The sequence below is a fragment of the Lepeophtheirus salmonis genome, chromosome 1 (genome assembly GCF_016086655.4).
Source record: "Lepeophtheirus salmonis chromosome 1, UVic_Lsal_1.4, whole genome shotgun sequence".
Lineage (NCBI taxonomy): Eukaryota > Metazoa > Arthropoda > Copepoda > Siphonostomatoida > Caligidae > Lepeophtheirus > Lepeophtheirus salmonis.
The window spans coordinates 18460307-18532395 of NC_052131.2; the positions used below are offsets into that span (position 1 = coordinate 18460307).

General features: G+C 30.5%; 2 protein-coding genes across 2 annotated transcripts; one reads left to right on the plus strand and one right to left on the minus strand.

Annotated features, from left to right (window-relative positions):
* Positions 1-1209: 1209 nt before the first annotated feature.
* Positions 1210-3493, minus strand: LOC121119829 (uncharacterized). The gene is made up of 2 exons (XM_071893211.1): positions 3404-3493; positions 1210-3339 (listed from the first exon to the last, which is right to left on the minus strand). Exons 1-2 carry the CDS (start codon positions 3491-3493, stop codon positions 1210-1212), a joined length of 2220 nt encoding a protein of 739 aa, XP_071749312.1.
* A 29292-nt stretch (positions 3494-32785) lies between these two features.
* LOC121119844 (uncharacterized) lies at positions 32786-34044 on the plus strand. Its single transcript, XM_040714651.2, has 2 exons — positions 32786-32871; positions 32940-34044. The coding sequence occupies exons 1-2, from the start codon at positions 32854-32856 to the stop codon at positions 33879-33881; spliced, it is 960 nt and encodes a 319-aa protein (XP_040570585.1). The 5' UTR covers positions 32786-32853; the 3' UTR covers positions 33882-34044.
* The last annotated feature ends 38045 nt before the right edge of the window (positions 34045-72089 follow it).

Sequence of the window (72089 nt, forward strand, 5' to 3'; positions counted from 1 at the left end):
AGTGCTAAGGCAGAGGGTGCACCGTAAACACACTCACAGAGCAAATCGTTTTGCTTAACATTGTAAACAATGAGTGTATCACCCGGAAGCAAACAGAAATAATGTCTTTGAAGATTCATCTATCCGTTTTTGTGATTTTTATTTATTTAAAAATAAATCTTTGTATTTCAGTTCACGGATACACGTCACGATTCATGTAAAAATTTGTGATAGGGAGAGAATTTGGCAAATGCTAAAAACACGTTTGTTTAATACAGAGTAAAAAAATTGAAAGTGAAATATTTATCCTTTAAAACATTCAATTTGTAATCTAATTTTAGATGTAAGTAACCTTTAGTACAAAATTATAGTAATTTTTAGGTTGCTAAAAGAATAAAATCTATTTTCTTTGATCATTCATCAAAATATCAACATAATATTACCATGCTCAAAAAGAAAAATATAGATTACATTGTGTGTTTTTTATTTCGTTTCTAACTTTTTTTTAACTCTCCGTTAATGAACACTCTTCTTAAAATGTTGTTGGTGAACAGGGTAAAAAAATAAATCGTGAGATACACTTGAACAATTATAATAGATACGTCATTTACATTTTTTATAATTTTTTGACTATTCTATTCATTTTGAACTCAAAAAATATCTATCAAAATACTAAAAAAACTTTATTGATATAAGATATCGAGAAAAGATAAATTTTTATTTTGGAATAATTTTAACCATGATTTTTGGATTGCAACAAAATATGCCAGAGTAAAAACTTTTCACATACCATTGTAGACCTCAATCCTCAAATTTAAAAAAAAGAAGAATCCAAAAAATCAAAAGGAAAACAAAGGAACGACTTTAAAGCACAAAAATTAATTAAATTCGCTGAAACTCAATTAAAAATTGCTAAGTATACGAATTTATCCCAAGCAAGATAAATAAATCATTGCAGTTATTTAGATTTAATTTCTTAGGAACATACAAATAAGTATTGGCGATAGAGTGTAGATTCAAAGAACTAAGAAGCATTTTTATAAATAGTGATGGAGTATTAAAAAGATAACGACGTTTTAAAATGATAAAATATAGTAGTGTATTTGGACTTTTATAGTTCAACGATCAAAAAGAACAATTTAACAATGAAAAAATCAACAACTTTGAATAAATAGGTTATAAATTAATTAGTAACTTCAGTTTGTAGGAACGTCCAGCAAAAAAACAAATTTAAACCACTCCATATGTTTGGAGTACTTCATTACTGAATTGAGTATTCCTATTTCCTGAGGAGGTTGGTTGTGAGCTTGAACTCAGTGATCCTTGATTTGAATCAAAGGAGATGCCTCCAAATTGTCCTCCTTCGGAAACACCGGATCCCTGACCACTTGATGTAAAAGTGTTAGATCCTGATGAAGATGATCCAAATGTGTTGGAAGAAGATCCTTTGCCAGAAGAAAAGGAGTCAGATCCAAAACTTGAAGAAGTTGATTGTTTTCCACTCGAGAAAGAATTTTCTGAGGATGATTCTTGGCTGGAAGAAAATGAGTTGGATACAGATGAGGATGATCCAAATGAGTTGGAGGAAGATGATTCTTGGCTGCTGGAATAAACATTTCCTGCTCCTACGGCTTGTTGACTACCACCAGATAATCCTGATCCTTGGCCGGAAGGAAATGAGTCAGATCCAAAGCTTGAAGAAGAGGATTGTTTTCCACTGGAGAAGGAGTTTCCAGTTCCTTGAGATGATTGACTACCACTTGAGAAGGAGTTTCCAGTTCCTTGAGATGATTGACTACCACTTGAGAATCCTGATCCTTGGCCTGAGGAAAATAAATTAGATCCTGATGATGATGATCCAAAAGAGTTTCCAGCTCCTGAGGATTGTTGATTTCCGGTTGAGAATACTGAGCCTTGACCGGATGACTGTTGTCCACTCAAGAATAAATTTTCAGTTCCTGTGGATTGTTGACTTCCACTGGAAAATCCAGACCCTAGACCTGACGAAGATGATTGTTGTCCATTTGAGAAAGAACTCCCGGATCCTGCGGATTGTTGACTTCCACTGGAAAATCCTGACCCTAGACCTGACGAAGATGATTGTTGTCCATTTGAGAAAGAATTACCGGATCCTGTGGATTTTTGACTTCCACTGGAAAATCCAGACCCTAGAGCTGACGAAGATGATTGTTGTCCACTGGAGAAAGAATTACCAGATCCTGTGGATTGTTGACTTCCACTAGAAAATCCAGATCCGGTACCAGACGAGAATGAGTCAGATCCAAAGCTTGAAGACGATGATTTTTGTCCACTAGAAAATGAGTTTCCAGTTGATATTTTACTATCACTAGAGAATCCTGACCCTTGACCAGAAGAAAATGAGTTGGATGCTTGATCTGTAGAGATAGAGTTTCCTGATCCAAAGTTTTGTTTGTTATTTCCAGAGAAGGAAGAGTCGGAATTTACAACTGATGCTCTATTTTGTGAAGCAGATGAAGAAAGGGATTGTTGATTAAAGTTTCTTGGATCAATGCCGAAACCATTATCACCGGATGGGAAAGTAATAGGAGCCCCAATTGCATTGTTTTCATCATATGTCTCCCCAGGAGCTGCAGGAGTATCATCTAAACACCATTTGGTTCTGAGAGGTTTGTCAACCAATTTTGGGGATGTAAATTTCAAATTACACGTTTCCTTTGGAATAGTTGTACATTCATGAGTAGGTTTGAGTCTAGGAACTAATTTTGTTGCCAATCTGCATGTTTTTTGTGGGTTAAGATCACAAACTTCTTCAGGGATATCAACAACAGATGTAAGTATTTTATCGTGGCACTCTTCGGGACCTTGCTCTGTAACACATCCTGCTCCACAAATTTCAATGGGTAGTTTTTCACAGCTTGTGTCTCCAACAAATTTACCAGGTTGTTTTTCAACATATTTCGTGGTACAAGAAGATTCATAGACTGTGCGACACTCTTCCTTTCCTTGCCCATTACACACTTTTTCAAGAGGCTTGTAACATTTCTTGACAGTTTCATTAAAGGCCTGCTTTTTGAATGTAATTTGACAAGATTTCTCAAAGTTTTCTTTGCAGACCTCTTCTTGTGAAGGAGTAAATTGTGTTACATATGTGTAATGACACTTCTCGACGCTCTTATGAGTACATTCAAGGAGAGGATCCTTTTGAATACTTGACACGGTTTCTTGTTTTTCAACACAGCATAATCCAGTATCTGGATCAGTAACACATCCACTGAAGTCAACTCCAGCCTCAGCCTGGCGACTTATTCTTCTTAGAGATGGAGCTCCAAACTCCTGGCATTTTGTTAAACCAAGGAGTGTCAAACCAACGATCAAAATCTAAAATTGGAAAAATAAAATTAACATTTTACTAAAAGTAACTAAGGCATCTCCTATTTTCAACCTTCATGGTAATATTATCTTTAGAGATTAGGTATGTGTTGCTGTTCTTTGAAAATAGGAACCTTAAAGTAAACTGTTGGTCAAAAAGCATGTTCTTTCGTATTTATACAAATTTGTTGTAACGAAAACAAGATATTTTCAAAGCGTATTTTGCGTATCAGCTTTACGCGTCAAGATGGCAGTTATGTATTACTACTCTTGTGTGTATATACCTACATACGTTCTAAAGACGCATTCTATGATAAGGAAATAATTTATTATTTAGATTTAAAAAAAATTTAAGATAATGTATGGGATGCTTGTACTTTTGTAAGGATATATAATCTGTTATCAGAGAAACTGCTCATTATTCTTTAATAAAGTATAGTTTCTAAATGGTAGAAATAACCATTTTAGGAAAGGATTAGAACAACAGTTGACTTTTTAAAGTTCACATGTAATTTTCAAGTCAAATTGATTAAATACTTTTGTATTGAATAAAGCAACCTAACAAAACATTCATGTTTTCAAGATGGGGCAGAGATCCTTCGTCTGGTAATCAGTTTATCAAGTAACCCATTTTTAATCTTTATTGAATTAAAAAAAGTTGATAACATTTTATTGTCCGATTATAAGCCTTTAAAGAACTAGGAAATTACAAATGATTTTATTCTTTTTAATATATATTTAGTATAAGGGCAAACAAAGATCAAAGACAACACCTCTTAGAGCAGCTACAAATAATTTTAATTAATCATTCATTTGAGAACGAATAGTAATTAGAGAGAAATTGGCTTAGTATGCATTAAATGGTATTTGTTCTATGTAATGTTTCCTGGTTTCTTGAGATACTGGGATTTGGTTAATTTTTTAATCAAAAATATTCCGTGTTTCTTCCGCGAAAATTCCACCTTTCATATATATTGATGTATGAAAGAACGAAAATTAATCTATTTTTAACAGTTCACTATTGGATATAAAATGTTTGTAGAATCTTTAGTAAACTTATATATCATATCCATATATTTCAAAACTAGGTTATTTTCAGATGAATTTTTTGAAAGTTATAAATACCTTACGTCTTTTCCTCACAACTACTTCATTAAATACATATATTAGGAACCAGAACACATTTGCAACATTTATTATTTTTGTCAAAATTCCATGAAACTTTTGAAAACCTAAATGTTGAAACCTTTAAGGACTTTGTCAATGATCAATGGTGTGCCATTTTAGAGGCCTACCTCAAAATCACCTTAGCAAATTATGCCACCTCCTGAAAGCCGCTATCACTGCTTACGTTGGTCATATTTAATATTAATTATCCTGAATAACATTATAATAAATTACATTTTTAAAACATTTTTTCATATTAAGTGAATACAAAATTATACATTATTTTTTAATTCGTTTATTTAAAATTTTAAGACGACCGGATAGACCATGACAGGAGTCGCATTATTAACGTTCAATTATATTACTGATAATAGATCAAGATAAAATATGATTTTCATTATATCTTACGGATCAGTATTATAGATCTAGGAAATTATCTTCACGATCTTATTCTGGTTAACAAACATGATTGATGTGAAGTCTATCTTATCCCATTATATTACGTAGAGATACAATATCTCAAATTTATTCTTTATAAATCATTATTAAATTTTGATTAAATTACCTCAACAAATAGGAAAAGAATCAATAATTGAATAAACTTACAGCACAAAGAATAAAAAACTGACTGGATTATGAATACAAATAATAATCCACAAAAAATAACTTTTACCCTTCATTCCACAAATTTTACAATTTAGTATACATTTATTCAAAATAATACATAATTAAAATTTATTTTTCTAAATCTCAGGATCACAAAATTGTCACAAATTAAAATCCCTAGTTCACAGTTTTAGGTAGTTTATACTGCATAATGTAACACATGGGCAGAAAAGTCCTGGGCTTAATGAAGAAAAAGCGGTTGTTTTGATTCTTAAAAATTAGGTTTTTTAAAATCATAATTAATTATTTATTGTTTTATTTGCTTTATAGAGTGGAGTCCAAGTAACACTTCATCAGATTGTTTTGGAAATAACAAAAGTAGCGTCCCACTAAGTACAGTAGCTCATAAATTAAAAATGGATTGTCATGAAATTTCGATAGTTGTTTTTTGGAAGTTGATACTAACTGAAAATAAGGTGTATAGAAAAAATGCCTTTCAGCCCCTATGTTAAGATTTAACTATCATGCTTCAATTTCAATAACCTCACCTGTAAGATCGTTAACTTAACTGGATGTATTTCCGTATAATTTTTTGTTTACAATAGTATACCTTAGGTTCTTTATCAATGTCTTTTCAATTTCAACGTAGTAATTTCCCCTATAACGAATATTTCATCCATCATAGTGATTCAAAAACTCCTACTTTTTACTTAAATGGTACTTTTATCTCAAGAATATTCAAGGATAAGGTTAATGGAAATCAAAGAAATTGGAACAGTTATTATGATTGAGATAATCAGGGTGTGGATTTTAAATCTGGAACAAGTTTGGACATCAATATCTTGGGAACTTTTATGCCCACAAAACTGTAAATGAAAAATCCTCCAAATACGAACGCCGCGAAGGAATTATTGAGTGCCTCCATGCCGGGTAGACACCCATTGACACAAATAATTCCATAGATAATTATGCTAGAGAACTTAAACTTTTGTGGATAGATCTGGTGTTATGCTAAAATTTCGAATTGGTGCAGTTAGTCAAAATCGGGTAATTGGAACTACATTTATTCCGGGGAAAAAAATAAAAAATTTAAGAGCTTTATCTAATGAGCTAAGTAAATTTTTGTGTGCCTCCGTGTCGGGTGCACACCCAAGGAGATTATTGAATTTATGCAGCTGCCCAAATCAACGGTTTATAATGTTGTCAAGGAGTCTTAGGATTCGAGAACACCTGCAAGGAAGACTCATGAAACTTCTGAGAGCCAAAAAACGAAATCCAGACATTTGTAAATTTATCCTGCTTTTCCAACAGAGGAAATTTGGCCTCTTTGCTCATCAGATCTGAGCCCTTTTGACTACTATATAGGTGTGACGTTTTGGTCAGAGTCCAATAAATGTACACATAGCACTGTTGACTTTTATGGGCTTCCAATCTCGAGGGAGTAACCAATATAGACAATGAGTTCATCATCAACGTATATGCTGGTTGGTTGAAGCTGGATGTGGTTTGTTTGAGTGAATGGGGGCTATATGCACAATGAAAGGATTTGTAAATTTATAAATTAATTTTGGAAAATAAATTGCAATATATATTATCCTTAAATTTTCTTGATTTACAATCCTCACCTTTTATATACTCATTAAGTTAGCGTTCTTATTGTGTACTTTTGAAAAACTATTTTTTTTTATATTCATTATATTACCCGTTTAATCGGTTTTAATAATTAAAATATGTTCATATTACAGCCTTTGAATGACATTCAGAGGCAACCTTTAGCTCTAAATCATTGAACTGAAATGATGAAATTTCACAACACTTCCTGGGTTTTTTATTTTAAATACAAATAAAATTTAGAAATAATTAATATTTTTTCCACTACCAAGAAGAGAAAAGTAAACCACCAAATATTGTTTTGTTTAGTAAATAAAGTACTTTGTAATACAATAAATATGGAATACTCAAATGGATGTTAATAAGCATTTAATTTGGAAACTACTAGACCAGTCAAGATATAATAAAATTCCTTTATGCTACAAGAAAAAAATGACGTTCCAACTTTATTTTATTAGAATTAAATTGGACGTATCGAACTTTTTTCCGTCTAATTTTTCAATGAAGGGCAAAACCTTAAAAAGTGAGGGTAACCATTAAATATTAATTAAAGTCATGGATATTTAGCACATATGATTTTTATTATCAAGTAAAAGTACAACATTTATTTTTAAGGGGCACCCTACTTGGCAAATATTGTGGAATATATTTCGACAGTTTGAATTTAATTTACATATAATAATAAGGCATGAACAAAATAAAAATAAATATATTCCCCACAAGATGGTGTGATAGTCTGTAGCTTATATTATTGACAGTGCCCTCTATGAGATCGAGTATCATATCTACATTTTATATAAAATAGTACTATCATTCAGGGATTTAAATTATTTTGCCACAAGATGACCAAGCTATCTGACACTATGCTTATAAACTAATATGACTGAGTAACGCTCATGCCCATTGATCATAACTAACTTATTTACAAAATTTGTAGATAATTATGACTATTCAAAAAAAGGTAGCAATTTACCAAGGTTAACAGAACTACATAGTTATACCATAACACGTGTGCGACTGATGTTAGCCTTCCACCATGCTTTTAATATTGACGTCATAGTAGATGAGGGGTAGTGTGTTTTGTCAAAATCTGTTTTTCCTACCCAGCAGTCGGAACGATACATAAAATTGAAAATTCTAGCAATAGTGACGTCATAGACTATGAGTGGGAGCGTGTTTTGTCGAAATCTGCCTGTCTTGACCAGCAGTCGGTACAATACATCAGATTGAAAATTATAGCAAGCCCGATTGCAAGATGGTCTTGACAATTTACCTGTAATTAGTAAGTATATGGTTAGGTACATAAGTAATTTGAATATACATATACATACATCATTTTTGCATATTGTCTCGCAATTTTTGGGGACAATATATTTTAGGCATAAATTCAGTTGCTAAAGGACCATTATTAATTGAATAAGGATATAAATATATTTATCTTCCTAATAACAAATTCTAAATAAATTTATGAAGTCGAGTATGCATAATACGTTAACTCTGATTTCAAATACGTATTACATCCTTTATTGTTTGAAGGTAGAATGGATTTGTAATATTCGCGGTATGCCCAGGGCCGGTTTTAGCGTGGGCGGCCCATATCTAATGTGAATGTGCAGTAGCGATGAAAATAAATAAAGACATTGGCAAGGATTACTCCCATGTGGATCTTCAGTTCTACTCTGTATCCAAAAATGACTTACAAATATATTTCCCAAACAAATCCTCAAGTTTATTCTCTGTCTTTTATGAGGACACACGAATGTTCAATCAGGCTTTGAATGTAATCAAATGTAGCAAAATAAAAAAGGACATTCACAAATCAGGAGTTAAATAATAATGACAGCAGCTGAGTAAAAGAAAATTCATTCTTCAGATTACCAATTCCAAAAAAACGGGCCAGCTATAATGTTCACAAGATTTACATCATAAATGTGGAGGCTCTTTTAACTTTTTTATTTTAAGACGGACCTTTTTTTTAATACAAAAGGCCAGGTTTTCTATGGAATTTAAAAAAAAAATTGATCCATATTTCATTTAATGATTTTTATAAGGAAAATATCTATTATCATTATAATGACAATTTTTATGGGTTTTTTCCTTTTAAAAAACATTAATTGTGTATATATTACAATTTTTTCAAAAATTTATACAGAGTAGTGCCCAACTCAACAGCGGGTTAAGTTCCGCTTCCGTAAAACATGCCCTGGGCATTACAATATATATGATCTAAAATTGTATAAAAATTTTAACCATACCGTAATTTTGTGGTACGCAATATATTTAATATTTTATGACGTCTTATGGAGAGATCAGACAACGGTCTGAAATAACTAACACATTGTCGGGACATCTTTTGATTCCTGCATGCAACTATAGTGGGCATTCAAACAGATTTTTAAATATTTAATTTTTGAGCATAGTTTTTTTTTACACATTTTTTATTTGATTTTATATATTATATAGAACATGCATATATATATAAATAAACCGGAGCAATTGCGTAACAAGTACATAAATAAACATTATATTTTATATATAATGCCTCGGGTAGAATTTCAAATAATATTCTAAAAATCAATCTTAAAAAAAAACTGCTCATATTCATGGATAGGATATTAGAATGTGTACTACTCTCATATTTTTTCCTCCTTTAATCATGTATTTGATTCATTGAGCTTAAGCATGCTCCTTGAACGGTTTGACTAACATTTACTATACAAGAATTTATAATTGATGATGGATTATATCCCTGAATATTCCCAGCATGACGCATTTTTAAAGGCATCATGATCACAACTACTTATAGCAACTAAATCACCCTGATAACAGTCATTTATTGAGGTTTTTTATCTATCGGATTGTATATGATTTTCAAATTCAAATTTAGAAACATACATCTATAAAACTTAATTTTTGAAAAGAAAATGATACCTAACTAAAAATTTAATTAAAAATTCGCATCATATGTTATGATTAAATGCCAAACTTTAAAATCCCAAAACTCTCATTCATTTTTATAACAAATTGAATTCTTTACCTAAATTCTTAGTTAATTCTCTTAATTTCACCACAAAGAAAAAAATATAGTTCAGAGGATGAAATGACTAACTAAGGCTACATATGATTTTGTCATACTGTGGATTATACCAACCCTCCTTTAATCAAGCTATTAAAATAAATACGATGATTTTATGATCAAATATTGTCCATGGATAAGTAAGGCCTTGAAATAAGCAATGAAAGATACAAACACAAAAATTTTAATTTCACAATCATTTCCGACTTTGTTTTTCAATTCTATTTTTGTATACCCATAATAGAACGTTTTCGCTGATGTCATAAATTGTATCATAGCCAAAGAAGACATTATCTTTGGGGCTCAAAGTTTACTACATAAATGCAAAATTTCCCAAAAAAATTTAAATTAAATTTCATCACATGTATTAAGATTAAAAAAAACTTAACACCTGCATTTAATAGTACTTTATGCCAAATTATAAACCCTGACATTTGAATTAAACAAAGTAATATACATTGAAACTCCTGGTTAAATTAATAAAATGTTCAACTTTTTTTTTTGGATAGATTTAGGACGAGAAAAGTATGGCACTTAGTGAATAATTTTTCCATTACATTAGTTAACATTGATCTACCATATGGAAATAAGATTGTATAAACATGTAACAACATATTTTTTTTAAATATTAAGGTCATGTATATAATAAAACTATTCATATAAATAAATAAAAAAGCTTTTTATTGTTATAAAACTTGGTTTTTTAGGCTCCAAAAATGGCAGACATCAACAATGCTGACGTCACGTGGAAAATTTCTTTAGCAACACAGACAACTTTAAGATATGAAAATAAATGAAATATAATTAGAAAAGTTATAGCAATAAAATGTGGCTTTATTATTATTTGTCAAATTTTGTGGTTTGATTTTTTTATTAGAGTACTTATGCAAAAGCTTAAAAAAGAATAACACACCATCTTTGTGGATATTTTCTTTGAGTCAGCACATTTTTTTGCAGGTTTATGTATCTACGAGTACATACATGACAAAGGGAACACTTAACTTTATGAGCTAAATAAGAAAAGGTCAAGTGATCCGGTTTGATTCCTAGATATGTCTCTACTTATTACTTCCTCATACATATTAAAGAAAAAACATACAAAATTCATAAAAGAGGAAGCACATACCTTAATACTCTTTCAGACCCATGAACAAACTATTGTTTTAATCTTTATATTTACGTAGTTTTTTAATCATTTCTCAAGATGGGAAATTCCAGCTCATTTTATTCATTAGTACTTAATAATCCCTTTTTTCAAAGCACATATTAAAACTTTCCTCCATGTTAAATAAACGCTGTATATTAAACCTAGTTAACCTGTAATTAAGTCAAAGAAGACGTATAATTAATTATGAACCTTTCGTTATATTTATTTATAAGGGGTTTAGTCATATTTTAACCTAATTAATTTATGAAAATTATCCTAAAATTAACGAATATAAAGAGTATATTTGAAGTCCTTCAACAAATACTAAGAAAATATAAACATAATTGGCATATTCTTATGATAATTTTTACTTAGAATCTGAAAAATATCATAAACTAGTTTATATGCTCTCAAATTTAACTAAATTTTCATTATTTGATAACCCCTTGAACAGCAGACAAATAGAATAGAGACTTTTCCTATAAGGTTTTTTTTTTTTTTACTTTTTTTTCAAAATACTATTATGATTAGTTCGGAAAAGTTGTCAATTGGTTAGGAAATAGACTATTCAAAATCCTAATATCCCACGATATCATCTTTAGATAGCATATCTAGTTCAAAGCTTGCAAAGAGAAAAAAAGTTCATTTTTGCGTGAATAATGATTAAAATACAACAAATATGGTTATTTTACATTATTTAATTTTTTTATAAAACTACATTAGGGAGGAAAAGGTAAATTTGATCTATAAATTTATGAAAACGTAAAAATAATGATGCGCAGTAAACGCAAATAATTTTTGTTTCTTTTGCTACATAGACCAATTTAAAGCAAAAATACGAAATAATTTTGATTGGTGAGAAAAAAGTCGTTCGAAATTTTTAATCCCATGTAGCTAAAAATATCTTCTTAGTATCTATACTTACTGAGTAAAGATTTATTGTCTCTTTTCATAATTTGATCGAGATGTGCGGCCTAAAAATGACCTTGGAGGAGAATATAATTTTGCATAAGGTAATTTCCCTCCCGTATCGCATCTTTTCCACATCCTCCATAATCAAAATTCGAAAAAAGTTAAAAAACAAACCATCCTATTTTACAACCCTCATAGTATGAACGCTTTGTACTATTTTGATAGATTTGAAACCTACTGTTGTGGAATAATAAAAAAAGTACTAGAATGAAAAAAAAGAACATGTCCTATTGTAAGGAAAATGAATATTTTTTTGAAGGTGATTTTATTTTTTATAGAGTTAACATAGGATAATGCAAAAACGTCAATTTCGTTGGTCTATTACTTATTTTCCATGTAAGGAAATGAATAATAGATTTTTTTGCACAATGCTATATGGAGAAAATTCCAGGTTAATGTAAAAAATGAAGAGATCTCTTCCGGCCTTTGATTCCGAATGCATTTGATTTCAATAAAAAGGCATATGTCTATGACTATCAACTATTGAGTAATCAATCCCATCAAATTAAAAATCGATTTGTCTCGTATTTTTAGATGGATACTTTCATTTAAATTGGCTACAATTGTATACAGGGTGCAACAACATTATCTCCATTTTTCGAAACGTAATAAAATACCTTTTATTTTTTTCATAATTGAGGTACTTATTTAAAATTTTGATTAACACAGTGTTTAAAATCATATTAAATAGATGGAATTCCCCATCGCCCAACCACTGATTAGCCGAATCTCTGTAATTTAGTACCCGGTGATTTTTTTCATTCTTTTGTTTCTCCTTAAATAAATTTTCATTAAAGGTTTATAGAGGGATAGTTATTTTATACAAAAAAGATGCAAAATTAAATTGAAAACGAATTTTTATTTAATTTATGTGGATGATTCGTAGATTAAGTAATAAAGTATGAGGGATTATGCAAAGGTTTTAATAAAGGGTTCTTTTTTTTTTTTAATATATCCAGTTCCAATTACTTGAAGTAAATGAAAATCCGATTATGTGAAGGAGGTTGTGAGTTTGTGTTTTATTGAGTATAAGGAAAAAAGGGAGTCAGAGTCGATCCCTGGACTGAGGGACGAGACCGGAGGAGATCATATCTCATTATTTAAGCACTGCAACTTTTCCTTGTATATTTGGCTCATCCCTCAGTTCACGGATCAACTCGGAGACACTCTAATTCAACCTAAATACTCAACGAGAGATAAATTTATAATCTCCTCAGTCATGGCCTTATTTTTTGAATGTTGCCATTATTAAATTTCGACTCTTCGCTTCCACGGTTTCCAAGTTATAGATAGAAAGAGAAAGTATGGCATTGGAGCAAACTTATACAGTGTACCCATAAATATTACTAAAATATTGTTCGATAGAATATTTTATTAAACCAATTGCAATTTAGCTCTTGAGTTCTAATTGGTGGGATTTATGAAGCTTTTCATAATTTAAAATCTGCAAAATTCTTTGAACACAAATTCTACACTTGTGAAATCAGATTTGGTGCATGCAAATATTCTAATTTAATGTAGTTTATCCAAATCAGTTATTTAGAACCGGGTTTGTTTCGGGCAACAAACATTTTTAAGACCATTACAAAATCGCTAATAACTACTATTATAATTAAGTAATCATAAAATAAGAATGTTTGTCAATTAAACTTTACATCTTTCTATAAAAATAACTATTCCCCCAAAACCTTTTATTGCTTCTTCTTGTCCTAAAGCATATCTGTATTTCATTAAATAATAGAAACAATCGATAATGTGACAAGAAAGATTGTCACATAAAAGGAAAAACACATAGAGATGGGGATTGGGTGACAGTAGGTTGGCTATAAAATGGATGATGTGATATAAAATAAACAGATACTTAAAATACCAATAAAAACTCTAGAAAACAAGCCAAAAAAAACACAACCCAATACATGCCAATAAAGGAAATAATTAAGTTGTCTTCTTTAAAACTCTCACGAGATGTTTAACAATTGATAAAATATCTTAGGTGCAAAAATCGGAGGAAACTATCTTTGCGTCCAAGATATTCTAGAGTCTTTAATTGAAACAATATCTATAGAGAAACAAAAAAATTAAAGAATCATCGGTATTAAATGACCAAAAATCGGCTTATTAACTAAATAGACTACTACCTGAAATGATTTTTAAAACTTTAATTAAAATGTATACCATCATTATGAATCATAAATAATTTTCTTTACCTATGTAGGTATGTATAAAACATGTTTTATTGGCTTATAAAAATAGGAAGTGATATAGCTGCACCCTGTATATATATAATTGTGAGCTGAATTCCTGGTTATTATTTTTGTCAAAGAAGTCATTGATGACAAAATATGCGAAAGTAATTACTTTATCTACCAGAAATATCAATGTTAACTATCCCTTGAATTTTCCTGGTTATTTTAATCCTTGAGGTGTATATTTTATACACTCCAGTAAACCAATGAAAAAAGTACGGAACAGCGAACAAACTTAAATTCGATAGGAGTTAACCATAATGCATTATGTTTGATTTAGATTCAATTACAGCTCTAAGGAGTGGTAAAGAAAGGGAATCTTATTATTAACTATTATTAATACTATTAATTAGGAATGTTGATGATTATATGAAGGTATTATTTGCATGTAAATGATTGAATTTGTTATTTATATTCATATAAAGGTAGTTCTTATAAACATTCGCAATTTTCTCTAGCCTCATCCCATCCCTCAACAATCCGGCGAAAATACAAAATTGGACTAGTCAAGTCAAAGTCTAGTGCCAATGTTACTCTACCATGTCAGTTGCTCATTATGCTTCCTTATGATAACGTTTCCCGGTCTTCTTTTAATTAAGAACAAAACGTTGTGTACATTTGGATATTTTGTATACTTAGTAGCTACTTATACTTATGAACATTTAATTCATGTAAGTTTATACATGAATTATCAAATTTTGTTTTGTGATTAACAGCTTTTTTGGAATGAATGTTCTTCCTCTATTTTTTTGCTGTTGTTACAAGTATTGTTAGTAGTGTTGGATACGTTTAAAAAAAATTGAAAGATAACATACATATCAGTCTCGTCCTAATTAATTTTTTCAGTCTTAGGACCTGTTCTTATAGTTTTTTATGATAACTATGCCAGCTGTTGAAGTTTTATTACTATCCTCTATTAAAGAGAGAAGATAATTTTAGTTTAGAGGAAGTGGTTCGAAACTACAAGGCATGATCCTTTTCATTGACATTAAGGTTAAAATGACTGGAAAACTTGGCAGTGAGGAAAAAGAGATGAAGAAATTTAAATTTGATATTCTATTCTCAGGGTTATGACACTGCTGGAGACTTATAACCATGACTGGTAGGCTTATTTTCCAGCTCTTCTTTGTATAGAAAGAGTCCCAAGTATCAAAATTAATTTTTATCTTCAAAATTTGGGTTTTAATTTTGAAAAACATTCAACAACTAAGAATGGTGAAGAGTCACTCCCTATAACTGTTTTTGAAATGGTATGTTTTTTAAAGAATAATATTCAATTGATGGGCCACAAAATTAGTGTCAGTTCAGTCCAAAATGACTGAAAAATCCTACATGTCCTAAGGTCTGGTCCTGATCACACCGATCAGGATCACCAAATTTAATATGTAAACTGATTTGGTAACTATTTCATTTCAGATGTTGAATATTTATCTTAACTTCTTTCAAAGAGAGGAGATTCTTAAAGTTTCAAGTGGGATATGTGTGTCTAGAACATATCACACTCAAATATTATACGTACATCTTCTCATTAATTTATTTCTTCGTTTTTATATTTTGTTCAATACATTTTTTTAGTGAAGAAAATAAATAAAAACTCATGCTCTTAGGACCTCAGGACCGACAGATTGGTCCTGAGGATTATTGAATGATCAAAATATCCAGACCGATTTAAAAAAAAAATACTAAAAAAGGGAAAAACAAAAATTGCCCAGGATTTCAATCCTAGGATCCGATCCAACACAAATATTTAGGCAATGAATGATAGTAAATTTTTTAATGATAACTTAGCCCCTTTTTCAACTATTTTCTAATATTCATAAAATCGGATAGATGGAGCTACACTGCTTATGTATAAGTAAGTATTATACCTTTATCTTTGCTTCATCTGACCTAGGAATTATTATTTTCTTTCTCCAGGACCAACCGAGTATCGAACTTACGCACATTCAGTTCAAGAGAATATTTTTTCCTGTGCACATTATTCAATGAACTAGGACTCTTTATTTTTTAATTAAGATTGAGGAAATTTGTAAAATAGGCAGACCTTCGTCGAACACTTAATATGATCACTACTTACATGTCATTAGCTCTAAAAAATAATTGGCCTCGTAATAACAAAGGAAAAAAAGAATATTAAACTTCTTTTGTGTTATTTCTATATAATGAAGAAATTATCTCGAAGATATGCTCAAATCCAAGAAATTGTAGCATTATTTTTATGTACATGCCGTTATACCAGTTAAATGCAAATTTGCACTTTATTATTTTGCTATCAATATTTCTACTACAGTGTGCGAGGTAATATTGTCAACTTGACTTGAAATCAATTTGGATTACTTTAAGGTGACTATTAAAAAAACTTGCAAAAGTTGTCAGCATGGAAGAAAAAAGACAAAGTGTGTCTTATAAAAATTTTATAAAAACTTTTATCTAATTTAAATACAATTCCAACCCAGATTCCTTAAAACAGGATGTAAAAATTATCTACATTGCCGTGAGTGTAAAAACCAAGTCTAAGTGAATGTCATAAAAGTATAGCAACTACATATGAGAGAGAATATGTCTGATAACAGAACTATAATCTATAGTACTTTTTTTTATAATTCCATTAGACTTTTCAAAATACTCATAAACAATTAATAAGAGCACTAATACGAGCATAATGCCAAAAGGTAATTAAACATGTAAAAGAAAGCAGAAAAAAGTTTTTCTAGTCGTAAATCTTTTTATTTTCCAAAACTGTTGTTATTAATTTTTCATTTTTTATGATTGTCAAGCATTTAAAAAAAATCATTAACGAAGGAGATTCCAAGAGCAAAATAATGAAGAAATCTATTCATGATGGGTATAGAATTTTAATAATTCAAATATACTAAATTGAAAATTATTTTATTTAAATTTTTGCGAAGAGCAGTATTATTTTATGATATTCATTATTATTATTTATTATGGGATTTGACGTCATTAAATTGGCATTGAAATTGTAGACAATATGATAATAATATTGCCTATTTACTAGTACACCCCTATAAAAATGGGATCACATATATATACTAAATCGAACAAGTTACTTGGAGATGAAATTTTTTTAAATGAGTCTTTTTTTAAATATACATGGAATATTTATCTATTATATAAGCCATAATATTCCATATACTATAAATGCTGAATACGTTAAAAGGGTCTCAAGAAGAATGCCGTTTTTCATAATTTTTCAGCCTAAAAATGGAAATATGTCAAGTTCAGAAAGCGATACAGAATCAATAAAAACACTTTTATTACAATAAAAGAACACTTTTACATCAGTTTTATTCATCGTTCTTTAATTTGGCAATTGTTTTAAAAATGAAAAATGACATATAATGATAATAGTCCCGAAATTACTATAATCTCAGATATTTTTTATACTTGATAACCCTGATAAAAATTGAGATCAGTTTTGGATTCTGCGGTGTAAGATAAATAATATTCTTGGTTTCATTGCAATAATAGAAATTTCGTGTTCCCCTATCTAATATATATTTAGATATAGATATATATGTTATACACGTAATTGTTGTTACTTTAAGATGATAAAATATAGCCAAATCTATAGTTTATTTTTTAATAAATAAAATGTTTATTTATAAAATATACCCAAAGTAAAAAAAAAACTGGAGTACAATTTATGAAGAAATAAATTAACATCTTCTCCAACCAAAGATTATGAAATGTACGTTGATTACGAAAATTGTGTTGATACTAAATCACAGTATATTGTATTACATGAATTTAGGGATGAAGTATTCATAAATTCTTCCTTACTCGTGGATCATTTTTTCAGAGTTTCCTGTATACAGAAAGATAAATCAATTGCATTATGCAACAAAATTCAGGTCTTGTAACACCAGCCAGCTAAAATCCAAATTAATTATTGTAATTTAAGCCATTGAACACGAAAATAATCTTTAATAGGCTTGGCCTTTATGGCCCCTTTTTTTAAAAAAACCACGTTTTTAGAGTATAATTTCGATTTAGAGCCATATTTCAAAATGAAATAATTATGTATGTATAAGAATAAGAATAATTGATAAAAAACATTCAAGCATTCCAAAGACAAAGTATTTGAAAAGTTGTTTAAATACAGTTCCTACAAAATGGATCTACTAGTGCTGAAATCAAAATAAATGAAGAGTCTTATTTGTAAGATAATAATATATTTTGCATTACCTTATAACTAAAACTCAAGAATACACCTTATAATTATATTACACCTTAAAAAAATTGGCATTGCTAGCTCTCCTCCTTTGGCGGGGGCTTAGCTTCAAAATGATCAAAGCTATTATATATTTATTTATATAAATAGGTTTATTTTATATATGTATATACTAGCAGTCAGTACCCACGTTTTATGGCTGAATAGAAGAAAATAGAAGCAAAGAATGAGGATAGAAGAAAAGAGACAGAGAGGGTTGTAGAAAGAAACAAAATTAGAGGAAAAGGGTGGAGCAACAGAGAGAATGAGAGATATATACAAGGGGAGAAGGAAAATTAGGTCTTATTTTGATCAAAACCGCCTCTCAATGATACAAGAGGCCCAAAAATGTCATAAAATATGATCAGTTATTTTATACGTCTACTTGGTAAATTATATACAGATTTTTTTGATAGTTTTGGTATCTAAGTGTGAAAACAACAAAAACAGACTTATGCATACATATTAGACTGGTCCAATTTGCACTTTCTTTGGAAATGTTGAGACGTCATAGGCTTAAAATATGAATTTGTCCCAAAATAGATGAAGGATAAATTTTGAACAATTTAAAAAAAGTTTTAGAGGTCGTGCAACGAACTTACAGTTTTGAAAATTGACGATTTTTCGAAAATTTTGTCTTCTTCTTTTATTATCTTTCAACCATTAGCAGATATGATTAAATCTTTTTTATAGTTTGTTTTACATAATGAAATAACCTTTATAAAATATTCATACTATTTTGTTCCTAATTTTTTTTTTTTTTGGATTTTAAGCGGAATAGTAGTGAAGGACTTTTTTTAACCTATTACTCACAGCGTGCATTATCGACCTTTATTTTTTTTTAATTAAACGGTAATACTGTCGAATCTTTACTGTTAAAAAGAAATAATATTGCTAGAGGATTGGAATGTCAAACATTTGGTGAGAGCTCTATTTTTTGATACAACAGCAAGCAACAGTGGGAAATCAATGGTGTATGTGCATTACTTGGATCAAAATTTAAAAGAAATACTTACCCTGTCGACATCATGTATTTGAATTAGTTTTATCAAGTGTTTTCTCATTTTTATGGGCCCCTCATCTGGGCCTGATATTCAAGTTTTTAAAAGGTATTTCAGATATTAATAATAGTATATTTGACTTTGTTAAGAGACAGCTCCATAGTTTTCAAATAAGAAATGACTATAAAGAGTTGTTAGAACTTGCTTAAAAATTCTTAAAAATACTTAAAAAAAATCTTGGAGGTATTCCTCCTCGAGGTATACACTTTATTCCTCCAGGAGCTATACATCATGCTCGTTGGATGAGCAAGGCATTGTACGCTCTCAAGATTTATTTGTTTCGAGATCAATTCAAGCTCACTGCTAAAGGAAAATAGAGAAATTTGCAATATTTCTATTTTTATCGTGAAAATATATATAGAGCTTGGTTCACAGCTTCTGATCTTATATCTACTCCACGGCATGATCTTGAATTTCTCTTAAGCTTGAAAATTCAAATCCAGAAATTTCAGAAGCTGCAAAAAAAAAAATTTCAAGGCATCTGCGGTATTTAAACGATCATAATATAGCCTTAGCATTTTTTGATCCAAAAGTGTCATCTCAAGAAAAAAGAAATATGGTCAAAGCAATTAACAATTCGGAAAGGCCCATTAATCCATCAAATACACCAAAGCTAGCAATAATAAGCATGAAAAATAGTGGGCAATTATCCTTATCAAATTTTATTTCAAAAAACACCATAAACTTTTTTACATGTGTGGATACAACAAATAATTTCCTTCAAACTGACCCTGAAACTTGGAATTTAAGAGAAGATTATAAGGCTACGTGTTCAATGATTAACAACTTAATAGGTGTTAATGATTTGGCTGAAAGAGGAGTTGCTCTCATAAAAGAATTCAACTCTTTAATAACTACTGATGAAGAACAGACACAATATTTATTACAAGTTGTCAAGACCATCGAAAGAAATTTCCTGATTCGAAAATAAGTACATTAAGTAGGAAAGATTATTAATTTTTTTTAATATCAACAACACCCCTTTCATGTACATAATATTTAGCTTTGTCAATTTTTTATCTTGATTGTTCACGAAAAAATAGGAGATTATTTAAGAAAATACATTTTTGCATATTTTAAACGAATTCGATGACTTTCTGTAACAAAAGAGATTATTGAACAAACCTTTAATGAAGGTTCAAAGTCCCGCTGATAATATTGTTCATTTTTAACAGTAAAGATTCGACAGTATTACCGTTTAATTAAAAAAAATAAAGATCAATAATGCGCGCTGTGAGTAATAGGTTAAAAAAAGTCCCTCACTACTATTCCGCTTAAAATCCAAAAAAAACTAATTTAAGAACAAAATAGTATAAATATTTTATAAAGTTTATTTCATTATGTAAAACAAACTATAAAAAAGATTTAATCATATCTGCTAATGGTTGAAAGATAATAAAAGAAGAAGACAACATTTTTGAAAAAATGCCAATTTTCAAAATTTTAAGTTCGTTACGAGACCTTTAAAACTTCTTTTAAATTGTTCAAAATTTGTCATTCATCTATTTTTACCCAATGCATATTTTAAGCCTATGACGTCTCAATATTTCAAAAAAAAGGTGCAAATTGGACCAGTCTAATACATATATATAAGATATGATAAACACTAGGACAGGGGTGCTCAGAAACTTTTAAGGGGGCAAGCCCCCCAAGAAAGGGGTTAGTGATGCAACTGGTTAGAAGCATATTTATTCGACCTCTCATAAATAATTACATTAAAAAAGATCTAAAAATCTGTAGACTCCTCATTTCTTTAAACTGACATTGATCGAGTCACATGTTCGATAAATAAATTATATTTTATATATTGACTAGCTTTTTTGTTTCCGTTATAAGTTCCAATAAACACTTAACAGATTAGTATGAGTGTTTGTTGCAATTATCTTCACCTTTAATAACACTGAACAGTTATTATAACTCTGTCTGGTCAATTACACGATCAAAATTACAATTGATCGAACTGGTTTCTATATACATCCTCATACAACATCCGTTCCATTAAACAATAACTTATGCCATCCAAATGGCAAATAATTGTGTAATATAAATATTGAATTTAAAAAAAAAAGTATTTATTGAAGTAATGTAAATGATCAAAAAATATATATTCTGAAATAAAACGTGCTAAAAAATAGTTTTGGCACAAAGCTGTTTTTACGGCAAAACTTTTTTTAATGGACTTCTTATTATATTTTACAATTATGACGCCCTTTTTCAATATTAACTTTTCCATTTTTTTTAATGTTCCTTTTTATTCCTCAGATGGAGTTTCACTGATTAAATATAAGTACTACATTTACTCCATCTCATCAGTGAATTTTCTTTGAAGTCCCTATATATAGCGTATACTTGCTTCTCTAGGAACGACCTGGGAGTACATTGAGTTCAAAAGAGTAATTTATCTTGATTCTGTTGTCCATTGAGTTATGTCGTTAATGTTTTCGTTCTTAAGCTTGGGACTTTTAATTCCATTTGCTAGGTTCCATCACTAGCTGGAGTACCTGGCATTGCCCGGATTTATTATGCATTGACGGACATACAAACTCTTCTTTACAAATAAAGAAGATTACTCCTGAAAAAATCATCAGTGTTACTCTCCGTTTTTCATAAGCACACTCAAACGTATTTACTTAATACTTAAATGTTCTCTTCTGAATAAATTGTTCGATACTAAATAATGGAAGAAAACTAAAACTATATTACTTAGGTTTCTATATTTCATATACTCTTGTATGTGTACCACTTTACAGAATATGAGAGTGCTTTTATCTTTTTTTCGTCGTGTTCCTCAAGATGATTTACATATATCTATTTAAGTGTGTGACTTACCAGATTCGGCACTCGGACTGGAAATTCCCATTAGACTCGGGACTAACTTAGTCTCGAAGTTCAAGTCGGATTCGGTCTTGAAGTTCAAGTAGGAATTGGAAGGCGGTGTTAAAATTCTAATCGGAGTCGCTCTGAAATTTAAGCGAGTCCACAGCCCTGGATCTTTCTATAAAAATAAATAGAACTTTAGTTGAATAAAATTCAATATTTTGGTGATAATCTTATAGATCCTTGGGAATTTTTTGAAACATAGAACAAGTTTGATGAATTCAATAGATTTGTCCTTATTTATTCGGTCTAGTCCAGTTTTAGAACCGGTCCTTCGAACTGTCAGTACTAGAACAGATATAAAAAGAGAAAATAAATAAAGGTCATAGAGGACAAAAATTTATAACTTTTATGGACAGGACCGAGACTGATCTAGACGGGACTGGAGTCTTCAGTCATAAATAAGGACCAACACAAAACACTACTTTTAATTGACCTTACTGATTAGGCGTCGATCACCAGGAAACATTTCATTAACAATATAGACGATAACTCCCCAAGAGATCCTCAGTGTTACTTCTCCGTTTTTCATGAGCACACTCACACGTGGCTACTCAATACTTTGATGTTATATCCTGAATAATGAGAGAATAATAATAAGAGTTAGAGAAAAACAATATTAATATGACGTTATATTCCAGACATTATTTGTTCTTGATACTAAAGTACTCCCTGGTTGAACTTTTGCAACATATACTCGTTGTTTTTGACTTCATTCATTATTTTATAAATGAGTACTTTAGTCTCTAGAGCACTACCTGCTACAAGTTCGTTGTTAAATATGTTCCTCAACATATATTTGATAGTGTAAAATTATATTAAACATGAGATGACCTAGACACCTGTAAAATTTCATTCATTTTTACATGCTGTTCATATACAACATTTAGAGGGTGGGAATTTAAATCCAGAATAAGTTTAGACCTCAATATCTATATCAGTAGCTTACAAAACTGTTTAAGAAAAAGATGACCTCCAAATACAAAAGATATGGAACCATTATTGTATACCACTGTGCCGGGTGCACGCCCAAGGACGCAAATAAGTGTACGGATAATTATACTAGTGATATTAAATTTATATTAGCAGATTTGGTGTCATGCTATAATTTTAGATTGGTACTGTTTGTCTAAATTGGATAATTGGAACAGTATTTATTCCGAAAAAACCAACATTTTTAAGACATTTATATTTTAGCCAAATGATATGTGGCCTCCTCTCTGGCTAAATCTGAACCCTTTGGACTATTATGTCTATGGTATCTTGGAAAAATTGTCCAATAAACGAGCACATATGGAGGCGTCCGCAGGATTATATATTTTTTTTTTTTTGGGGGGGGCGCTTAGTATTTGTAATTTATTTTATAGTAAACCTAAAATTAAAATTTTTGGAAAAAAATTCAATGTCCCATATGTATTTGCAAAAAAAAAAAAAAAAAAAAAAAAAAAAAAAAAAAAAAAAAAAAAAAAATCTTTATAGAAAAAAAAATAGAAAAATTAATTTTTAAAAAGTTAAATTTTAAATATTAAATTTTTAGGAAAACATTTGAAAACTAAATTTTAAATATTCCATTTTTTGAAAATAAAATTAGAAATCCACTCCTACTCACCAAATTCATTGGAAAACAATTTCAAAAATTAAATTAAAAACATGTAACTTTTTTGGAAAATGATTGAAAAATTATATTTTAAATCTAAATTTGAAATATTTAATTTTTTGGGGAATAATTTAAGAATTACATTTAGGAAGAGGTCGTTTCTGGAGTTGAATTGGAGTATAACTGCCTTTATGCCTATCGGTTCATGGAATCTTGCTCGAGATCTCAAAGTTGGGAACTGCTATATAAAAAAAAGACGATTAATATATTGGGCATCACATGGGAGACTAATGGTATCCACGAAGATAACTGGAACCAAATTAAGAGAATAGGAGATCAAAAATTAAACCTATGGAGGAGATTCAATATACAAAAAAGAATAGACCTATACAATACTCGTGTTATTCCTGCAGTAATTTAAAAAGCTACGGCAAGTCCATTGGTTGCAGAGAAGGCAATTATGGAGGAAGAGGCATGGCCTGCTAGACTTTTCTTTAAAAACTACATCAAGGTCATAAAAAGACCAAAATCTCATCTGGGGGAGCCATATAGCCTAATTATCAATTATCATTCAAACGAATATACTGTAAATTTTTTGTAGACATGTCGGGGAATCCCTCGCTGGAAACTGAAAACAGACCATATGAAAAAATGCTTATTATTGAAAAAGCAGAATCAAGTCACCGTTGAATAAATGAGGGTAAAAAACTCACAGTCCAATTACAAATTTCTACTAATTGTATTGTTTTTCTCGAGGCTTTGTAAGGATTGTGGTAAGATATTCAATGACACAGTCCATGCTTTTGTAGATTGCCCGTCTTTAACCATTCTAAAGCAATTTGTAAAATTAAATGTAATGGGTGGAGATGAAAAGTTCCAGAAAGTGATTGTGCTCTTCGGACTTTCACGAAGGAAAAAACGAGCTTCAACCAACCCCAAAGCACTTGACTTTGCTCTGTTAAACTTAAAAGCTTTTATTGCGAGCAGACTGACATCAGTTGAACCGATTGCTGTGGTAGAAGTTAGGGGTACAATTTTGACTGCATCTGCGATATATATGTCTTTATCGCTGAAAATTCCAAATATAGGAACATATACATGGTCGACAGCATCCGATGTGATCAAGTTTATTCCGTCTATGGGATCCAACAAAGGAAGAGTTTTTAACATAATAATCCAGAAAATTAGGAAAAAGCTTTTCATAGTATCATATTTTATCGTTTTAATTTTCTATATTGCACTTAATTTGTATATTTTAGTTCGTTTTAATGAATTTGTTCTGCATATATATTTTTAGTAGATGTAATTCAACTCCGGGGCACTAAATTTAAACTACGATGTATTTATGTATTTGTACGTAATTGCTCTGGACTTTATTATTATTATATTTATATTATCTTTTTTGTTTATGTATATATATATATATATTAATATGAAGATACCGAATAAATAAATATTAATAATATTAAATTTTAGAAAGAAAAATTCAAAGCTCCATATTTTTCCAAACAAAAATAGATTTAATAGAAAAAAATTCAAGAAACTTAATCACTTTTGATGCTATGGACCATGCATCCGTTACTATATTTGGAATTTTTACCAATTAGGGGACATATATTGGAGATGTGGCCAAAATTATACCCCTCACTTCTTCCACAACAATTTAAGAAATTAACTTTTATGTAAAAAAGTTAAATTTAAAATATTAAATTTTTTGAAATTATTTTTTAAAATCCATAGTTACTCACAAAAAATGAAATTATTGGAAAAGAAAAAATTGAAAAAAATTAATTTTATTTGGAAAAAAATTCAAAAATCCACAGTTATTTTCAAAAAATTAAATTTTGGGGAAAAAAATGTTTCCAAAAAATATTAAAAAATCCAAAGTTATTCTCAAAATATTTCAAAAACTAAATTTCAAATATTTCATTGTTTCCTCTGCTGCATAATTTGCCAGAATGAAAAAAAAAGTTATAGTAAAATTTCACTCGGGCCCACCCCTTGTGGACGCCCCTGATATAACGGCTGTCATTCTCGAGGCAGTGTTTGTCATGAAGAAAGAGTTCCTCATTAAAGCTTGTTCCAGGCTCAGCACCAGGTTGGAGATTGTAGTTCAAGATAAAGTGCTTTGGTTTGAGAATTTGACTACACTATGTCTTATATGTAAGAACAAAACATATATGAATTGCTGAATTTATTTTGAGAAATAAATTGTGATAAACATTATCCTGAAATTTTCCAGATTTAAAATATCCACCCTTTAGACTTTTGTTTACATACGATAGCACGCTTGAAGCTACTTACAAAACACCTGCAAGATTTTATTAATATTACTACATTGTTATTTCTTTGATCAAAAATGTAAAAAAAAATCTGCTTGGTTTTCTGGAGTGTTTTTTTATTTTCCAAAGCATGATTGATCAAGCGCTAGGTGCCTATTTTGGATCATAACGAGGGGAAAATCTCTTCTCTTGCCTGAAAAATATTTATTAGTCAGTCCATTAGTCGTTTTTTCCAATATGAATAATCAATCATATCTAATGACAATGAATAACGGATAAATGATTATTTCTAAATTCTTCAATTCGAAGCGCAGTCTTGTTTTTTTTTATTTTTCTTTTCTCTCCATTAATTATACTATTTATTTTGTGTTTGGTTCGAACTCATGACATAAATGAGATTTTCATGTTATTTATTGAAATCCATCATTATTACAATAGAAAACAATCATTTCATTGTTTTTATAGAATTAAACAATACATATTTGGACTAAAAAAATTAAAAGGAATAAAAATTAACAAGAAACGACGGACAAACTTCATTCATCTATAAATTGTGGCAAAATACCCTTGATAAAAAATAATAATAAATAATAAAAATTGATACATATGTTTAAAGCGAAATGACTTCTCATGATGTCCAATAGTTCAAGGCCATTTTACCAGACATGGATTGATTAAAGAAAGTGTGAGACTGAGTTACAAAGTGATATGACTTAAGGAAGTGTTACAGCCATACAAATGGTATTACACTATAAATATTTATGCAGTTGAATAAGTAATCTTAATGTAGTTATATTTTTTATCATCCTATCTTCACATTTTGCAACAATATCCATAATTGTAGCTCCATACAAATAAATATTCCAAAAAATAATATTATTGAGCAATACTTTGTTTATACCTAGTGTAGATTTAACTCTATCATCCATTTGTACTTATCAATTTTAGATTTTATATAAGCATATCGCCTCAAAGACGATAAAAATCATATTATATTCCATACAAAACATATGAATTCAATAACAGGTGCGATACGGAAATCGAAACATTAGGGTATTTGCAAATTGAGAGATTCTGGAGAGTTTTTCAGAGACGGACAAAAATGAAGTTAGGCATTTTAAACATGGCATAAAACTATGTAGAAATGTCTTTTATTTATGTTTTTATGTTATCAAGCAAATGGCGTCTGAACGTGACACTCGCGTGAAGATTTGGTCGTTTCTTGATCCAAGAAATAAAATTTGGAGGGTCTCTTCCTCGTGTTGGCTCAGGTTAACTTCCCATATGATAATGTGGTCTTGCAACAAAACGGCCCTCTTGTAAACACTGCCAAAGCAATTCAAAGATTGTTGAGCTAAACATCAATGTATGGCCAAATGAAATATGGCCTTACCTTTTTTACCGGACAACAACCATTTGGACTACCCCTTATGGTCGTGTGTAGACTCCATGGTCTGTACTCTTATGCACGAAAACATCCTCAACAAACATTGGTCCGAGATGTCTAAAGAATACATATGACAGACATGTCAAGCCTTCAGGAGGCGTTTTGAGGACATTGTGGATCCCAGGGGGTCTACATCGAAGATTAGAGGAGACAATATAGTGTTACAGCTGGTCTCCAAAAATTGTTTGTTGATGTATAGTGGCTATTGAAATATATCTTGTTAAAGTTAAAAGAACTGGTTGTTCAGATTGGTTTCACCGGATAGTGCACTTCAACCGGCTTCAAAGTGACAAGCAAAGGTTTTTAATAAAGGCTGGCTTGGTTTTTGTTCATTCATCTGTTATTTGTTCCAAGAATGGCACAAGTTTAGCAAGGGCCAAGTACTTAATATAGGCTTATATGTATGTTATAATCAAAGAGTTTATGTTAGACAAGAATAGAGGCAAAACGCGCTTCGGTCAATAAAAAACAAATACATTTTAATATTTTTCAGTTTTATGGTAGAATGTTTATAAGCCGAGGTCCTCTCCTATCATAAGACGTTGTTTTATTCGATGTATACTTAGACAGGATGTGTTTGATTCCTTTTAAGTTTGGTACCTTTTACTTATGGTACGCAGCATCTCTACGATCTGGTTGTGGATTTCGTTTTGCATCTAAAAAATGCGTTGACATATTAGAAAACTTTTGTCATATAACGCAGAAGAATAATTAATAGTTGAATAACAGAGGAATTTTAGATATACTTAGAGACTACTTAGGTTAAAAAAGTCTGCAACAAAAGATTAAAATATCTGTAATTATATTTTATTTTGTTTTGTAAAACTAATCATGAAAATCTTTGGTTAAATAAAAGAAACAAGTACCCAAAAATGTGTTTTATAGATGGTACATATAAATGGTATTTACTATTTTTCCCTAAGGTCTCTTTAAATTTTAAATGCAAAAACTACACTTTACAACAAAGTTTTTTTTATATATTTCTTAAAGTTTATATATTTTTTAAATAAAACTATAAGAACAAAAATTATACTTCTATACACTTATATGAGTTAATGGTTAATTTTCTTAACTTTAAAGGTGTAGAGCAAACTCTAAATGTTCAAAAAAAAAATAAAAAAATTAAATTGATACACGGAAATTTACAAAAATATAGACAAATTTCGTGGGTCGTACCAAACTAAAATAAAAATGAAGTTTTGCTTCATATGTATAAGTGCACAAATGTTTTGGTTTGGTCTATATCAGTGTTTCTCAAAGTGGGTGTTTTGGCACACTGGGCTGTTTCCTGTTCATGTTGAGGAGTCCCCCCCAAAAAAATCATATTTGATATCCAATTTTAAAAAATTGGAATACAAAAATTCTGACAATTAAATGTATTTTTTTAATATGAAAGAATAAAATTTTAAATTCACTTTACATAAAAAAAAATATATAAAATTAAATGTAAAAAGTACGAATTACCAATAATGTGTCATAGCAATAGCCCACCGAGGTTAGTATGGTTGTAGTCCACATCGAATTGTCTTATCATTTAACTACGAAAATATATTTGATTTAATAAAGAACAAGGAGCAAGTAAAAATATCATAGATCGTTCTCTAAGAGGAAAAACGCTACAAAAACTGGACATGATTATCTGTGAAATGGATCCTCAGCCTACTCCATTTGAGTTTCCTTATCTTGTTGTTGGGTTCTTGTGTTGTTCTATTGCTTGGGCGGTCAGGCCAGTTTTTTGGTTCAATTTATTATTGTTTACACTTCTTATTATGCCCTATTCATCACTGTCGTGTTTAAATACACCAAAAATTTGCATTAAGGTTATGCAGTATTATTTTTAAATATATTTTACAATGGGGTACCTTGAGATTTAGGAACTTTTGAAATGTTCCCTCACTGAAAAAAGTTTGGGTAACGTTAGTCTGTATCAATATGTCCAGAAACTCGGATTTATTTTGAGCTGTTCGATCTTTAGTGTCTACTCGGTAAATTCAAACTCCTACTATATTTGGTTGGATTTTATACGTCATTATTAATGATAAAATACAATCCTGCGGGTGCCCATATAATAGACTTTAATTTTGTTATCGGTACACCCCTAGCTATTATCAATAATGCGTATCTTTGTAGCTAACGCGCTCTTGAAAAATTATTATCCTGAAATCATTCTGCGTATGTTCACTACATGGTCGCTCCTATAGAAGGAAATATACTGTATATATATATTGTAATATGTATATTGACTTCCATTTCCTAGGTCAGATGGATTATTTAAAGTACTAAAATGTCTAGTTATACGTAATAGGTGCAACTCTGTCTGGCCAATAGGAAAAAAACCCCAAAAAACAACAACAAAAAAACGGGTGTTATAAATAATTGATAATTATGGCTCGGTGGCTGTTATTTTTTTATTAGCCATGTAAAACATTGACGAACCTAGAATACCCCAAATATTGGATGTCAGTTTTGTTAAATTACCGTTTTCGAACTTGATAGGTAGTAAAAAATAGCAAACTTTGTCTTTCAATAATATATTTTACTAAAAAAGCATCCATAATATTTGTTTTCAATGTCTATTTGACGCATAAGGCGTTGATACAATGTAATACTCACAATTTAAACCCAAAATTGCTTGTGCACATGCAGTATTTAAGGTACAGCATCAGTTTTGTTAGGAATAAAAGTTTTTTATTTCATTACTTGTAACTTAAACTTTTCCATGGATACTGCTGAATTTCATATTTATAATTGGCAAAAAAAAAAAAATTCAAAGTGGTCCCCTTTTGCAGAAACTAAAACTTTGTGTCTGTTAGCCAAGGTATCACATTAAGCACGGGCCAACTTGGTGGGTTTTGACCATTGAAGCTTTCAGTGTATCCAAATGAGGATGGGGCTTCTTTCAGACCCAGTCCTCTTAAATGAACTTGACTCTAAAACAAATCAAAGATAAGGTGCACCTTACCGGAACAGCTGAACAGTTGTTACATTCATTTGACATTCATTTTTTTATGTATTCCGGATCCCCTCCGTATATTACTCATTATGATCATTTTTATAAGTACACATTTAAAAACAACGTAGTTTTATGTTTTACAATTTATGATACAGTATATGAATTGATAAACAATAATTCCCAACGAAGCACAAATGATGGTACTATGCTTCTACAACATTCTAATACTTTTCCTGTTCATATTTATATCCATACAACTCATACATAGAGCAACTCACACAGAGGTGTCCCCAAAATTTTATTTTGGGGTGGGTTTTCTTTTTTAAAGAAAGCAAAAACATTTGGGAAAACTTTCTAGAGGTACATTTTTTAGAAGAGGCTAAATTTTACCAAATGACTCTTCTCAAGTTGAAAAAAAAAATTCCGATATGTTGGGAAAAATTAGTCAATAATTTCTTTTCCACCGATTGATTTTGGGCCTTTTATTTTATTATGTTTCTTTGCATTTAAAAGGTTGTGTGATACAATAAAAGTAACGATATGACATCTATATTAATAAAACAAAGTATAACTGTATGTAAATTTAATTTAAATACTTCATTTATGTACATAGATATCATATGGTACCGACAAAAACACTAAATCTATTAAATATAAGGAACTTGCATGAATCACAATAGGATATGATATACTAAATATTTAAATTGATGAAATATTGTCTTCCTAATAATATATTCATCGAAGGATAAATACAACTAATTGTCAAAAATTGACATTTTGATATGTGAAAAAGGAGGATTACTTACTGTTGATTAATAACAATTAAAAACCAGGGGTGAATGTCATTTCTAAACTAGATTCATTGGTTATAATATGCACTACTTTCTCAATTCATAAGTATATATGAAAAAATCATTTTGAAATGCAAAAATATGGAACATAAACTTTAGCCTTGCTTATGACCTTTCTTACCTATAATTTAGTACTTGACATTTAAGTAAAGCTGACGGATAGATATATATTATCAATTTTGACCCCAGATTTTTTTATTTCTATTTTATTGATCTACCTATATGCTACAAATTTTACTTAAATTAGTAAGTACATCAAATATGTCTATCAATAAAGATTCATGAATAATTTAAAGTAATTTAAATATTATCTACAATGACAGAAACAAATTACTCAAATCATTATTTAAAATGGCATAAATATTACCCAATAATACAAATATAATAAAAAAAATATATAAGAAGTATTTTTTTAAAACATTCACTATTGTCTATGGCCTTGCCAAGTACCCACAGCAAGTTATGGTTCTTGCTGTTGTTAGCAGCAAGGGTCACGTTATGCCGCTTATCGTCTTTAATTAGGGCCTGAGGATCAATGCAAAGGTCTAAAATCTGTGTTTTGTGAACTAAAGTTTTTCCCTGGATCCACAGTATCATCAAAGACCGACTTTGGATCTGGCATCATCACAAAAAAATTATCTTTACTCTGAGAATATGACGTACGTCCCGCCGATTTTTTGGCCTCCTAACTCGCCGAAATTGAAGCCTTTATACTATTTTGTCTTGGGCAATGTTGAACAAATTTACAATAAAGGTGCCCCCAGCAGTACAAAATCCCACAGAGTGGGGATAAGGAGGGCATTCTGTACTTTCCCTAGTGGGACGGTCAAGAAGGGAGTGGGAAGTGAACGGTGTGAACGTGTGATCCAACCTAACAGCGATTTTATTAATTGAATGTCAAATCTATGATATAAAGTTGAATTTTGTGAAAATTTTAATAAGATCGCTCCAGAAATAAAGTCACAGCAACTTTTTACTTTTTTCCGGCTTGTGAACGTTATGATGAACCCCCCTTTGCAGCACAAATTTATTAAAATACTAACTGAGTTTAAGTATTAAATGAAAAATTATATCACGTCCATACAAATAGATTGTTTGATTGTTCAATAATGGCTTGATACTTTTGAGACTTATAATGTGCACCTAAGTTGTTATATTTGTAGATGAAGAACATGTAAAAAGGTTAATTTCCAACACATATGTGGTATGTTTAATAACTTTTTGCGAATTTCAATGAAAACAGGTTTTTCGGAAGGATATGGAAGACCTCATCAAATTTCACTAACTTAAATGTCGCCAATAATAAAAATATATATTGTATAAAAAGAAGAATACCCTTAGTTAGGACCACAGTCAACATTGAACTTTAATCCTTGCAATAGCAAAATATTCAACAATGAAGAAACATTTAATGGTAAGCAAAGTAATTTTCTTGCTATAGATTCATATCTTTAACTTCAATCTTTTTTTTTTCATAACTAGGTTTTCCTTATCATATCCATGATAGCCTTGTCTCATGCCGACGAGATTGGACATCATGCCCCTAGTGAAGGTGTAGATAAATCAAGGGAAGGACGACAATCCCCATCTTCATCCGAAGGAGTTGACTTTACAGCATGTTTAACTGATATTGAAACGGGATTATGCTGTATTGAAAAAGAGGAATCCATTTCCAGTATTCAAAAGGATCCAGTTCTAGAGTGTACTCACAAAAATGTGGAAAAGTGTCACTATACTTATGTCACACAGTTTGCTCCCTCACAAGAAGAAATTTGCGAAGAAAACTTTGAAAAGAAATGTCAAATCACTTTCAAACTACAAGCATTCAATGAGACAGTACAAAAATGCTACAAGCCTCTCGAAAAGGTTTGTAATGGACAAGGACCTGAAGAGTGTCGTACACTCTATGAGTCCTCATGTAGCACCAAATACGTTGAAAAGCAACCCGGTAAGTTTGTTGGGGATACAAGCTGTGAAAAGCTTCCGATTGAGATATGTGGTGCTGGTTGCGTCACGGAAGAAGGTCCAGAAGAATGCCATGATAAAGTCATCACCTCTTTTATTGATATTCCTGAAGAAATTTGTGATTTGAATCCCCAAAAAATCTGTCGGTTTGAAACTAAGCTTGTTCCTCGCCTCAGACCCGCTCATGAGTGTACCACAATTCCTCAAGAGACCTGCAACTTGAAATTCACTTCTCCACAAAGAGTTGACAAGAAAATTAAAACCAAATGGTGCTTAGATGATACTCCTGCAGTACCAGGTGAGACCTACGATGAGAGTAATTCACTTGGCGCTCCCATAGGTGGTGCATTAAGCACCAATAATATTGTTCAAACTCCTATTACTACATCTTCTAACATTGGAAATGCATTTGATGATCAGAGCCTTATACTCTCACCTATCGGGGCATTTAATGCCTAAAGTTTAACCCTTACTATTGTTGCAGCGGAAGATAAAATCTTGGCTGATTTAAAGTTTATTATTTAAATGTTATTAATATTTTTGTAAAAACCTCTATTTATATATTTAACTATTTAAAAGTCTACCATGTTTAAGTTAGTTGAATAAAGTTGTTTTTCTTTGATGTAAGCTGCATTTTACTTTTCTAATAATACGTCGTTACTTTTATGGTATCACTCAAGAAACAGAAAAAAAAGGCCCGACATTATCTGTTAGTTAGCCAAATAAGTCAATCATACTAACTTTTATTTATAAATTAAATACACCAAGAATATCATTATCATATTATTTTACGACATTTTTAAAATGAAATACATATAGAGGACACATAACTCAGTTTTTGGGAACAAGAAAAATTCACATTATATGAAATCCACGTAATACAGTGACTTTTTTAGTCCTAAAAAATTAAAATGGGATAAATTATATTTCAATTTCCACTTTTATTTTTTTCCATTTTTTTTTTTTTAATATGGTTAGGCCAATAAAATCATTTTATTCATCTTAAATAATTTAAAAATAATATATGGCAAAGAAGATACTTGTAAAATCCAGTCATTTCAATACTGTAAAATATAAATAATCAGACCTGAACTAATATTTATTCAACAACTTTTTTAATTGTAAGTTTTTATAACAAGTAATAACCAATAGTTTTAAGTCTAGGTATCAAATCAAATATTTACAAGTCCCTTCCCTATGTGAAAAATTATACACATATTTTACATGAATACATGAGCATTGTATGAAGAAAATCATTCGCAACTACAAAATTCTTTTTTACCTCAATATATAGTTTTTTATTATTCATTATCATAATATAAAAACGCGACATCAAGGGAATATATTGCACTAAACAGGGAGTCAGAATAATTCTAAACATTCTGTTATGCGAAATTTGCAGAGTTTGAAACCGTGTTATACAGGGACATATATTCCTTAATTTTAAAATCTTACATTTTATAGCATTCGAAAATGTATTATCTATTGTAATTAAAGACTATACATTTATATTTCTATAAAATAACCAAAATTTATTCATATAAATAGTCACATAGCCATTATATATCCGATGAGGGATTAGCAAGAAACTGTATTCCTGTCCTTTTGAAAACAAGGACATGAATATAATTACTTTGTAATTTTATCATTAAAAATAAATGAAGGAAATTATTATGACGTATTAAGTTAAACGAAGGAATCGACAGATGATATCAAAATGCATTGGGAATTTTGTATAAGCGAGATAACACCGTTATAAATAGACCTTTACAACAAAAATTCCTATTGTGTGTGTAATTGTCTAACTCAATAAACATTTTCTTATATATCTTATATGTCAATCAAACCATCGTTTATCATTATATTATCTCGAAATCAGGCTGTAATCATGATGTATATATAATTTTAATTACCTTGGGATAAATTATTTACATTTTTTGAAAAAAAAGTATTTTGTTAGTAAATAATATTAAAACGATGTTGTCTGGGTGGAAAAATACTTTATTTTCTTATAGTAAAAATAAAGGCTCTCGGCCAATCTTTAATTTTTCTTTATAATTTTATGATTACATCAATATAATTCTCTACGATTTTACTATCATCATAATAAAAAATAAAGAAGTACTGGTTATAGAAGGAACCAAAGTTGCACCTTACTCCCAATGATAATACCCAACCCAACTTTACAAAATAAGATTTATGACTTTGCTTCCTTGGAGCATCTGTGTCTTGTACAACAATACAAAAATAATGTAAGACATTCATTGTCTCCGTTACTATACAACATATACCTACAGGACCTTCATGTATCTGTTAGTGGAGGGGCCAAATTAAATATAATGATGGTGTGATGATGCCATGGCAACGCAACCTCACAATTTGATTATAAAAATATTACACATAGTCTAAAAAAGTCTCATGTTTCCTGCGTCGAGGCTTACATTCATAGAATTTAAGGAAGCAATAGAAAAAGTATTTACCCATATATGTACTGCTCGATCAGATTACTTATATACCTAGGAGAAAAAAAAATAATCTAACTGTCTTATCACTTATCAACTATTGATCATTGAATTTTATTGTTGGTCTGTTCGTTTTTGATTTTGAAATGTATGCTTTCAGTGGATCCATCATTTTTTTGAATTTTGAACGGTATCCAAAAAAGAAGAATAGCTTAAAATAAAACCTGATGGTGATTACCAGTTGCAGTAAGAAAACATAAATAATAATTTTGGGAGTGTTATAATTTCGCCGCAAGATGGCGACATTCTCTGTTGCTTTGCTTACATACAAATAAAAGTAACAAGGTTCCTGTCTATTCCTACTCAAAGGATCCTAATTTAAACAAACAATCCATACAAAAGAGATACACACGTTTATGTATCTATATATTTCACAATATTTTGAAAATGAACTATTTTTTTTTTTTTGCATTTGAGCTTGTATAAAATATCACATTTAGCATCATTAATTGTAAGTCTAATATGGCGACTTATTTTTAGTTCCACTGTGTACATTATAATTACTATAAACTATTTATATAAAACTTCTGCATAGGCAACTTATTTTATGGACTTTTACATAAAATTATTTGATAGTGACTCATTGCAATGATAAAAATAATAAGCCCCTAAAAATGAAAATTAAAGGAAGGTCAACTTTATACGTTTTAAGACTGATATGCTGTACTGAAATAGACCGGATAAAATTGAAATGGGCAGGACTGCAGTTTTCAGTACTAAATATGGACTAACAATCACTACTTAACATACTTAGGTACTCTCTTAAATATACTATGATTTGATAATTTAAAATATTACTATTTGTTCCTGTTACTACTCAACAAATGGAGGTGGAAGACTTATTTGATATGATATCAAAGAAGAATGGAGATTTGGCCATAGTATCCGTAACAAAGAAAAGATAACTGCTGACAAAATTTTCTCTGTAATCATAATAAATTCAGTTATAGAACATATGGATCTTATTCGGAAAGGAAATAGCAGAAAAACTTTAAAAATAAAAACTGTGTTACTGATTAAAGAAATATTTCCAAAATTAAATTGTTTATTTTAAATATTTTTTAGTATATAAAAGATAAGTCTAATATATATTTTTTTAATTTATATACATACTAGCGGCATATCCGAAATTGCCCAGAAAAATTAGTCGTCGACAAACAGACAAACTTTTTAATAGTATTGAAGAATGTAACGTCCAAACAATTCATCAGTGTTACCCTCCGTTTTTTATGTGCACACTCACACGTATTTCTTTAATACTTAAATGTCCTTGCCTTAAAGTTAAAATAATAATAATAACTACTTAAGAAAATAAAAACTTTGTTCAGGTTGCCAACACAAACAAAACTCGAACGATAAAGAATGTATAGAATTTACAATAATAAACATATTATTTTTTCCTTTTCGTATGATGTGATGAGACAGAGAGTGCCTTAGTCTCTAGAACACTCCCAGACTGACCTTTGGCTACATATGCTAAACTTCAACCAAAGTTTCTTTCATTATTTTTTATTTTATATTATGTACTTCCCTTTTCTTTCCTTTTTTTTAATATGACCTTTAACAACAACCCTTCGTTGTTAAAAATGAGTAATCAACTCACATTTTAACAACTCTTTACATTATTGAGTTGAATACAATTTGAGTTAACCTAAACACCTACCAGATTTAATTCATTTTAACTTACCATTTTTATATAATAATATACATAAATATACACTTCAATTTCCTTTTAAATATGACAAAGCGTCCTGACAAACCGGGTGCTCTTCTCCTCCTTCTTCTTCCTGTCAACAACGTCCATCGGGTCTGATGACTCCTCCAGCTGCTTCTTGAGACTTCTAATCATTCTAACTGGCATTGACAGAAGGCCAGAGATGTCAGCATTGCTTAATTTCATGTGATCACTAAGCATAATCTGAATAGCAGCGCACCTACGATCTCTCTCATTGAACATAATGACTTTTCTTGGGCACTTAAAATCATGCTATTACTACAAGTGGTAAACAATAACTGAAGCCTATGACCCGGGAAAAATTTTAAAACCAAAAACAGGCGGATCAGACATCAGCGGATGGAGTAATGTCGGCTTTAAAATGCGGCAGATGTTGTCCACGCACCCTGTATTAACTATTTCAAATAGTCAAAAATTACTCAATTAATAGATCGATCATCCAAGAAATGCTCACTTATTGTACTATCCCCATGCTAAGTAATTTAAATATTTCTTTAAAGCTTTTGATATTATTTTTGGTTGCAGCTCGTACAATTTTCTTCTACAAGTTAAACTTGTACAAAATCCTAACTTGTACACATTATATACGAGTATACATAAATCTTTATTTTCCAGAAATTACATTTATCCAAAAATATCGTCCTGAACAAAATATTTTTTCATTAAATTTAGGTTTACATGGTTTAATTTTTTAGAGTTTAGAGTTACTAATTCAAAAAATATGTAATTTAATACTCATCATATAAAGTCAATCAAAATATCTACAACAAATTAGAGACTCTTGAGCTCTTTTTATGTTTTTTAGTCATCTATTGATCCTTTATGTCCCATACTGCTCTTCTGAATATTTATTGGTTAAAAAAGAAGAAGAAATATTTGTTATGTAGTGAGCAATTATCTACCATTAAATGTACAACAGTTGATAAAAAATGGTTCTTACAACTACTAACTGATTTAAGAACATTTTTCTTTTTGGAATAAAGGTTGAGAGATTCAAGAAAGATTGTTATATGTTTGGTTAATGTATTGTTTATCAGTCCTTATTTATTCGGCGCAGTCCAGTCTTAGGACTGGTCCTTACGACCGGTTCTTCAGACTGTCTGTAACTGATTAAAAAAGGAGTAAAGTTGAGTGTCATTATCAAGTACTGAACTTTATTAGTTTTAGGACTTAAGCTAGACGGGATTGTAGTATTTAGTCCTAAATAAAGACCGACAAAATACTATTTATATGTGGAGACTTCACTTGAACAGTATTGTAACACTTTATAGATGCTTTTTGGTGGTACAGATGCCTTCGTTTGTACATCCCTGCTCTATGTTATTAAAAATGAAACGAACTATTAAGTCACATAATTATCTATTATGTATCACGGATATTTGGATTGTAAATAGTACATTTAACGCAATGAAAAGAAGCGGAACATCTACTTGTTTTAAACCCACGCAACTATGAACAGTAGGCTTGCAGGATTAATTAAGTTATCTTCAAAAATGTTTCTATTTTTATAAGAAACTGTAATACTAGTCCCGATGTTTCTCTCAAGATCTATCTTGATACATTTATTGAAAGGTTGAACTCTCAAAACATTCTTATTTTAAAAACCAAAGCCCAATTGTCTAGGATATCAAAGGAATTTAATAATTAGTTATTTAACGATTGTAGTCCTTTTTTTTCAGGATTTACTTGCTCATAATTGTACATTATTTTTGACTAGACTATGGACAATAGTAATTTAACATATATTTCGTAATGATGGAGTTAGTACTGTGGATTTAGACAATTAATACTATTATCAAGTATAGAGTCGTTCAATAAACCATCAATTAAATAATGTTACTATCTGAGCAATAAATAACTTGATCTTTTTGACATATATTTATATCTATAATCGCATGGAAATAAACCTAGATGTAACGATTTAAATTATGTGTACTTCATCTTACAGAAGGGGTATGCTCAGTAATCCATAAAATATGTCCCAGTCAATAAGTAAAAATCAAATAAACCAACACTTAACGCGAAAATAATGACAATTTAAAGTATGTTTGGAAGAGAGTAGCTTAGCTTTCATGACAGCTGCAAACAGTCGTGAGTGGAAAGAAAGGAAAACAAATCCCACTCTATATATAGCAAGGAATAGAATGGAATAAGTCCGATGCTGATTCTTAATTCTACTCCGAGTCCAGCAAGGACTTACACTTATAACTCTACAACAACCCTTAATTGTTACTCTCTGTCTTTCATAAACACACGCATTAGTTGTTACTTTATACTTAAATATTCTGACTGCAAAAACTAAAAATTATTGAGAACACCTTAGGATAATGAATAAACTTTTTTCAGATAGCCAACTAAAAAAGCCGTTCCCAATTTCTATGACATATTTTATACGCTTCTGGATATGTTACATTGTCCTTCAGTCAGACGAAGCAATATAATTGTAGATAATATGAGTTATGTTAAAAAAAAATAAACAAAAGCATGACTTGGTAACTATTCTAATTTAAAGTTTGTTTTATAGTAAAGCAGCTTAGCCATGTTGGTTTCTCATTTGAATAGCTAAAAGCAGGTGTTATAGGAAGGATATTTTAAAAAAATCAGACTCTGTATCTAACAAGGACAAAAGGAAGAATTACTTCGATTTTGATCCTCTATTCTATTTTGTGTCCAACAAGGACTTATAATTAAAACTCCCATACAAATCCTCAGACCTGCAGAGTACTTTATATTTTAGTGATTACTTTATAGTTTGGTATTCTCTCTCCCAGAATTGAACAATAACGATAGCTAAAGTTGTCCTTGCGTCATAGTAAAAAAAAAATAGAAAATTAACGTCGTAACTCTTATAATTTGAAGAATATTTTGAAGGAGAGTAGCTTAGCTGTCATGACATTTTATTGGATCAGCTTCAAACATCTGTGAAAGGAAGAATATAAACAAATCCAACTCAGTGTGTAGTAAGGACATCGACAAGAGTTACTCAATTTACAGTCCATGATTTTTAATGGAGTTATTTTATTTTTCATTAATGTTTATCTACTTGGCAATCAAAACAGTGCTTACATGACGGTTGTACTCGACAGTTTCCACAGTTTTATCGACATTTTCGATATTTGGCCTTCAGAAGCGTGGTTCATCTTTGATATCAAAATTACCAGAATGGAATCGACGAAACCTAATTTGCTCGTAATTGGCTGTTAAAGTAATAGCACCATAAAAAATATACATAACGCTGGGTAACCCTTTGCTATTATCATCATATAAAAAATATGTTTGATGAAACCCTTTTCTTTTATCCTATATCAATGATGAAAGGTTATTATGAATCACACTATTAGTCCTTATTCCCTGGTTTTTTTGTAGTACAGTGTGTTTTTTTAAATGATGAGGGTTCTATCTTATAATGGTTATAATTTAAAAAAAATCAAATACCATATACCTTGATCAATTTAAGGTCAAAAACTAAAGTAATAGTTTCCGTTGTTTTTTTGTCATTACAAAATAAAATATATTATAACTTTACCTTTGCTAACTAACTGATAGTTTTTTAATGCTAATTAATTCATATTTAAGCTCTTAAAAACTCAAAGTTGGATTAAGTTACACTGAAAACCCATTTTTGACCTAGTGTTCTGTTAATAATACCACATATTCAATTTCAGTGAAATATGTTTCTGAATCATGGAATGACCCATATATATATATATATTTATTTATTATTTTGACTTTTATTGAGTTGAATCAACAACAAAAGGGCATTTGCTCAATATGAAAGATGTGTGGTATAAACTGTATTTGAGACATATCGGTCGGTTATCAAATTATTTTAAAATTTTGTTTCCCAAAAACCTCAAAAATTTGTTTCAGTTATCATAAATTGAATTTTGATTTTAGTAGCTTAATCTCTGGTTTTAGTTTCCCAATATCTAGTACACTAAGATAGAGTATCTGCAACTATGTTACCATATTTTATCATTGATTTTTTAAAAGAATTTTAGTAATAACGTTATTATCTCGAAATAATTATTAAATAATTTGATCTTCTAACAATTATAAAATAAGAACGTATTGCAAATATTATTTTCCTCGCAGAAAACAATTTCTATTTTTGTTGAAATATACCTTTATAAATGCAAAAGCAAAATCATTATTAAATTATTTACTATTAATACCTCTGTAAAACATTCCTTAACCCCCTTTTCCAGGTGCAAATGATATAAAGTTATCAGAATTCGAATAGAAAAGTTTACTTAAAATAGGATATTTATTATTAATTTGTTTTATTATTATGATAATTATTATTCATCAACTCATTTTGTATAGGAGAGAGTTATCAATTGAGTTGACCTAAAGGCCTTTGATATTTAATTCATTTTTATACCGCTCTAAACATATGATACACTATATGTAATTATGAAAATACAGTGTAGAATAAGTGTGTTAAAAAGAAAAAAACCCTAAAATCAACATGATAACTCTGACAATTTGAAAAATGTCTTTAAGGAGGGAAATAATAATCCTCATGACGTTTAATTGGATCAGCTACATCAGCTGAGACAAGAGAGGAAGGATAAAAGGATAAGAACAGGAACATTTCCTATAATTACTCCAATTTCGATCCCCAATTTTTATTTGATTCCAAAAAGGACTGACAATTATAACTCTGCAACAAATCCTCAGGGTTAAGCTCCGTCTTGTATGAGCACACATGAATTTACAATCAGGTTTTGAAAATAATTTAATCTATTTAGAAAAGGATGTTGTTCACAACTCGGGAATTAAATAATGACAACTGCTAAGGCAAAGGAAATTCATTCTTCAGACTACTAATTCCTAAAAACGGGCACGCTAAAAAAATCACCGTATTTTTATCACTGACTTTATTCATATATAAGGCCAGACATCTTTTGTCAAATAAATTACTGTATTGAGATAAGAATAGGAAAAAAATTGTTATATTTTGCTTATTTATTCATTGACTTAAAAAAATACAATTATTGATAAATACAGTAATATGGGTAAGAACAAAAGCCTTAATGGTCTCAATGGGGTTTTTAGCGGTAAATGGTATGGAAGAAGATTGTTTATCATCAGTTTCTTTGTATTAAGTCTTGAATAAGTTATGCTTGATGTGTTCAAAATAATTAATTAAATAACTACATGTTCAAATTTACGATTAGAATATACCTAAATGTTCATAATCTCTGAGATAAGGTGTTAGAAAACTACAGTAGAGAACAACAACATAAATGGTCTCAAAGAATATCTTAGCTTTAGATGTTGTGTAATATGTGTGTCTAAAATCAGTTTCTTTGGGCTAAGAACTGGATAAACTCCATGGATTCCAACATGTTGAAGTGTTATTTATTTAAGATAAGTATAAGACGTGTTAAATACTGGAATCAATAACTTACCTTTATTTGCTTAGCGTTACAAATTACTTCGATGACGAAGAATGAGGATTCTACATGGAATTTGAAGTATGATAGGAGACAGACGGATTTTATTTCTACTCAAAATTAGTATATTTTTTTCTGTATAAAAATGTCTCATTATATTTTGTATATATACATATAATTTACATTAGTTCCTAATAATTTGTTGAATGCATTTGTAATATTTAATGCTAATAACTTCAATTTGTATCATTTGTTCTTAATAATTTGTTATATCCATTTGTAATATTTAGTGTTAATAATTTCAATTTTGTATCGTTCTGCCATTATTAATTTTTTTCACTTTCTGTGTATAACTACCATTAAAATTTCTAATTAATATTTTTCGTTATAATAAAAAGTTTTTTTTTGTGTTTTTTATTTTACCATATTCCTTTAACTTAATTCCACAAATATACGTTATAATACTTGAATTTATAAATTTACTAGTTATACGGGTAGGGGATAATTATAAGTCTTTGCCCACTCATTGTATGACATATCATATTAACGACTTTTATTAGTATTTGTTAATAAATTTATGATTTAGAAATTTGGAAGTTTTTTTCATGATTTTCACAGGTATTCCTGAATTTGAAAATTTCAAACACTTTTTATACTAACTGTTCTAGTGTTACTTGAAATATAGAAGATTAACATTTCTAATACAAAGTCACGTGATATTCAAACTCCAAAACCGTCACTTTAATCAATAGTACCATATGTCTCGCTTCCGCTTTTTACTCGCACTCGCTCTATGCACAGCCCTTTGCATATAGCTCCCTGTAACCATTTTTTTAAAAACCCGCACGCTCGATTGTATTATTATTTCTTAGATTAAGTATTTACTATCCAAATTGACGTAAGAATAGCATACATACAAAAATGGAAAAAATATAGAAATATATAGACAAAATTTGCTTTATTCATATAGATTAAATATTGTAGAGGGAAAATAAATTTTATGAAAAACAATTTGTTCTACATTATGCATAAGATAGCTTTAGAATGTTGTATCGATTCGTAAATAAATTAATTTATTTACGAATAGAAATATCCATTATCCATTTTCTGATTAACGAACCTGTAATTTATAAATATTATGATGACTCATTAAAATATGGGTTGGGATATGTCGAGGTCCTTATTAAACTCAAAACATACTCAAATCAGCCCTTAAGTAAGTTTTTAACATAATATTTCGAAAATCAAAATTAATCTATTCCTCTAAAGGACCTAATAGGAAGAAATTGATGGGACAATAGAGATGAAAATGGATTATTAGATACGATTATAGACAAGATATTAAGTGATAATTACAAAATTGTGCAAAAATAATTAAATGGACAAGACACGGAGTTGAAGGGGATCTATTATTCATTCCTAATTTAGTAAATTATTTTATAAATTATGTATATTTAGGAAGTGTGCAATTTGCTAACCCAAAAAAAAAATGATATCACAAAATTAATATTTACTAGAAAAAAAACATGAGTCAAATATATATTAGCTTATAAATATCATATTAAATGAGATATTGCCAATTTATGAAAGTCGTCCTCTGGTCTAAAATTGGCATATCCATCAGTCGTTATTCTTTAAGTTTTTGTTTTTTGTTAAAAAACATTAAAAAACAAACCAATTGTTCTTTTTTATTTCGCAATATAATTAAGGCAATGGAATGTTATCTTATCAGCAACAATATGTCAAATACGCATTAATGAAGGGATGAGGAAGCCTTTTTACAAAAACAGAACTTTTTAACTCTGTTACTTTTGCAATATACATTAAAAATATTTACAAGGTAGGTAACTCTATTAACTTTTTTTTTTTTTTTTTTTTTTTTTTTTTTTTTTTTTTTTTTTGCAAAAGAACTACACTGCTTTAAAATATTACCAAAAAAAAAAAAAACACATGCTTCCATTTGTGTACTTATTTTTAAATTGCTATTTTTGAAATGTAGGAGAAAAAAGTTCAAAAATGTTTCTATTTTTTTAACTATTTTTTTTTTCTCTAACAATTTAGGAATTTATAAACTTAAATGTGACACTCAACCTTGATCAATATAGAACCATGTTAATATTTTTTCATTTTTTTGGACTATTAATACGATGATAAAAAAAACAATTCAAGAATAATTATAATATTCATATATAATCAAATCCGTATGTAAGAAATATAATATAATAAAATCTGCTTATAGTCAATGCCCTCTCAGATACCTCCCCCCTCCCAACTCTTTTAGCCAGGATTTTAAAATTGATGAACCCTTTCATGTGTATAGGCAGCCTATAAACCTATTCTAGTCCATCTGGTTGATACGCCCCTGTTGATGTTTATGTCAATTTACAATACAAGTTTAAAAAATATATTTATTAAACTTTATTCAGTTGGATATATAAGGCGTTAAAAAGATATTGGAAGAGGTAGTGAGTATCAGACCTCGCTGATCTTATACGACCTTGATCTGAACAACTTTTTTTTATAGTAAAAAATGATCATGAAATTTATTTCATTTGCTACTAACAGGGGTTGCACATTGTAAACTCATCTTAAAATGTAGCCATCCTTTGTTTGATCTTATGATTTATATACCGGGTGGTTCAGTTATTTTGTATTTCCTTTTATATATACTGATGAGATAAATTATAATTTCTAAAACAATTAAATGTTATAATTAATTCAATGTTTTTTGGGGTAAATAAATAAATTTCTTACAAATATCCCTTATGAGAGTGAACATTACACGTGAATTGGTTAAAAATCACAATACTTCCTTAACTTTATAAGCATTACTCCTCTAAAACCATTAAATGTGACATTGTATTATATAAATATACCGGAAATAATTAAAATCTTATATCTCCGAAGCCCATAGATATTCCATAATATTTTTCTTTGTATAGTGAGATATTGATTTGATCTAGATATCATAAAGATTTGTAAAAATCAGAAAATAGGATATTTGAGATATTTAATCCTAAAAGGAGCCTAAAATGGAGCACCTGCCCACACCACTTAAAAAACCGAAGAGTGGCTCTAAACCAACATGCACTTCTGGGCAAAGGATTTTTGACCACAGCAGAGCCTAGATCTCAACTCCCTAGACTATTCCTCCTAGGATTACGTGGAATTTAAGCCATGCAGGAGACACCACAACAGCACCCGTGTCCTGAAGATATCCTTCAACAAGGCATGGCCTCCATGAGCGCTGAGTACATTCAGAGTGTATGCAGCAGCTTCCACCACTACTTACACCTCACCATCAATTCTGAGGGTGGATACATTGATAAAACTTGTTCTTTGAGTTTTAATCAATAATAAATAGTTAATAAAATTGTTTCTTAATTCACCCAAGATCCTCTCATGGACTTCAATACATTGTGTGTTTAAATGGGTAAATAAAAACGGTAGGCCTATTATGTTTCATTTCAAAGAAATGTGGATATATTTATATGGATGCTATTTCACTACTTTTTTTATTTATCCCACTTCTGGTTAAGCGATGGTGAAGAAAAATTTGAATATTATGTAATAACATTAGAATTTTATAGCCTGAGCTAATAATTGGTACGTTTATGTGTCATTTGGAGAGAATGTTTTGATCACCTTTTCACAAAATTGGTGCACATATGTAACTTTTATATAATAAATGAATGAATTTGTTTTGGTTATTTTAATTTTCTCCTAGTAATATAATTAATGACGCATATTTTTGCTAAAAATGTATTATTTTTTATTTCCAGACAAAAAATTGGTTTTTATTGGGTTAAGATAAAAAAATAAGGTATTGCCAAATCATATTTTTTTTAATAACATAACTTTAAAAAAAATAAAATAACTTATTTGCATGCGTCCGTCAGTTCAGTAGTTTACGAACAACAATCCAAAGTGCTAGGGTTCTTCATAACGATTTTGATCCAATTTATCATGAAAAAGAACTCATAACTAAGAACTGGGTTGAGTAATATTATTTATGAATTTCCCAATTAAAAGGATTTGACATGAAAATTTTAGTGAAATCGGATGGAAAAATATAATCAAGTGTATGATAATAAAACAAAGACTGTCTGTTTGTAATCTGATTTCGTTAAAAAAACAAGCTTTCTTATATATTACACATGCAAAAAAAAAATATTTTTTTAAAATTTATATGCATTTCTTTAGAAATGAAAGTATTTAATTAAAACATTATCTGAGATCTCAGTCATTCGGTAATTATTTTTCTTTCACATGTATAATCTGCCAAATTCCTATATTTTTTTACAGCTTGTTTTAATATCAAGTTAAAACATTCTCTTTTAGCACATTGTGAACAAAATTTCAAATATTTATCCTATAGCTAAATTTCTTTAGTTATGCGGCCTACGGCTATTCCTAAAAAATAAATTAAAGGACCTATCAATTCTTCACTGTCTTGCAAACTTGTGATAACTTGATTTGGACAATTTTTAAAAATCATTGAATTAGTATGTAATATATGATGTCTATAATATCTAAACAAATTACGTTGAAATTCACTATAAAAAATTGTGACCAAAAACATTTCGTAGACTGGTAATATCTCGATAAATTTGCAATGACAACAAACCAATTTTATTAATTAGTATTTTGCAAACATATATAGCAGCGAATGGATGTTTAACATAAGTGTCTCAAAATTTGTTAACTATTGAATATAATTTAAAGTCGTTAGTAAATTAAAAAGTAAAAAATTCTTATTTCTCTCTACTGAGAAGTTGTAAAAACGAGTTATCACAAGTCGACAAAACAGCAACAAATTTATAAAGGTTAAGTAATCAATCAAGAAATAACTGAGTACGTATCTTCTGTGATGTGTACACATTAGAAAACGACTGATTATGATTTTTATCGGAGCTGATATAAATCATTAGTAGCTTGTACAAGCAGTTATTTATTTGCAGTATAAGTTAGCAAATTGACATTGCAAAATAGTTGAAATACCTTTAAGCACATGCACAAAATAGAAAATATAGAACAATTTAAAATATGGAATATATATCTATATATATTTTTGAAAATATAATCCCAATGGATGGGAAATGAAATAAAGTGTAAAAAAATCATTCTTAGTGTATTTACGTATGTAATATATTAAAACTCGGCCTATGCGTTATTTTGAAATACGACACCTATACTGAGGAATATTTGATTACTTCAGCCAATCTAAAAAGTTATCATAAAAACCATAATTCCAAATGGTTTTCATCAAATAAATAAATAAAAGCTAATGTGAGCCGTTTTACACATTTGACCTTAAATAAACCAAAAATACTAATTTAAAATTTTTTTAAACTTGGGGGATGGTCATTGATGTATTCAGATTATTATAGATGAGGGGGGTTATCCCCACGAAATTTTTGTAAATATAGTTGATGAAAGTGCAATTATAACGTAATATGTGAATGTAAATAATTTATAAACGAATATATTTGAATAATGTAATTATTTTGTTCATACAATATGTTGATGAAAGAGAGAGTTTTATTGTAGGGAAATGGATGGCATACCCCCCTCCCTCCTTATCCCCCTCAACTGAAGCACTGCTTACAAGGATGTTTGGAGATTTTTTGTACGGAATGGGATAAAATTTGATGAATTTTCTAATAAAAGAAAATGTTAGGACATTAATGTTTGCTCCAAATTCAATATAAATTGTTGCTTTATCATATTCCTCTTGTTTTTAATTTTTTCGTATGATAATAATTTTTTCTTCATCTTTATTGGCATACTTTTAAATTACATCATTGATAATTAATACACAAAAATTCATGTATAACAAATATTAAATAACAAATGAAGTATATATATTAACGATAAATTAAAAAAAAAATATTGTCAAACTACTAACAATAAAATATTGTAGAATAAAAGTTATTTGTTAATTTCCATTAAAACTTTTTTGTATAACATTGTGATTTGTTATACATTTCCATCAAAGTTGTTTCCTTTTTATGAGGCAATTTATATTGAGGATGGGGCCAAGTAAATTGATATTTGTGCTTAAGTACTCTTATGTCCTATATTTGAGTATAAATACTTAAGTATTCATGAAACACGAGTGCTGATACTTGGTTGAAAAAGTAGTACTAATGAATACTTAAGTACTTCCAACTAGGTTTAGTAAATTATAAAACAGATTTCACCTATTTCGTTTAGAACTGTTTAAAAAACAATGAATATGTTTATCAATTGTAATTTGAACTGGTACATAATAAATGTTGATATTAGACTTTGACCATATTATTTAGTTGTGTCAGTTCGGAAATCTACAACTACATAATAAATTTGAATTTTCAATTTAACATGATTAGATCTGTTCTTTTCATTTCAGATAATAAATTGTCCTCTTTGGAAAACACTATTAACTTTACTCAGAGTAATTTACTTCTTATCAAAGTAGACACACTCATAAAATAGGATTGATGCAAAACAATAAGTAGGTTTTTTATTATTAGTAACTGCACTTCTATAGAAATTAATTGCAGGTACATGTAGATTAGTTCAATGGTAGTGTTTGGTTTCGGTCTCAAAATACTAGACCGGTCTGAGATCGTTATGATTTCTGTTCGATCGATCTAATTCGGTTCTTTAAAAAAAATTAGTTCTAGACCCGTCTCATAGAAAAATTCGGTGTAGATCAGAAAAAAATGTGAAAATTGGTCTAGATCGGTCCATAGAAAAATAATCGGCCTAAACCGGTTCAAGAGAAAAAAAATTGCTCTAGATCAGTTCTAAGAAACAATTCGGTCCCAAAAAAACAATATTACATGGAAATTGTTTTGTTTTTTTCAAATTATGAACAGGGTATAACGACGTCCTCTGAAGTTTCAACAGAGATAGCTCGAATGAATTGTCCTCTTTTCTAAATAAAATTTAATTACTATTCTGCAGAAATTGTATTAAAAGATTTGAACTTTAAGAATGTTTTATCAATTATGACTTGAAATCCAAGGGAGGCTGTCATTTGTTTACCAAGAAGGATATAAGACTTTTAAAAATTTTTCGGATCTTAAATTGACTTTTAAGCATAAGAGGGGATTATAAAATCCTAAAACGTTATCAGGAACTGGAAGTGCTCAACCAAGGCCTCGTGAAAAGAGATTTTATCTTGTAACGACCAGTATAGTCGATAAATCCAGAAGAATGTGAATCTATCGTAACTGTGTTCAGTCAATGAATAGGATAATTAATTTAATTGGAATTAGTCTTAAAACAATGACATCAACTTTCTGACGATTCCAGAAGCAAAAGAACAACAAGAGTTCCAAATCTCATTAAAAGAGTCACACAAGGTGAGCATTTTGTTTTCTGTTACGAAAAGCTTTTTACTGTGAAGGCTATTTAAAATAATTAAGGATATATAATCGTCAAAAAATCGGTCCAAATTGGTCAGGAAAAATCATGTAAGATCGAACCGAAAAAAAATTCGGTGCTGGACCGAGTCTCGACAATAGTAGATAGTATAAAAATAAGCCTTCTCCTCTGCAATAAAATAAATATGACAACATTTAACGAAAGTAAAATTCACTCTTCATTTTTAAAACAAAAACAAAAAAAAACAAAAACGGAAGAGCTAATAAATGCACTCTATTTTTATATTTCTAATATATCCATTTTAATGTGGGGCATACTAAATAGCACAGGGGAGTACTCTTTGTAGGATTTGGAGACAAGACAAGTAGACAAGGAAAAACGCCTCGCCAGGTCGAAGATTCTTCTCAACAAGCTTAAGAAAAAGCAAGCCGATGTCGTCGTTTTGTTCAGTGATGAGACGCCCTTCAGCCTAGGCAACATGGTGGCCAACGATACCAGATTTTATATGGCGGAGTCTCTCGGTGCCAGGGATGATACATGGTGCATGTAGGTAAAGAACGGCACTTCGCCTACTTCCAGGTCCTGGCCGTTGTTGCGTCCGACGGTCAGAAATGTGATCTAATATTCTTGGAGGACCATGAGAGGCTTAGCTCCGAGACCTACTGTCAATACTTGAAGGACAAAGTGTTCCCTTGGGCCGGGCTACTTACGGGGACAGATGGTGGTGGCAGTAGGACGGTGCCAGCTGCCACACTAGCAACTTTACCAAAGAGTTCCTTCAGATCGAGACTCCAGCCTTCTTTGATCGGAATTCTTGGCCGTCTCACTCTCCTGATTGTTCGCCTCTTTACTTTGCAATGTTTGGGCATTGAAAGGAGATGCTGTCGAGAGTCCAATACAAGTCCAAGGACCAGCTGAAAACTGCACTCAAGAATGCCTGAGCCAACCTCGACCAGAGCTTCATCGCCAAGTCATGCAGCAAGCTCCGGTCCAGCCTGGAGTTGGTAGTGGAGAACATGGGCGGTCATATTGAATAGACATGGGTTAAACTCTCATCTTTCATGTTAAATAAATTAATTCGTCGACCACTTTAAAAATTACAGAATTATTTAACAATTTAAAAAAATTTCAGTGTGTTCAGTTTTAGACGGGTACACATGTATAGTCCTTAACAATGTTTTCCAATGGACCATTTGTGGTGTCATTAATTGCTTTAAGTGAATAACGGTAAATTTGTACTTTCGTTATAACTGCAAAATGTATTTTCTTTTTTGGGGATGTCAATGCGATAAAGTCGTTCCCCAGATTTTTTCCTTCAAAAGATGATTCCACCTCCTCCGTTAAAAACTCCTGGAGGGCTTTGTAGTCATATAAAACTACTCATACATCAAAATAAAGACCACACTCAAAAACTTAAAAAGAAAACATTAAAACTAAGACCAAACTAAAAAAAAAAAAAAGAGTAAGTAAGATTTTTGTAATATTATTCTTTCTGAATGAAATATTAGTGATTTTATAAACATTTCCATTTTATTATGTTGGTTGAGTCAAGTCCGTCTTCTTCAAAGTTTAAAAAAAGTAAACTTCAATATAAAGACCATACTCAAAAAATAAAATATAAAACATCATTGAACAAATCATCGTTTGTATTCGATGGTTAAAGTGGCTCATTTTTAAATGATTGTGGTAAAAACGTTGTGGACAAAATCTTATGGGATAATATTGTTGCGTGGTAAAATTGTTTTTTACATTGTCATTGTGAGACAAAATCACTGCTGGTAGTATTATTGTGAAGCAACATGACTGTAGGCAATATGATTGGGAGTAATTTCATAGCAAGATAATATTATTGTGTGCAATTTCGTTGCAATTTTCATTGTATTTGGACGATAAAACTATACTAGATACTATCATTTGTGTAGTTCCATTATGTAAAACTAGAAAAGTTGCTAGAAAATATATTAAAGATCATAAAGTTGCTTATTTTCATAGATTTCATCGGGCTAGTCTATATTTATACTAATGTAACAATATTTAAATTAATTTTGATGGTACTTAGGAACGCAGAAACGGTAGAGTTAAACTGCCTTGGGCACATCACTTCACCTTTAAAACTTTATAAAGTGTATTATGAGATTTATTAAGGGATCGTTGATGCTCAAGGAAACGGCCGTGGATAAATTTAACTTTTCTAGAGTCCCAGCAGTCTAATTAAACAAACTGTGGGCTAGGGTGTATTTAATTATAACATATTATAAAGGGTCTATCTGTCACGTTTCTTCATCATTCAATAGTTCTATCTTCCGAATATAATATATTGTAACGAAATTGCTTACGATAATTTTGTCTCACAATGATAATGTACACTACGATTGTACCATACAACGATATTATCCCAACAACTTTGTCTGCAACCTGTTTACCACAATCATTTTACCGGATACTAGTTCAAGTACTTCTGAGTTTGTATACCAAATAATGCATTTTTTTGTAAAAAGAATCGGTAATTTCATTTTGATGGAGACCCATATAATTAAAATGAATTTGATAAAGTTAAGATGAATTTCAGGATAATGAATTCCTTGAAATTAAGATGAATTTCTGCATTTCTTGAAATTAAAATTTTTGGAGTTTGTTTTTGGAAATAAAAAGAGCTAACACTCTTGAAACGCAATTATCTCAAAACTACAGAGCAGGAATCCCAAATATGCAATAACAATTTATCACGATTTTATAAATGTTATTTTTAACTAAGAGGTTTTATTACAGAACCAAACGATAGCTGAAACAAAAATAACCCACTTCTGTGTTTATACAATGTTGTAGCAACAGCAACAAATGCAATCTCTTCCACACCGGTATCAGTGCCGAGCAACAATCTGGCTGACCTCTGTTCTTCCTCGAGTTGTCCCTCCCCCACCCTTACCTCTTCTGCAGCTCTTATCCAAATTTAAATTTGGTCTGAGCTGGTATCATGACAGCGTGGTACGCCATATACACGGCCTTCACCGTCAAGAGCTGTCAATTTGTTTGTCAGCATGTCGAAGCTGTTATTGCTTTTCAGGGGGGACATATTGAATAAAAATATTAGCGGAATATAATATTTAAGCATATCAGAAATTGTTTCTGATTTGTCTTGATTCCATAAAAATCATACTTTTGTAATTTAGTCAATCTACTGTAAGTTTTGGGTTCTGGCTTTGTAGTAAAGTGTCGAATGTTTATTTTTATTTGAAGCGTTCGCATGGATATAATGAAATAATTTGAAAGAAATCTTGGAAATTTCTCAAACGTTTCTAACCACGGTTGTATAAACTTTTTTTTTTCTGTTGTCATTTTCAACATTGAGTTAATTAATATTTAAAGATTCAAAATCTCATATTTCATTGGAATTGATTAAGTTGCGACCAAAAACAGCATATTTGGACATATCTATATTCAAACATCCTCCGTCCAACATACGTAGTTTTACATCTATACACAAATATCTAAAAGAATTTTATGAAGACTAATTCTGCAAAAGAGTCCAGAGATTAATTAAAGACAATTCTTCTTTTTAAATATCATTTGAGCCTTTTACAATAGTTGGAAAAGGGTAAAAATCTTTTTGTTATAACTAAGTAATTCCCATTTTTTCAATTATAAAAAGTTACTTAAAATCAGCAGTTTCATTGCAATAAGAAAGTATATTTTCTTGTGCATCACAAACATTCAACACTTATTGCATATGACCATAATAATAAATAAGGCTACGGTAAAGGTTAGGAAGGGGTTTGTTAATCAGATATTTTTGTCTTTAAATGCCACTCAATGATATCATAAATTTAAAAAAGGGCAAATATGAAACGAAAACAAAGATTATTATAAGTTAAGAAATCATCTCATTTCCAAATTTACACCTATTATAAAGATATTAAAATATATCACATGTACCTATTTCTAGAGAAAATCTTCTCATATATCTACAGGGCGTTAAGATCAAATCGGCACTTGTGTGTGCTGACAATTTTTTATCATGAACCTGTTTGATGGGGGTCTTTTTTTTTGGAGGTAGAAACGTAGTTGTAACTCAAGCCTTTATGGAAGTTTTGGGCTTAATGGCGACAGCTCCCCCAGATATAAAGAAGATTTAATTAACAGTGGAGTAACCGTGTTGCGCCGTGGTCATGATTTTTGTTCACAACAACATGGGAACTGTGCTTCCTTGGATCTATGAAGTCGTTAGATAACGAACTTTATTTTTCAATTTGTATCATCTCTATTTTTCATCGTTATTGGTTTAAAAAAAACGGAACTATAGGCCAAACTTTCTGTTATTTAAAATTATAATGGTTATTTTCGTTTTCTAAGCCTTAAATAACAATAAAAAATGTGTGTTGTAGCCGGCTGGTAAAAATGCCGTAACATATTATTATAAAACTAAATTAATTTTAAAAATAACAGATCATTGTAACGTCAGAGGATGCAAAAGTAGAACTCAATCGAAGTTATATAAACTGCATGCAGAATTCACTTTCACTTAAATCCAAAAGAAATCACAAAAAAAAAAAAAAAAAAAAAAAAAGAATGAGAATCAATATCTTCCTAATTGTTAAATTCAAAACTGATGTATATTCATTAATATGCGAAAAACATTTTGAACAAAAAATATTTTTTCTATGAACATCACCAAAGGCTAAAAAATATCTAAACCCTAATGGTTTTCCAACAATAACTTTTAATTTTATGTAAGCTCAATTTGCGTCGGAAGAAGAAATTGATTTAGTAGCCTCTCCAGATAGTATGATAAAAGAATGATCAATAATGGGAATGATGACTCCTATAATAACAAGACCACACTTGGATTTGGACATTATAAGAAAAGTTGAGTTGAGTCCTTACGTCATGATTGTCATAATTACTTTCATAAGATTAAAGAGAAAGATAGAATTACGATTGCACTTAAGAAAACTATCAAACTAATGAATAAAGAGATAAGTAATTTATGTAATGAAAGTAAATTGTAGGTTAAAAAAAATTATGATGATCTCCTTAAAAATCCCGTAAAACATTATTATGCGTGTTACAATATCTGCTTCATACTACAATACCTGCAGAGGCTTGGGAGACACTCTTTGAATGAAGAGGCTATTCTTTACTCAATATATCTTTGTTTCCCTAAGATTATAGAGTCCCATATTATTTTAATGTAATCATCTGTCTTTTCCTTTTCCATTGTAGCCCTGATAAAAATGTAGAGTTTATCTGGATTTGGATCTTGTCTACAGAATCTACTTATGATTTAATGATTTGGAATCTTCATACCCACGTTTATGGATTTGAATATGGGATCTAGTTGAAGGAAAATTGAATGAGAGCTTAAGGGACCGCAACAGTATCACTATTCCAGGCTGAGTAGTTTCATTGCAGATGAAACATCAAAAACATTTACATTATTTTAGATCCCAGTTCTTTCATATCTTTTTAGATAAGTGAATTTTGACCTCGATGTTTTCTTGAAGTCGTTCACTCGCTCCAACTCTCTGCCAATATATCTTCTTGATCTTCTTTTCTAGCACCTAATATTCCCATGGAATTTGATTAATGGAGTACAAGAACAGGCCACATACCTATAAAGAAAATTTCCTAAGAAAATTGACCTTAAATTCTGTCTTGCATCAGGAGCTCACAATACATGAAATGACCTTATAATGTTTAATATGAATTTCAAATAGATAAAGTAAATAATAAAAAAAGATATCCAAGTTAATAAAACTAAAGTTAGATTATCAAGGATCATAGTAATTCGGGACTAGTAATGTGCTTTTATTATAAATCAATATACCATGTTTTGTTTAAAAAATAAGCATCTCCATGGATGTTTGTTCGATTTTGTATTTTTTGAATGATCCTATTTTTATGAGGGTGTACTAGCAAATATACAAATGTAATTATAATGATTTCATACCCTCGTAATAAATACTAATAATTCTTATGATAATACAATACTGTACTTCGTAAAATTCAAATAAAGTAATTACTAATCATTTATCAGACTTGTTAAAAAAAAATCCGTTCTGTTCTTCGTTCCATAGGATGTACGTTCAATTAATGGAACAAGGAACAGAACGGATTTTTTTAACACTGACCCGTTGAACGTTATAAATGATGTTTTAGCGTTCCGTTCCAATAGTTCTTACAAAAAAATCAAGAATTAAAAATTTATATTTCTTTACTTATTTTAATAGTTTAAAGGGTTTATAAAGCAAAGAAGAACGCTTGGGAGACCTATTTTGTAGTAGTAACGTGGGGGGGGGGGTCTTCTCGAACATGAAAGTTTCTAGTACTCTAGTACTCTATCTTAACTCGAACATTTGAACTTGACCAGTTCAATAACTCTAAATGGAGAGGCTAAGGCTCATCATTTGGAAGTGAGTTTAGCCAAATAGATCACTAAATATCTCTGAGGACGCCTTCATGAAATATTAAGATTCATGTTCAAGATAAAAAAGGTATCTTTCGACATTTAAATAGTCTTTCTTCTTTTTGGTTCTCTTTCATATACAGTGTGCGACAGTATAAATGCGACCTTAATGTAGGTTATGAAAAATAACCTTCATGAAAGTGTTGAACGAGTAAGCTATATATTATTCAAAAGAAAAAGAAATACAAATTAAATTGCCGAAATGGCCGTCCTTTGTTGCTACCATGGCTTGGAGCCTGGGCCTGAAGGCTGCACACACCTTGAAGACGTGGCCCTCGGACATGGCCGCCCATAGCCTCTTGGTGGAGGTATTTAGTGTGTCGACACTGGGATGGGGGACGGCACACGCCTAAATTTCGACATAGCTATACCTGAGAGGATTCATGTCGGCCAAGGGGGAGCCAACAAATTGTGATTCCAGAAATCGGGAAAATTCTCCTCGAGCTATTGCTGTGTGGTCTTTGCCTTCTCCCTAGAGTGGAGTCCTGCTAGAACAAATAGTTTCTCTCTGGGTAGTTGCACTTTACCCAGGTCAAGACCACCTCTTCTCGAGGACGCCCTAACACTTCTTTGGCCAAATTTTCAGATTTATGGGTTATCAATACGGGAGCATCCAGAAGAAGCTGTGCCAGTGGAGCTTCATCAACTGCGTAGTCGAGATAAGAGTTGTTCTTGGAGTTTCTCCAGTAGTCCACGTTCCAGTTTTTCTTGTCTATTAGCTGTCCTGTAGGTGAATCAAATTGGCTATAATTCGCCTTTTGGCCTCCCTCTCGACAATGAATGAACAAATTTTAGTCATATGTATCTCATTTGAACACTAATATGTATTGAATTATTGTTTTAAAAAATAACCTATGCTTATGATGACAGACTATTCCTAGAGCATAAAAAGAGATTGTATTGAAGTTGAATTTGAAAAATATAATTGTTAAATAAAAATATCTAAGCAATTATAATTTGTGTTACTATAAGTGTATCTAAGATACCCTTGTGTTATAATAATAGATTTTCTAACCTATTAACTCAAAATATAGTTGAGAAAGAGGGTATACAAAGTGGTAAATGTTATTTAATGTTTAATAAGTCAATGTCAATTCATCCAAACACTTCCTGTGTCTTTCAGACACTACATTTCTAATTGAATAAAATAAGAGACTGCATACGGCATAAATTAAAAAAAAACATACGGTATTAATAGCTCATTTACGCATGAATATATATTTTTAAATTTTTCTCTGAAATTTGAGTTTATTTTCGCACGCTCTCCAGATAATGATAATTATTGACAAAAGGAGAGGAGATATTAAGACAAAATAATAACTTGTGCAGTAACAATTAAGCACATTAATTAATTTTACAACAATAAAGTTCTTAAATTCCTTATTTTTTCGGTTACTGTGCCGGAAGAAGCGGCTAAAATAGGTTCCCTTATGATACATAAGTTATAATCATAAAATTTAATTATACTTAGAACAACATTCAAAATCATTTGAGTACATAAAGAAACAAATTTTAAAGTGTTTTTCCTTTGCTTTTGCTTATATGTGCTGTGATAATTGGAACTAAAGAAGAGATTTGAGGTACTTTATCCTAAACGAGACATGCTTTAATTATGATATCTCTGTGGAGGATGACCAAATCAAACTTTTTTCGAAAAAGAAAACAAAACCAAGGTGAGCCTCATACAAGAATAGAGTCAAAATCTTCCTTGTGTAGGAATCTATATATTCATATATAACAATGAATACACTCAATTGTTGAAACTATTACGGGATCAATTTACTTACAGATTAAGATAATATCCTCTTGATGTTAAATATATAATAAAATTAATGTTAATTAGGTACTTAGGTCTAGAACAATATGAAGTTATAACGATATATTAAAATGTATAACAATTTGAAATTTAGATGTAATTTTAATTTGAGAATGATTAAGGCCTAAGATAATTCTTCATTTATTAAGACCTGAAAAAGTGGACTTCCATGTACTACAAGAGTTGAAAAGGAATCTCAAGAGATTTTCATGTTGTATATTTGCATGTAAACCCCGATAAAAAATAGGATCACTCAAAAATACAAAATCGAACCAAAATCCTTGGATAGGCATATTTTTTTAAAATAAAACATGAAATATTATTCTATAATATAAGCTATAATATTCCTTATCACTATGACACTTCGTTACTTCTACTGTATGAAACAGTGTTTCCTCCAAAAATAAACAGAAAAAAGATCCAAATCATCTGGCAGTTAGTCAAATAAGTAAATCATACCAACTGTAAATAATTCTTGATGCTCAATGTAGCAGTGGCTGTGGCTTATGAACCACCATTTCCACAAGTGGTTCACTTGCACAATCCCTGGGCTGGGGCGTATTATAGTATGAAAGGGGTCCTCGATGCTCAGGGAAGCAGTTGCGGTGGGTAATGATACACTTCTTGAACCCTATCGTAACCCGTGAGTAGAGTGTGAATGTCAAAAGGGGTCCTTGATACTCAGGAAAGCGGTGGCAGTGGGTAATAATCCACATTTAAACTAGTGGTTTTTTTGCATAACCCGTGGGTTGGGGTGTATGATAGGACATTAGAAGGGGTCCTTGATACTCAGGAAAATAATGATGATAGGTTATGTTCTCCCTTTGGGACAAGCTGTCCACCTGCACAACCTGTTGGCCGAGCTATATTTTGCTGACGATACCTGACAATCCAGATAAAAGGCGAAATCATTTTTGGATTTTCCATTCAAAGATAAATAATATTTTTGGGTTCATTTCACTGGTAGAAATTTTGTGTTCCCAAGTGTTATTGGAGATGGATAAGTTTCACATCTTCCAGGTATGGCACCTTTTAAACCATTTAATTGAACATATTTTGTTTACTAAAAGAAATTAAAAAAGGTAAGGGACTCTGCAGATATGAAAAGGTAGAGAGTCAATGCTATATGGAGTTGGTTAATATAAATAATTACAATATATTATAAAGCAATGTTATTTTTTTAATTTCAAAAAATTGCTCATTTCTAACCAAAAAATGATTCGAGTTTTGAACACTAAAATGGGGCAGTGCATTCTGTGTACCTAATTAAATTTTGAACATAATTAATATCGATTTCATCTTGGTCCATTGTATAAGCCATATCATCATTGTTTTTATGGTTACTGCATAGGTAATGGGGGGTTGTAGTTCTTATATATTTTGGGCTTATCCAAATGGAATATATTTTAAATGAATACATATTTTATAAGGGATCATCAAGTAATGACTGAATATACATATACGTAACTTGTTTTAGCCAATAGATTATATCACCTATTCAACTGATAATTCCAACGCAAGAAAAAAGGAAATGCATGTTTATTAAATTAGATAAATATTCCTACAAACATTATTTGGAAAACCACAACTATAGAACACAATGTGTTCATAAAGATTAATAATATTGAGTTTTCTTTGTCTAAAAGTATTTACCTTTTTTCAAATCATTGATTCAGTCAAATAATATTCTTGTATCCATGACCTCCTGTTTGTATGCAACATTTTTTTTTTTTTTTCAAGTATCACACATCACTCAAAGACATTTTCCAAACTCCCAGTCATTTGTCTTAAGGGAATAACCGTGAGTAAGATAACCTTGAAGCCGAAGTGTATTTGTATAAATTACTTTAACAATTGAAAAATAAAGAATGAATTAAGTGGTTGCGTGAGTTAGTATCATATTCAACTACCTAAAAATATGTAGATCATTGAACGGAAAAGTTACAAAGAGACAAATAGATTCCAAAATTATATTCAATTTCATTTATGAACAAAATTTGTATATACTGTGTCAAAGGGATACCTTCATATTCAGATATGTAGGCCTTAATCGATAGATATTGCTCTCCTTAGTGTGAACATATATATATATATTGATGAAAACCAAGCCATTGCTTAGAAAATCAGACCTTTATAAATTAAATTTTGATACCTTGCAGCGTCATTTTTTCACCTTGGTTATTCTCGAAATAAAAATGAAGTGACCCCTTTGTATACAAGGGATGATTCAAAACTTAAAGTAGCTTTTAATCATGATTTCATCATTGTTATTTTGAAATACAAGGCTATATTGTGCAAATAAATGGCATCTGAAATTAAAATAGAAAAGTTTTTTATCCCATGTCTTGAGTGATCTTCTTTACGTTGGTGTCAGTGTCGCGAAGGGTGTAAAAACCATTGGCATCTCCATCCAGATTGCCTACAACATTAAGAAGTCAATTATAGTCCCATATTATGTAGTAACAATATGGCTGACTTCTGGTCTGCCTCCATGTGGCCCTCCTCCACCCCTGATATCAACGTCCTGGACTTGCAGGTTAAGAAAGCATTTCTACCGCACCTCTCATCCAAATTTGGATTTGCTCTGATAGCTATCTACACAAACTTCATCGTCAAGAGCAGCTAATCTGTTCGCCTGGGTTTTTGTATATGTTATTGTTTGCTTGACATATTGAATAAAAACTATAGCTGAATGTAGTATTCAAGCATATCACAAACTACTTGTTAGATGTTTTTTCTTGATTCCATAAAAGTCACGTTCTTGTAATTTATTTATACTACTGCAAGTTCGGGTTCCCATTATACTCATAGACAGGATCTCGTGATCGAAATTTATAGATGTAAAAATTACGAAGTTGCACCCAGAGCTGCATTTTAATCCAATTTCTCCTAATCAAAAGTAAAATCCGCGTTCTCCAGGTTCTGAGTACTCATGGTAACGAGTTCAAGTCAAGTCACTCAAATTTTCTGCAGCTTTGGTTGGATCTTTATTGGAAAATATATTAAATGAATCAGAGTCTTGAAAAATTAGACATACTTAAGTGAATATTAAAACTACAAATGATTTTATTCTTCTCGGTATAATTTGAAACTTGTTTCAGCTTCTATGTGTCTTGGCATCCCATATTAGAATCATTATTCAATCTGATCTTGTCTCAGTTTAATGATACATTAAATTATTTGTAAGCTTATATATATGAATTATATGTAATTGTAGAACTTAATCAATCTGTCAGGTTCTTTTATTGAAAAAGGAAATTTCCCCTCTTCATTCACCATCAAATTAGATTGGAAAGTTTTTGTAAACACTTAAGCATAATAACTTGTAAATAAATTAACACATTTAAAAATAAAACTTAAAACAGGGGATCCCTTGGCCTTCTCTTTGAAAAACACTAATCAGAAAAGTTGTTTGAAAATGATGTCAATATTTTTGAATTGGTTCCCACTAAAGTAATCAAGGAACAAAATGACATGAACCAGGAGTTCAATCCATATTTAGGAATTCATACCAATGCTTCAACGTCCAGGTTTATCACCTCTTTTTCGGACGGGAGGTTAAAGCAAGGAGATAAAAATATATATCTCTACCCCTAGGAGTATGACTTTTACTCAAATTATTTGCAAATTTGCCCGTACATTGTATAAAATTGTATACCTACGGAAAAGAAGTCAAGAGATCTGAAGGCACCACTTCAGCATAGCTATTGTAAGGTAGGTAGTTTCATAGCATTTCAAAACATTATTTATGTTATTAAGACCTCAATCCCTTCGAATCATCTTAGATAAGTGAATTTTGACCTCTGTGTTTCCTTAAATCAATCACTCGTTTCCATTGCCTGCCAATTAACCTCCTATATTATCGGGTTTCTTCCTTTTTAACAGACTGGTAAGTATTATTTTTATCTATGAACACAATGTAATTTAGTAATATTATAATAACAGTGTTAGTCAGCAACGACTTTCAGCTCTTACTGAAAATTTATTGGCCTAACAAATTACATCATTGGCACCCCAAATACAGAATATAACTATAAAAAATCATTGAAAATCCTAATTATGTTATGTTTAGAACGATCCAATCATTATGACGAATGATTATTATCTTATTTACCCAACTATATTATTTTATATCATTTACTAATATTCAATACATTAAATATACAACGCGATGGTAAATCCCATATTAATAATTATTCTCTTATCCAATACCTAGTGCTAGACTTTTCCTCCCTTTGGATATTCACAAATAACTAAAGGTAATTTGCCCGTTGTTGCCCAGGACATTTAGAAATTAATTAAATTAAGAACTCTATTGCAAATAATAAAACAAAAAATAAAGACATATGTGAAAAAGAATTCGCATTTAAGTAGTTTAAGTATAAGTATACAAATATTTAGCCACTTTTTTTTCACACAATGCGGAAGTAGTTGCTATTTTCAGGTCTGACCCCGAACTCGAGTCTTGCAGCCGCTTCCATTAGCACCAAGGAACCTTCATAATATCCCATAATACACTCCATCTTTTAGATGGTAATGGTGAAGCACTTGATCTCAAGCCAGTTTAAACTGCACCACCGCCCCATTTCCAAGCACATAGGAACCCTTCTAATATACTATAATACATCCCATCCCACGTGTTGTGCAGTTGAACAGCTGTCCCTGATTCAAATTAAATTATTCCGCCACCACTTCTCTGAGCATTTAGAAACCCTCCTAATATCCCAAAATACACCCTGACCCTCAGGCTGTAGAGGTGAAGTACTGGGTCGAAATACAGTTTAAACTCTGCCGCTGACGTGTTTCTAGAAACCACGGAACCCTTCTAATATTCTATAGTACACCCAAGGCAACAGGTTGTACGGGTGAACTGTTGTACCTGAGGCAAGTTAAATTTATCCGGTGCTTCTTCACTGAGCCTTCCCTTCCCAATATCTTAAAAATTCCTTTCGGCCCTTAGGTGAAGTGCTGGAGAGCAAAATACAGTCTAAACTCTACCCTCACCGTGTTTTAAGCACCAAGAGACCCTTCGAATATGCTATAATACACCTCCACCCACGGGTTGCGGGATGCTGGTCCCTGTGGCAGGTTACATTTTTCTACCTCCGCTTCCTTGAGCATCAAAGAACCCTTATAATATCCAAAATACACCCTGATCCTTAGGTTGTACAGGCGAAGAGCTAAAAATGCTATTGAAAGGCCGCCATGGCCTCGATGAACAAAAAAAAATGTTACCAAAACCGTTATTGGAGCTATAAGAACCTACATGAAAAATTTCAGCAATATGCATCCGTCCACACACCTTCACATTGCCCAGCAATTAACCTTCCCAACCCGTGGGCTAGAGTATATTAGAAGGGTTTCTTGGTACCTAGTAACACGGCAGTCGTAGAATTTGAAGTGTTTTGACACAGAACTTCAATCTGATTGGCGCCATATTTCTTAGAAAAAAGATCCCTATCGATTATGCTTGAATACACTCCTGAGGGGGATCTTGGATACTCAGGGAAGCGACGGTGGAAGAATCTGCCTCAGGTACCAGTAGTTCAAATTTAATTTCCTGTATTTTTTAGACAAAACTAACCTTTCCAACTAGTTGTCTTAAAGGCCTTTATAGAGGCTGAATATAAATTCGGTGACATAATTTCTGTAATAAACAAGATTCAGCAAATCTCAATATTAGACAAGCCCTATTATAAATACTTAATTAATTTTACTTTTTGATCTGGGTTTTTAAATCTTTTTTACAATAAAAAATATATTATAAAAAACAACAACAATATAGTTAGTATTTAGTTATCCCTAATCCCTCTAGAGATAACAAATTTACAAGTAAAGATGTCAAAAGAGTAATGAAGGATCCATTCATAGAATCATTTTATTTATGACAAACCATTTTGGATATGATAAATTAACCTTTATGTAGAAAGAAATAAGTACTAAAGATTAATTATCAGAATCTGAGGTTCCAAAATGTGTCCCTGACCTCTGGACTCTACCAGAGGTACGTTCAAGATTTATTGCCAAATCAATTCAATTTATTTATTGACATTATGGATCCATACAGGGTACATACGTATAAAAATACGAGAGGTCAGTTTGTGAAAAAAACAACAAAAAAAGATTTATTTGAAATGAATGAATTTTTAAAGATGCTACAAAAATGCGTATTTCCAACAATGAAAATGATATTAAAAGCTATTATTTCTCTTCTTTTTTTTCCAATATTATTACGAATGTGAAAAGTGATTACGTTCAAAAAAACAAAATCTATTATTTGTGTAATGGGTTTCATTATACTCCGTAACACTCAACAGTAGAGAAAGGATATCGTCAATCCAAGGATAAAAAATTAGATAATATTAAGTCTATAAATACCGGACAATTTACTGCACTCAGCAGGAAAATTGGGCTTTACTTCGAGGTGTCTTACTTAGCAATCTATAACTTAAAATATGTATATAGATTACTCAATTTCTATTTGAAATAACAAAGAAATTGCCCTATATTTTAATATTCCTTTGTTTTTTGTTTGTAGTTAATTACCACTGATGCATAAAAATATGTCATGTCGGGTTTGTAAAAATAAAAGAAACCGGAAATAAACGTGGTAATCCTGACAATTTGAAAAATCATCGGAAGGATAACATGTAGGACTGCGTTACCTCTCTAACACAAAAATACCGTTTATATTATGTTGATTCCCTCGTCCCACTTGATACGTCATGGTTATTTCATAATTTATTATTTTTGTAAAATAAACGAAGTAATTAGGTTTACTTTACTTATGTTCCGTTTGAAAAAGGATAGGAATATAATTTATTCTTAATCTTTCGTCGTTTAGGTATATATGTATATTGGCCATTTCATTATTTCTATGAATAAATTTAGGGTATCATATAGCAGTACAAATGTATAACTACGCTTTAATAAAATATTACTATGGAATATGATAATAAATTATTAAATAAAGTACTATTTAGGGTTTTAATATTATAAAGTATAAATAAGTAATTCTCTTTAAAAATTGTAGAGAAATAATATAGTAATAATATGTAGTCTAGGAGTACTTAAGCAGTAATAGTAGCTTGACTAATTTGGCTAACTACCTTCTAATTCCTGGCCATGTTTTTGTTCTTTTTAAAGGAAGTTTGCTTAATACAATAAAAATACCGAGGTGATTGATATAAAATGTTTTTTTCTCTCTATTGTTAGAAACACTTTACAGAAGTATGTCTTTTTATGAAATTACAAACGGGTAATAAATTTGTTAAAATAAGTATTTATGATATGATAATTCCTCTAAATTACCATATATGGCGTATTTTGTATCCTATAAAAAATAACAGTAATACATTAAACATGTCCTGTAAAAATAAAAGAAAATGACCGTGGTAATCCTGACAATTTGAAGAATATTTGAAAGGAGAGCAGGTTAGCTGTCATAATTTTGCAAGCAGCCCTGAGAGAAAGGAAATAAACACAAATCCAACTCTATATATAGCAAGGACATAAAGACATGAATTACAAGGTAAATTTTTTGATCCTCTATTCTACTTAGAGTCTAACAAGGACCTACACTTATAACTCCTGAGAAAACCTTCGTTGTTACTCTCCGTCTTTCATGACCACACGCAATAGTTGTTACTTGATATTTAGATGTTCCCATTTCAATAATTAAATAACAATGATAACTGCGAAAAAAATTTATAATGGAATGACACATGCAAATATGAGACGTTAAAACTAAAGAATTAAATAGAAAATCAGGGACTTGTAAATTCAAGTTTGATGCTTTGTGATGTCAAGTTTCCACCTTCACTATTTTCATACTATTCACGGCATGTTTACTTTTTTCACTTATAACTTAATTGTTGTAGTAACCGGCATTGCTCCTAGTTTCAAGCGTAGTATTAGCTATACCCACTCGTTGTTATATTGTAATTTCTTAGACCGAAAATTACTTTATGGAATCCATCCAAGCAAACATCTAACTAAACATTTATCCAAACAAACTTTCCTTTAATTATATAAATGAGTTCATTTATATAAAATGGTACCTTTAAGGCAATTTGTTATCTATTTTTTTAAATTAATTTTTTCAAGGAGCGACAAAATGTAAGTTTAAATATTCCAATTGACCTTTGGTTTAGTTCCTTTGACAGTAACTTCATTTTTTGGTTGAGATACACCAATTTATTTTTCTCTTGACCTGATAAAAATAAAACATTACATAGCAAATTGGACGATTTTGAATTCAAGTTTGATACTTTATGACGTCATGATCCTACATTTATTATTTTCATTTCAGTCACGGCATGCGAACTTTTTTCACTTATAACTTACTAAATTATTGCTCGTAGTTATAAGAGTTTATGAACTTTGCTTTAATAACATTGATATAAATGTACTCCTTCATTATTTTCTTTTTGAATCAGACGCGCTGAGCTTTAGTTAATGAAGTATTGTTATTATTATTATTTCCAAAATATGACGTACTTAGCATTAGTTAAACACCCTTTCTGCTATATAATATTTGTTAGATCAAAAATGACTTTACAGAATCTATCTAAGCAAACATCAAACTAAACATTCATCTAGTGATACTTTGCTTTATTTATATAAATAACGTCATTTTTACCCCTTTGTTAAGTATTTTTATAAATTAAATTTTGAAGGAAGCCACAAAATAGATGTTTTAATCCCCACTTGACCTTTAGTTTAGCCTCTTTGATAGAAATATCATTTTTTTATTGAGTTACTATATTGTCAATTTCACTACCAATGAATAACACAAGTCAACAGACACAATACTAGATTTTATATTCAATTTGATGAAATGATCAAGAATCTGTGAATAATATTTTTCGTATCAAATCAGGTTATAAGTATTACTTCTTATAGTTTTGAGCAAATTTTTAAATATGAAAAAATATCCTAAATTCACAAAAAAATAAAGTTGATTCCAAATATGGTTAACAATAACCATTTCCAATAGCATTATACAAACTGGTGCAAAAAAAACCCCACATATTTTAAGTGTGAGACTGTTCATTTTTGGTTGTATATGGACATAAAATCGGAGCCATTCCACATCCCGTACTTTGCAGCACCATTCCTGCCATCAGTCTTAAAAAAACAACAAATTTTTGAGTGCTCTATAGAATACATCAATTTCATTTACATTGTAGCAATGCACCACATTTTACCAATTGAATTAGTTTATAAAACTGTAAATATCTATCATGCATATGATTATTATTAGTCTAGGGCCAATCAAAGTTTATAGGGTGGGGAATTAAATTAAGGAAATTGGAGGATAATGTACATTAAAATTTGTTTTCCTAAATTAATTTACCAATTCACAAATTTTTGCTCTTACATGACGAGGTTCATAGGGAAGTCAATCACTCAAACCAAACACCAACAGTTTCAACCACAGTCTCCAACTTAGCCTGAACCTGGCTCAAATCTTGATGAGGAACTCATTGTCTGTATTGACAAATACCTACAGAATAGAGTTTGCATGGAGTTGACAGTGTTTTGTGCATGATTATTCGACTCTTTCTCAAGGACACCCTACCACATAGTAGTCCAAAGGGTTCAGACCTGGCGAGCTAGGAGGCCGCATTTTCTTTTTCCAAAACATACAGAAAGTCTAGAGTGCACTTTTTCCTTTCAGAACGATCATAAATCTTCCTTGCAAGTGTTCTGAACTACTTGAAACCCCTGATAACATTGTAAACAGTTGACTTGACAGTTTTATAAACTCAATAGTTTCCTGGAACGTGAGCCTGGCACATAGGCCACAATAATGTCCCCATAGCGTTCGTATTCGGAGAACATCTCAAGGATTTTGTATTTGTTCTTATATAACTTTTTTAGGAGAATTTGATTAGTGCAATTCAGCTGACAATACCAGTGACGTCATTAGATTGATTGGTGATTATGTCATTGGTTGATATCCATGGTTATGTCATGAAGTTAAGATTGCTCTATGGGAGTACTATTATGTTCGATTTAGACGTGTGCTTAAGATTTAGAAAGGGACCGTACACTCAAAAACGTCTAAAATAAAAGGTATATTTTAGCAGTTATATTATTGATTGGATTTCAATTTTATTAAGGCAGAAGCATACTTCAAACAAAATTTCATAAATTATCAATATATTCGAGTTCATTTACTTCAATGGGCTTAGTGGAGTTTAAAAATGTCATCTCTTTATCTTTTGGGATATTTACCTGTTAAATAAAATACAGAGTGGGACAACGAAATTTTCTGCGTCCTTAATTTTTTAATTTTTTTTTTGCACTAATATATGTTTCAGGTAACTTCACAAGCAATGTTACGACACATGTGTTGTTTTTCTTGTGCATTATTTTAATATGACCAATATGGGATAAAAGATGTGTGAACAGGAATCAAAATGTCAAAGTGCTTTGGATTTTCTCGGCACGGATGTCGATCAAAAAGTAATTTTAGACATTTTCGGCGTACGCTGAGGACAGTCCAGAACATCAGGGTGGCCAAGGAGAATGGGAAAATGAGTCGAAAGGAAGGCAGGAAGTGAAAGAAATGGTTTAAAGCGAGATAAAACATCTTCAAGCCCATAGAGGCTAAAATCAAGGAAGATCCAATAGCATCAATGCACCACTTGGCTGATGAGTCCAACGTGGACAAGATTACCATCAGAAGGGCAGTTCATGACGACCTCGGCCTTAAGAGCTTTGATAGGACTCCAAGACATCTCCTCAACTACAGGATGAAGGCTTGAGATATGCAAACATACTCTTAATTACTTAAAGAGGCATCCGTCGAATGTAAAGATCTTCTTAGATAAGAAAATTGAAGATCTTGACCAGTTGACCAGGTTTTGAACTGCAAAAACGATAAATTTTTAGCAAAATCACCTGAAGAAGTCCAGGGGACCCTCAGGATAAAACATCCGTCCTAAATTATGTGCTTAAGAGTCTTGGCCTCTGATGGGAAGAAAATGGATACTTCTTCAAGCCCAATGAGAAAATCGGATCCGAGGCCTACTATAAGGTTCTGAGGCGGAAAATCTTGCCTTGACTGAAAGCTAACTATCCTGAGAATAACTATGTGTGGACCCAAGACGGTCCTCCAGCCAATCGGCCTTGAAGACACGGAACTTCTACAAGGAGAAAATTGGTGGCTTCTTGGACGAGACCTTCTGACCCTCTTTCAGTTCTGACCTCAATCCCCTCGACAATAGTGTGTTGAGTGTCTTAGATAGCAAGGTTGGGAAGACATCAAACAGACATGTGCTGGAGCTTAAGGCCAGTATCATAAAACAGTGGGCCAACATGTCTGCCCATTAAATGGTGGCAAACTGAATCAAATTCCGACCTGGTGTGAAGGGTGTGATAGAGGCTGGAAAGTGGCCATATATTGAATAATTCTTGCCAAAATCGATTGCTAAAAGTTTTTTCAGTAATATTTTTCTTTATACTTTTCTAATAAAAAGTTATTAAGGTTTTGGTTTTCCTTCTTGATATCGGAAAATTTCCCTCTTGCACTCGGTAGAACCTAGAATATTTTTCTATATAGTAAAATTTATTTTATTTTCTAAATAGTGTTGATCAAGAAATGATATTTGATAGGTAATTATGATTGCCCCATTGAATTATACATATTTAATATTATTTACATATAATCAATACAATGAATGAATATTTAATAGAACGTATTTAAATGAAGAATCAAAATCCTTTGATATTAAAAGTAATGGCCTTCAATCAAACAATTAAATTATTCCATTAATTGTATATATTTGTTATTGTTTTATTAATAAAAAAGGTCTTATAATCTAAGCAACTCTTTAGTTATTATAATTTTTTCTCTCGGGATCCCGTTTCCCGGAGTTTTACACTTAGGGAAAGTTTATTTTCCTGTAAAGTTCTGGATTTCATTATGTCATAATATATGCTTAATTTAATCATAAATTATCAATTATAAATCGTGTCGTACGAGATAGTAAATTTATTCGAATGATGGAACTTTACTTCAATAATAATATTATATGCTCCTAGTGTTTTTTTCTCTTTTGAAAAATTTATAGGAGGAGGGAGGAAGCTTAGATGTCATGACGTTTTATTTGATCAATCCCGATTAGCTGTGAGAGAAACGTAATAAACCCAAATAACCCCTGGTATATTGCTAGAATTACTCCGATGTCAATCTTTAATCCTACCTTGATTCCAACGAGGACTTACACTTATAACTTCCTTGGACAAAACCCTCATTATTACTCTACGTCTTTTATGGTTACACTCACTAATTATTAATTTAAACTCAGATATTCTCTTTTGAAGAATTAAATAATAACAACTTAAGTAAATAACAAAATCCGTTCAAATTGGCTTTTTTTAAAAAGCCACTCACACTTTCTAGGACATATTTTATACACTTGTACTACTCCAAACATAGAGTAAAATACTTGTACATTTACACAGCTTTATTTTTATTGTATCTTGCAACCCTTCATCCGAAAAGAACCCCCAAAAAGTCCTAAAATCATTTTGTTTTTATGCAATTCTTCTCCAGTATGAAATTATTATTCAACAACTGTTCGGAATTGTTCATTTCTTAACAAGAGTTAATTCAAATCCAACCAATCAACGTTCATAACACAGTAGAAGAAAAAGGTTGAAACACATCGATAGATGAAAACAATAGTATATCACTGTGCCATTGACGTAAGGACAAGGAATCAACCCAAAAAACTAACACATTATGCATGTGTTGGTAAATGATTTGTAAACTGTTGCATATACATTGGTTTGTCGCAGGTGGGATCGGGTTACGGAATATAAAAAACGCATTATTTGTTAAAATGATAATTTAGAATAAGATTTATTCTTTCTTCTTAAAATATAAAAACAACTTATCAATTTCCCACTATTTTCCGGGATCCCAAAATTTAAACAAAAAATAACAAAAACCCGGTAACCCACACAATGACAATTAACCGATAAATGAAAGTATATCAAAAGTGATTCTGAATTGCTTTATGCAAGTTGTTTCTACATTATCCTAACACTCCCCTTTCTTTATTTTATTTTTGCAAAGTCTTCATCAAGTCTTCTACGACTCAAATAATCTATCTGTTATTTATAAATAGACATGGACCTTCATTTCTAGTAGAGTTGTATTCGAGATAAAATTCTCGAGTTCAAGATTTCAAAGATTGAATTAGAGTGGAGTTAGACTAATGCAATGACACACATATTTTACTTTAAGCTCCTAAAATTATGTTCGATTTTGCTATCAAGAAATAAATCCAAGGTACAAGGGCCACGAAATATTTATTATGTTCTTAAATAAAACAGAA

What these genes read in the sequence shown, in the direction of transcription:
- LOC121119829 (XM_071893211.1), bottom strand. Translation starts at nt 3,493, where the DNA reads ATGCTTTTTGACCAACAGTTTACTTTAAGGTTCCTATTTTCAAAGAAC. An exon ending in AAGATAATATTACCATGAAG is followed by an intron (nt 3,340 to 3,403) that starts GTTGAAAATAGG and finishes TTCCAATTTTAG; the next exon opens with ATTTTGATCGTTGGTTTGAC.